This window comes from Acipenser ruthenus, chromosome 10, assembly GCF_902713425.1.
Source record: "Acipenser ruthenus chromosome 10, fAciRut3.2 maternal haplotype, whole genome shotgun sequence".
Taxonomy (NCBI): Eukaryota; Metazoa; Chordata; class Actinopteri; order Acipenseriformes; family Acipenseridae; genus Acipenser; species Acipenser ruthenus.
In genome coordinates this window covers 20,352,429-20,422,163 of record NC_081198.1, presented here as the reverse complement: position 1 = coordinate 20,422,163, position 69,735 = coordinate 20,352,429, and the positions used below count along the sequence as shown (strand labels likewise).

The 69,735-nt window shown below is 46.6% G+C and overlaps 10 non-coding genes and 3 pseudogenes across 10 annotated transcripts; all 13 read left to right on the top strand.

The window, feature by feature from the left end:
- Positions 1-3,876: 3,876 nt before the first annotated feature.
- On the top strand, positions 3,877-4,067 carry LOC131739128 (U2 spliceosomal RNA). Its single transcript, XR_009330295.1, has one exon. It is a non-coding gene; the product is annotated as a U2 spliceosomal RNA (small nuclear RNA).
- Positions 4,068-10,319: 6,252 nt separating this feature from the next.
- Positions 10,320-10,503, top strand: LOC131738406 (U2 spliceosomal RNA). Its single transcript, XR_009329949.1, has one exon. It is a non-coding gene; the product is annotated as a U2 spliceosomal RNA (small nuclear RNA).
- Positions 10,504-11,100: 597 nt separating this feature from the next.
- Positions 11,101-11,194, top strand: LOC131738583 (U2 spliceosomal RNA; annotated as a pseudogene).
- A 973-nt stretch (positions 11,195-12,167) lies between these two features.
- Positions 12,168-12,288, top strand: LOC131738869 (U2 spliceosomal RNA; annotated as a pseudogene).
- Positions 12,289-12,517: 229 nt separating this feature from the next.
- On the top strand, positions 12,518-12,694 carry LOC131738350 (U2 spliceosomal RNA; annotated as a pseudogene).
- A 587-nt stretch (positions 12,695-13,281) lies between these two features.
- LOC131739117 (U2 spliceosomal RNA) lies at positions 13,282-13,472 on the top strand. The gene has a single exon (XR_009330284.1). It is a non-coding gene; the product is annotated as a U2 spliceosomal RNA (small nuclear RNA).
- Positions 13,473-19,071: 5,599 nt separating this feature from the next.
- Positions 19,072-19,267, top strand: LOC131738514 (U2 spliceosomal RNA). Its single transcript, XR_009330002.1, has one exon. It is a non-coding gene; the product is annotated as a U2 spliceosomal RNA (small nuclear RNA).
- A 601-nt stretch (positions 19,268-19,868) lies between these two features.
- On the top strand, positions 19,869-20,059 carry LOC131739106 (U2 spliceosomal RNA). Its single transcript, XR_009330273.1, has one exon. It is a non-coding gene; the product is annotated as a U2 spliceosomal RNA (small nuclear RNA).
- Positions 20,060-26,193: 6,134 nt separating this feature from the next.
- LOC131738432 (U2 spliceosomal RNA) lies at positions 26,194-26,384 on the top strand. Its single transcript, XR_009329959.1, has one exon. It is a non-coding gene; the product is annotated as a U2 spliceosomal RNA (small nuclear RNA).
- A 586-nt stretch (positions 26,385-26,970) lies between these two features.
- Positions 26,971-27,161, top strand: LOC131738247 (U2 spliceosomal RNA). Its single transcript, XR_009329811.1, has one exon. It is a non-coding gene; the product is annotated as a U2 spliceosomal RNA (small nuclear RNA).
- Positions 27,162-32,908: 5,747 nt separating this feature from the next.
- Positions 32,909-33,101, top strand: LOC117968072 (U2 spliceosomal RNA). The gene has a single exon (XR_004662221.2). It is a non-coding gene; the product is annotated as a U2 spliceosomal RNA (small nuclear RNA).
- A 14,222-nt stretch (positions 33,102-47,323) lies between these two features.
- LOC117414538 (U2 spliceosomal RNA) lies at positions 47,324-47,513 on the top strand. The gene has a single exon (XR_009329990.1). It is a non-coding gene; the product is annotated as a U2 spliceosomal RNA (small nuclear RNA).
- A 592-nt stretch (positions 47,514-48,105) lies between these two features.
- Positions 48,106-48,296, top strand: LOC117415021 (U2 spliceosomal RNA). Its single transcript, XR_004546345.2, has one exon. It is a non-coding gene; the product is annotated as a U2 spliceosomal RNA (small nuclear RNA).
- The last annotated feature ends 21,439 nt before the right edge of the window (positions 48,297-69,735 follow it).

Genomic DNA, 69,735 nt, shown 5'->3' with positions numbered 1-69,735 from the left:
GATCTCGTCCTGCATACCAGCTCCCTTACGAAGACGGCAGTAGACACCCAGGCCGTCTTCTTCTCTGACCATAGGCTCCTGCAGGTAACATTGCAGGTCCCTCAGACCTCCCAGATGGGGTCAGGGGTTTGGAAATTAAACACCTCCTTACTCGATGACCCCTCCATAGCTGCAGCCTATAAGAGCAGGCTTGTTGAGTGGACCACTTTGCGTGACCTATTCAACTCCCCTATAGAGTGGTGGGAGATGGTCAAAATCAGAACTAAGGGTTATTTCATAGCAGCAGGCAAGAGGAAAGCAAAAGAAAGGAGGGCCAAATATAAACACCTGAATGCTGCCCTCCAGCATCTGAGCCTGCTTCAGCTTCGGGGGTTCCCTGTAAGCGACGAGATAGCCCAGACCAAGCTAGATCTTTCAGTGCTTTGTAGGGAGGAACAACGAAAGGTCATGCACAATGCAAAAGTGCAAAAAATGGAGGAAGACGAAAAGTGTACTCGCTTCTTCTTCCAGAAAACGAGGGAGAAGCGGCACTTGATGTCCTCCATGCTCGACAGCAGGGGGAGGATAGTAGAGGATAGTGAGGGAGTGAAAAAAGTGGTAGAGAACTTCTATAGGGACCTATATAACATCAAAGCTACAGATGACACCCTGATAGAGTGGTTCCTGAGCCAGTTGGAGCCTGACTCAGTGCGGGACGACGAGGAGGAGGAGAAGGACCCAGAACTCACGCTGGAGGAGCTCACCCAGGCGGTTAAGACCATGAACACCGGTAAGACGCCAGGTCCAGATGGCATCCCGGGTGAGTATTACCATCTTTTTTGGGACATGCTAAAAGTCCATTTAGCGGAGGTCTACAGAGCGGTCTACAGGGAGAAGCGGTTGGGCCCTTCTATGCGGGAGAGTGTAATTACTCTCCTTCATAAGAAAGGGGAAGTTAAAGATCTACGGAATTGGCGCCCAATCAGCCTCCTTTGCGTGGATTACAAGATACTAGCCAAAGCTCTGATGCTCCGGCTACAAGTACACCTCCCTTTGGTCATTGGCCCCGACCAGGCTTGTGGCGTCCCAGGGAGGTCCATCACGGATATTTTAATGTTAACAAGGGACATTCTGGCTTATTCTAGAGAACGGAACCATCCCCTCTGCCTGTTCAACCTTGACCAGGAGAAGGCGTTCGATAGGGTAAGCCATGAATATATGTACAAAGTGATGGACCAGATGAAATTCGCTCCTGGACTGGACCCGAGTCTTGGTGAACAGGCACCTGACTGGTAAAATATCTATCCAGTCAGGGGTCAGACAGGGTTGCCCACTATCCCCACTGCTATATGTCGTGTGCATTGAACCCCTCCTGCAGGCAATTCGTAGGGATACCAATATAACTGGTTTCCAGCTGCCTGGATCCAACGGGGTCCAGGTCAAAACAACAGCATATATGGACGATGTGTCACTCATTTGCACCAACACATCGTCGGTACCTCGGATTAGTAATATCCTTGAGAAGTACTGCACGGCGACTGGGGCAGTGATTAATAAGTCCAAGAGCGAAGTCTACGTGTCTAAAAATTGGCAGGTAGATAGGGAACTGTCGGACATGTACCCTGTCAAAAAGGACAAAATCAAGATTCTGGGCCTCATTTTCGAGAACAATAGCTCGGGGGCCCAGAGCTGGACGGCGGCCATTAACCAGGTCCGTAAAAAGATTGGCGGATGGAGCACAAGATCCTTAACAATGACGGGTAGAGTATTAATAACCAAGTCTATACTGTTCCCCATCCTCTCTTATGTAGGAAAAATCTTTCCCCCAGACAGGACCACCAAAAAAGTGGTGGACCGCATTATCCACCGCTTTATCTGGGGCAGCAAGATGGAGAGGGTAAAGCGAGCCACCCTGAGTAAAGCCGACAAGAAGGGAGGTAAGGGGGTCCCGGACGTTGTGCAGCTCACCCGAGTGCAGGGGCTCACGCAAACTATCAAGAACATCCAGGCCCTGGACAGGAAGGTATGTTACATGAATCGTTTCTATTTTGCCACCTGTCTCAGGGCCTTGGGCCTCTGCACTATTGATAACACCGTGCCGTACTCCTGGGACCCCCCATTGTATTATAGAACCTTAAGGGACACTATATATAAATTGGGCTTAGATAAAGCAAAATTGGCCTCCTGGGAATACAAGGCTGTAACTAAATATCTTGCCGGTTCCCAGGAAATTGAAAAAGTAGCTACTTTCTCCCTCACCCAAAGCCAAAAAATCTGGGAGAATGTGTCTCACAGCTGCCTCAGTAATGTCCAGAAGGATATAGCATGGAACACCGTCCACAGTGCACTCCCCACTCGAGCGTTCATGTTCAGGAGGGGACTAGCCCAAGTAGAAACATGCCCCTATGCAAAGTGCCGCAAGAGAGAAACACCAGCCCATATCTTCTGGGAGTGTGATGTGGCTGGCAGTGTCTGGCTCTCTGTCTCTGTCTTCCTAAACAGGTTTGCTGACACGGCCAAGATGACCGCTGAGACTGTGCTCTATGGGCCTGCGGGAGGAATCGATACCAGCACAGCTAAGTGCGTTTGGCGTGTCATCAATGTTGTCAAGCAGATCCTGTGGGAAGGCCGTAACGTCTGTGTCTATCACAAGCAGGAGTAAGACACTATCACCACGACCAGAAGGGCACAAACTCTTATCAAGGACTTTGTAATTCTGGACATCCGGACCCTCGGGAAGGACAAGGCCTGCGCGGAGTGGAGGATCGCCGGACTTCAGGACGTGAAGATGGAACAAAGGAAAAAACTGGAACCGCTAGCTCCTAGGAGCGGGACTACGGGGCACCGCTAAGCCTTTTATTTATTTTGTCATGCCAGCATTCCGCCCTTTTTAGCTGGCATGACCGTTTTTTCAACGGTGCCCTGGTTTTATGTAGTCTTTTTGTTTCAGTTTTATTGACTTTTATTTGATTTACGTTGAATGTTTTATTTGATTTTGTTTTGTTTTGTTTTATGTATCTTTAAGATTTTTAATGTAAACTATTAAAAGTTACATTTTAAGTGTTTTAAAATTTTAGAATTTTAACTCACTGTTCTATACACTGTCCCTTTTCCCCTGTCCCTGTTTTAGATCTAGTTTTATGTTCACTTTTGAACTTTTTTAGAGAGCACTCCCCGGCCCTCACAAACACTGGTTTTTTATAGATGGTTCTTTTTTTCCAGTCACTTTTAAAGCAGCACAGGTTTTTTTCATGTTGATTTTAATCTGTGTCTGTTTTAACCATGTACAAAGCACAATTGTCTTGGTGTTTTTAAATGTATTTTAAATGCTTTTAAAACAAAATGTATGTCTGTATGCATGAATGTCATCTTTAAAAGAAATGTAAAATGAATGAAAAAAACGAATGGGTGTAAATGTAAAAAATGTAAAATCTCTTTCTCTCTTTCTTTCTCTCTTTCTCTCTTTCTTTCTCTCTTTCTTTCTTGCTGTCTTTCTTTCTTTTATTCACATGTGGTGATGATGTAGACAGCAGCAGGTTGTTTCCTGGGAGCATGCAGCTAACCAGACAAGTGTGGTGGAACATGTCCCTATGCCAGGACCTTCTTAGCAAGCCAGCCAGCCAGCGAGGCACAGTTGTAGTTACCCAAGGCACCTTGCACAGCATAGCAGCTTGGCATGACTATTTGTAAGACGCACTCCGCCAGTTTATGTTTTGTTTTTGGTGTTATGTGTGTGTTTTTGCTTTGTTTTGTTTCCTCCTGCTTAAATTGCACATTTCCCCTCTGGAAGCAGCAGCCCGTTTTTTGGGGGTCTGCTTGTGCTTGGAATTTTGCACCCACCTTTGAATCCCCCTGTGCCGTCCGGGCTGGGGGGCCCCGGGCAAGGGCCAAGTCGCCATCGCTTCTCGGCCTTTTGGCTAAGATCAAGTGTAGTATCTGTTCTTATCAGTTTAATATCTGATACGTCCCCTATCAGGGGACCATATATTAAATTGATTTTTGGAATCGGGAGATGGAACAGGGGCTTGCTCCGTCCACTCCACGCATCGGCCCGGTATTGCAGTACCTCCGGGAACGGTGCACACCTTTCTCTAACGTTGGTCAAAGTCAGATCTGGATCTCTCCTGTGAGCATTTTGTCTACCCCTGCTGGAGGGAGAGTGCCAGTGTTGATGCAAGTTTTCCCGCCGTTTTACTTCTTTTTTTTCTTTCTCTCTTTCTTTCTTTCTCTCTTTCTTTCTCTCTTTCTTTCTTGCTGTCTTTCTTTCTTTTATTCACATGTGGTGATGATGTAGACAGCAGCAGGTTGTTTCCTGGGAGCATGCAGCTAACCAGACAAGTGTGGTGGAACATGTCCCTATGCCAGGACCTTCTTAGCAAGCCAGCCAGCCAGCGAGGCACAGTTGTAGTTACCCAAGGCACCTTGCACAGCATAGCAGCTTGGCATGACTATTTGTAAGACGCACTCCGCCAGTTTATGTTTTGTTTTTGGTGTTATGTGTGTGTTTTTGCTTTGTTTTGTTTTCTCCTGCTTAAATTGCACATTTCCCCTCTGGAAGCAGCAGCCCGTTTTTTTGGGGTCTGCTTGTGCTTGAAATTTTGCACCCACCTTTGAATCCCCCTGTGCCGTCCGGGCTGGGGGGCCCCGGGCAAGGGCCAAGTCGCCATCGCTTCTCGGCCTCTTGGCTCAGATCAAGGGTTGCGATCGGTAGTGGGTTTTGGATACGTGCAATTGTAGATTGTTTTTGCTAAGTTTTTTTCTCCTTTTTGTTGTACAGGTGCCCCGGAGCTGTTTTCTTTTCTTGGAGGAAAGGGTCTAGAAGGAGCAGAGCAGGAGGCAGTTTTTTCTACTGGGGTAGGGCCCTTCGGGGCTGGTTCTTTCTTTTTTCTTTTTGTTGTTTTTTTTGTTTAGAATGTATTTTTCTAAGTTTGGAGTGAGGCGACACTGCTGTGTGCGCTTTAGTTTAAAGCAGTGTTTCAGAGAGGGAAATGGGAAGACTGAACTGACAAGGTTTGAGTTCAGTAGAAATGTGTTACAGAGGATACTGGGGTTTAGTGCAGGTGAGATTTATTGTCTCATTCCGTTGACTAATGGCTCTTCTTGGGATGTTAGTTTTGTGAATGATACAAGTTTTAGGAAATTTTGGCGAGTAAGAGATGAGTTGGGGCCTAATGAGGTGTTAGAGAAATTCGAGGTTGAAGCTTTAACAGATAACTCTGTGAAAACAGTGGTTGTTAAAATGTTTAATGAAACCGTGTCAGAACAGGATGTGAATACCTGGTTAGCGAGGTATTGCTTGATTAAAAGGGCTGCTGTGAAAGTGGTAGACTCAGATGGAATTTGGAATGGTTCATGGAGGATTTTAGTTAAACTTTATCATAATGCTACAGGGTATGGTGGGTTTAAGCACATTCCCTCGGATATAATTTTGGGACCAAATAGAGGTTTTGTGTTTTATCAGGGCCAACCAAAGTTGTGCAGGAAGTGTGGGGAGATGGGGCACCTGGCAGTGGCCTGTAAAAAGGAAATTTGTGGCGTGTGTAAGGAGGTGGGCCATTCTTCAATGGATTGTGTGAGCGAAAGGAAATGTAACCTGTGTGGAGAAGAGGGTCATTTGTTTAGAGACTGCCCACAATCCTTTGCAAACAAGATAAGAGCAGGAAAGGTTCAGATTTATCTAGTGATTTGGCTGTTTCGCCATTTTCTACGGAGAGTGTTGAGTCAGAGGAAGAAGCCTTTGAGGGTGGTGTGGTGAAGGGGGATGGTAGTGCCGGTGTGCTGAGTTGTTCGGATGTGATTGGAGGAGAGGGAGGAGGCATGTCTGAGAGTCAGTAGGTTGTGTCTGAGACCCCCATGAGTGGAGTAGAGGGGGGTGGGGAAAAGGGGGACCCTGTGATTGATGGAGAGATGGGTGAGAATGAGATTGGAGAAGAGAATGGCGGGATGAGTGGGGTGAAGGAGTTTGGGGAAATGAATAATAATAAGCCTGGTGTGAGTGGTGGGAAGGGGTCAAAAGGGGACAAGGCTGCAAAGGAGTCGGAGAATTGGAATAATAATGAACCTGTACGAAGAGGGAGGAGTGCTACAGTGGTTGAGAGGGAGAGGGGGAATAGGAGTGTGTCTGGTGAGAGAGGGAGGAGTACTGGAAAGGGGGAAGCCGGTGCTGGTTTTACCAGGAGTATACAGAGAAGTGCTAGTGTGATTGAGATTATGGATGTGGAAAAGGGAACTGACAAAAGGAAAAAAGAGAAGTGGGAGTTGGCACAAAGCAAAAAAACAAAGAAGACAAAAAATAGGGATGAGAGTGGTGAGTCTGAGCAGGATGAGGAGCGGGAAGGAGGAGAGAGGAGTAATGTCTCCTCCTTGTTCCCTGGTTCGTCTCCAAGCAGTGAGATAGGATCCCCTATTTTTGATGGGGGAGCGAGAGATTTTGGGAGTGAAAGTGTGTATGAGAATGTACAAAATCTCGTTGAGACGATGAGTATGAGTAAAAACAGTTAATTTTTTGATATGGCAGTACAATTTTTTCTCTCTTTGATGTTGCTGATAACATCCTTAAACGTGAGAAGTGTGAAGAGTGAAGGAAGATGCAAAACAGTTTTGCATTTTCTTGGAACAGTCAATACTGATGTTGTGTTCTTGCAAGAATGTGGGTTACCCTTCCGAGATAACCATGTGGATAGGGAGAGAATGTGGGTACATGGCGAGTCTGTCTGGTCAGGGGGGAATGGCTGTAGAGCAGCTGGAGTGGGGATTCTTTTTAAAAACAGGAATTTTGTGATGGAGAGTAAGGAAGTGATAGAATGTGGGAGAATGCTGGTTGTAGATGTGAATTACCTGGGGAAAGCTTTGCGTTTTATTAATGTGTATGCATCCCCAGATAAGGAAGAAAGATTTGAACTTTTTAAGGAAATAAGGAAGCTCTTAGATACGACATGTGTGTGTATTTTGGCCGGTGATTTTAATACAGTGCTGAAGGCATCGGATAGAAGAACGAAGCCTGAGGGAGTTAAACTGGATAAAACGTCAATAGTTTTAAATGAACTTGTAATGGATTTTAGACTCTTAGATGTCTTGAAAGTTGTGAAGCCCAGTGAGGATGTGTACACATGGGTGAGTGAGGATGGAACAAAAGCTTCTAGAATAGACTTTATTTTTTCTTCAAGCAGTGTGCGGTGGGATAAGTGTGATGTAGTGCCTGTGTTCTTTACTGACCATTGTATGGTGACGGCTAGGATGGAGGTGGAGGGGGTGTGTGAAGTGGGGAAAGGAGTATGGAAGCTGAATGTGGAGCTTTTAGAGGATGAAAGGTTGGGGAGAAAGTTTAAACAGAGGTATGAAGAGTGGCAGACTGTGAAGGATATGTATGGGTCAGTAAGTGAATGGTGGGAGTGCGTGAAAGAGAGAATCAAAAAGTTTTTTATGGCAGAAGGTAAAATTAGGGCAGCTAAAGGAAGGAAGAGAATAAATGGGTTGCAATGTAGACTGGAACATCTGTTCAAATTGCAAAAGCAGGGGTTTCCAGTTAATGATGATATAAAGGAAATAAAAAGCAAATTGAAAGAGTTGTTTGAGAAACGGTGCAAAGCTGTGATGTTTAGAAGTAAAGTGCAATATATTGAAGAAAATGAGAAATGTACAAGGTTTTTTTATAAAAAGATTGTGGATAAGAAAAAGGCAATGACTGGCCTAAAAGATGAAGATGGCAATATTAAAAAAGATACCAAAGGAATGATAGAGGTGGTGGAGGACTTTTATAGTACTTTATATAAGGAAAAAAATATTGAAGAGAATGTGATGGAGGAATTTTTGGAGGAGTTGGACTGTGAGGAGGGGAAAGTTTGAAAAAATCTTTAGACCTGAAGGAAGTGACAGAGGCAATGAAGTCTTTTAAACTGGGGAAAGCGCCTGGGAGAGATGGCTTGCCAAGGGAGTTTTACTCCAAATTTTGGGAAGTTGTAGGTCCTGACATTTTAATGGTTTATAATGAAATTATGGCTGTGGGGGAAATGCCGCCCTCTTTTAGAGAAGGGATCATTACCCTGATTTTCAAAAAGAACAACAGAGAGGAGCTGAAAAATTGGAGACCAATAAGTCTGCTAAATGTTGATTAGAAATGTTTGGCAAAGATTTTAACTTCAAGAATAAAAGCGGTGATTGATAGTGTAATCCACCCGGACCAGACCTGTGCTGTGCAAGGGCGGAGGATAACAGACAGCCTCATTTTGTTAAGAGATTCTGTGTTTTATGCCTGTGATCGAAATTATCCTTTGTGTGTGTTAAATTTGGACCTGGAGAAAGCCTATGACAGAGTCTCGCACAAGTTTATGTTAAGGGTGTTAGGCAAAATGGGGTTTCCGGCGAGTGTAGTGAAATGGGTGGATCTGCTGTATAAAAACATACAGAGTAGAGTCTTAGTTAATGGGGTCCTCTCAAAAGTTATCCCAATTAAATGTGGTGTTCGGCAAGGCTGTCCTTTATCACCGATTCTGTTTATTTGTTGTTTGGAACCTTTGGTCAATGTTTTAAGAAAAGATAACTTTGTCAAAGGAATGCCTGTACCAGGTGGTGGTGGGAGAATGGTAAAAGTTCTAGCATACATGGATGATGCAACTGTCTTATGCAGAGATAAAAGGTCAATTGGAAGGACTCTTTTACACACAGAACGATATGGTCTAGCATCAGGAGCTAAGCTGAATAAAGAGAAATCTGAATGTATGTTTTATGGTAATTGGCCAGAGGCTCCGGATTGTGATGTATGTGTTAAAACGGATTCTATCAAGGTGTTAGGTTTAAAGTTTGACAGCACAGGATCTGGTCAGCGGAACTGGGTGGATGTAGGGGCGAAAGTGTCACAGAAGCTAGGCTTATGGTCTCTTAGAAACCTGACAACGGAAGGAAAGGTTCTAATCTTAAAATCCATAATTTTGCCCATGTTGTTTTACATCGCGGTGGTGTTCCCTCCAACAACACATGTTTTGAAGATATTGAATAGGACTGTGTTTTGTTTCTTTTGGGGGTCAAAAAGTGAAAAAACTAAGAAGGAATGTTGTGGTTAAAAATGCCTTATTAGGAGGGAAACAGTTCCCGGATCTAAACTTGGTTTTAATTGCGAAGTATGTCGTTTTACATGTACACATGTATTTGTTTGGAAAATGTACAGCAGCTTTGTTTTTGAGATTCTATATGGGAGCAATGTTAAGATCCTTTAAAATGTATAATGTTCCTTTAACGGTGCCAACAGTTTGGGAAATGCCTTTTAACTTCTCATTGATAAAACATTTATTGTTAAGAACGAATTAAAGAATATAGGGAAAGAGTACTGGGAGGACTATAGGAAGGTGATCAGACTTGTTCAGAGCAAGGATACTATTTGTCCTGTCAGGTGGTACACCGCAGATCAGGTGGAAATGATTTGGATAGAGGTTGCCCATCCAAAGCTTTTAAATATACATAGGGATCTGGCCTGGCTGATAGTCCATGAGGCCTTGCCAGTCAGGCAAATGATGTATGGACGACAAATGGCGAAGTCCCCTAGATGCCCTCGTCAGGGTTGTGGGGCGGAAGAATCAGCTGAGCATCTGTTAGTTAATTGCAGCTTTGCACAACATGTTTGGACTGAGGCTGACTTTTTTGTGAAGGAATATTGTGAAGGAGAAACAGTAAATGAGTCCTTAATATTGTATGGGAAACATGATGTAAAGATGAATAAGGGCAAGTGGTATGTGTTGTGGGCAATACTGAACTCTTTTAAGGATGCGATATGGAGAGCAAGGAATGTACTGGTTTTTAGGAATGCCCAGCTCTCAAGTTCGGACTGTGTGAGGCTGGCACTGAGCATTCTAAAGGATTATGTGATCAAAGATTATCGGAAGTCTGGGAAGCAAGAAGCAGAACGCATGTGGAAGTTGGAAAAGTGGATCGGTGGGCAATGGGCTATTGGCATTGGTTAGTGGTCCTGAGCATTTTTAAGGGTTTTGGATGAGGCTTTTATTTAGAATGGGCAAAAGTTTATGCTCTGATCAATACGGAATCGCTACTGTTGTAACTTTTTTTTTTTGGTCAAGTGTACTGGTTTTAATACCTTTTGTGTGATTTGATCTGTATAGTGGAAGGTACTGCATGGAAAGTTACTTTTTGTGTGAAGATCATTTCTACCGGAGTGGTCTGACCGTATGCTAGATGGTTTGGTTTGTTTGGACTATAATGAATGTAAAATGAAAAGATGTTTGAAAGGAAGTGATGTTGTATTTAACCATATGGAATGGTTGGGTTTTGTGATGTTTTTGTAAATGGTTTTTATAACCATAAATGTGATATATTCATATTGCAGTGACTTAATAAATATTTATATATATAAAAAAAAAAAAATCTGTTCTTATCAGTTTAATATCTGATACGTCCCCTATCAGGGGACCATATATTAAATTGATTTTTGGAATCGGGAGATGGAACAGGGGCTTGCTCCGTCCACTCCACGCACCGGCCCGGTATTGCAGTACCTCCGGGAACGGTGCACACCTTTCTCTAACGTTGGTCAAAGTCAGATCTGGATCTCTCCTGTGAGCATTTTGTCTACCCCTGCTGGAGGGAGAGTGCCAGTGTTGATGCAAGTTTTCCCGCCGTTTTACTTCTTTTTTTTTCTTTCTCTCTTTCTTTCTTTCTCTCTTTCTTTCTCTCTTTCTCTCTTTCTTTCTCTCTTTCTTTCTTGCTGTCTTTCTTTCTTTTATTCACATGTGGTGATGATGTAGACAGCAGCAGTTTGTTTCCTGGGAGCATGCAGCTAACCAGACAAGTGTGGTGGAACATGTCCCTATGCCAGGTCCTTCTTAGCCAGCCAGCCAGCCAGCCAGCGAGGCACAGTTGTAGTTACCCAAGGCACCTTGCACAGCATAGCAGCTTGGCATGACTATTTGTAAGACGCACTCCGCCAGTTTATGTTTTGTTTTTGGTGTTATGTGTGTGTTTTTGCTTTGTTTTCTCCTGCTTAAATTGCACATTTCCCCTCTGGAAGCAGCAGCCCGTTTTTTTGGGGTCTGCTTGTGCTTGAAATTTTGCACCCACCTTTGAATCCCCCTGTGCCGTCTGGGCTGGGGGGCCCCGGGCAAGGGCCAAGTCGCCATCGCTTCTCGGCCTTTTGGCTAAGATCAAGTGTAGTATCTGTTCTTATCAGTTTAATATCTGATACGATGTGGTTGGCAGTGTCTGGCTCTCTGTCTCTGTCTTCCTAAACAGGTTTGCTGACACGGCCAAGATGACCGCTGAGACTGTGCTCTATGGGCCTGCGGGAGGAATCACTACCAGCACAGCTAAGTGCGTTTGGCGTGTCATCAATGTTGTCAAGCAGATCCTGTGGGAAGGCCGTAACGTCTGTGTCTATCACAAGCAGGAGCTAGACACTATCACCACGACCAGAAGGGCACAAACTCTTATCAAGGACTTTGTAATTCTGGACAACCGGACCCTCGGGAAGGACAAGGCCTGCGCGGAGTGGAGGATCGCCGGACTTCAGGACGTGAAGATGGAATGAAGGAAAAAACTGGAACCGCTAGCTCCTAGGAGCGGGACTACGGGGCACCGCTAAGCCTTTTATTTATTTTGTCATGCCAGCATTCCGCCCTTTTTAGCTGGCATGACCGTTTTTGAACGGTGCCCTGGTTTTATGTAGTCTTTTTGTTTCAGTTTTATGGATTTTGATTTGATTTATTTTGAATGTTTTATTTGATTTTGTTTTGTTTTGTTTTATGTATCTAAAAGATTTTTAATGTTAACTATTAAAAGTTACATTTTAAGTGTTTTAAAATTTTAGAATTTTAACTCACTGTTTCACACACTGTCCCTTTTCCCCTGTCCCTGTTTTAGTAATATAGTTTTATGTTCACTTTTGAACCTTTTTAGAGAGCACTCCCCGGCCCTCACAAGCACTGGTTTTTTATAGATGGTTCTTTTTTTCCAGTCACTTTTAAAACAGCACAGGTTTTTTCATGTTGATTTTAATCTGTGTCTGTTTTAACCATGTACAAAGCACAATTGTCTTGGTGTTTTTAAATGTATTTTAAATGCTTTTAAAACAAAATGTATGTCTGTATGCATGAATGTCATCTTTAAAAGAAATGTAAAATGAATGAAAAAACGAATGGGTGTAAATGTAAAAAAAAAATGTAAAATCTCAATAAAAGAGTATTTTAATATCTGATACGTCCATATATTAAATTGATTTTTGGAATTGACAGATGGAACAGGGGCTTGCTCCGTCCACTCCACGCATCGGCCCGGTATTGCAGTACCTCCGGGAACGGTGCACACCTTTCTCTAACATTGGTCAAAGTCAGATCTGGATCTCTCCTGTGAGCATTTTGAACATTTTGTCTACCCCTGTGTGTTTTTGCTTTGTTTTCTCCTGCTTAAAATGCACATTTCCCCTCTGGAAGCAGCAGCCCGTTTTTTTGGGGTCTGCTTGTGCTTGAAATTTTGCACCCACCTTTGAATCCCCCTGTGCCGTCTGGGCTGGGGGGCCCCGGGCAAGGGCCAAGTCGCCATCGCTTCTCGGCCTTTTGGCTAAGATCAAGTGTAGTATCTGTTCTTATCAGTTTAATATCTGATACGTCCATATATTAAATTGATTTTTGGAATTGACAGATGGAACAGGGGCTTGCTCCGTCCACTCCACGCATCGGCCCGGTATTGCAGTACCTCCGGGAACGGTGCACACCTTTCTCTAACGTTGGTCAAAGTCAGATCTGGATCTCTCCTGTGAGCATTTTGTCTACCCCTGCTGGAGGGAGAGTGCCAGTGTTGATGCAAGTTTTCCCGCCGTTTTACTTCTTTTTTTCTTTCTCTCTTTCTTTCTCTCTTTCTCTCTTTCTCTCTTTCTTTCTCTCTTTCTTTCTTGCTTTCTTTCTTTCTTTTATTCACATGTGGTGATGATGTAGACAGCAGCAGTTTGTTTCCTGGGAGCATGCAGCTAACCAGACAAGAGTGGTGGAACATGTCCCTATGCCAGGTCCTTCTTAGCCAGCCAGCCAGCCAGCCAGCGAGGCACAGTTGTAGTTACCCAAGGCACCTTGCACAGCATAGCAGCTTGGCATGACTATTTGTAAGACGCACTCCTCCAGTTTATGTTTTGTTTTTGGTGTTATGTGTGTGTTTTTGCTTTGTTTTCTCCTGCTTAAATTGCACATTTCCCCTCTGGAAGCAGCAGCCCGTTTTTTGGGGGTCTGCTTGTGCTTGAAATTTTGCACCCACCTTTGAATCCCCCTGTGCCGTCCAGGCTGGGGGGCCCCGGGCAAGGGCCAAGTCGCCATCGCTTCTCGGCCTTTTGGCTAAGATCAAGTGTAGTATCTGTTCTTATCAGTTTAATATCTGATACGTCCCCTATCAGGGGACCATATATTAAATTGATTTTTGGAATCGGGAGATGGAACAGGGGCTTGCTCCGTCCACTCCACGCATCGGCCCGGTATTGCAGTACCTCCGGGAACGGTGCACACCTTTCTCTAACGTTGGTCAAAGTCAGATCTGGATCTCTCCTGTGAGCATTTTGTCTACCCCTGCTGGAGGGAGAGTTCCAGTGTTGATGCAAGTTTTCCCGCCATTTTACTTCTTTTTTTCTTTCTTTCTTTCTCTCTTTCTTTCTCTCTTTCTCTCTTTCTTTCTCTCTTTCTTTCTTGCTTTCTTTCTTTCTTTTATTCACATGTGGTGATGATGTAGACAGCAGCAGTTTGTTTCCTGGGAGCATGCAGCTAACCAGACAAGTGTGGTGGAACATGTCCCTATGCCAGGTCCTTCTTAGCCAGCCAGCCAGCCAGCCAGCCAGCGAGGCACAGTTGTAGTTACCCAAGGCACCTTGCACAGCATAGCAGCTTGGCATGACTATTTGAAAGACGCACTCCTCCAGTTTATGTTTTGTTTTTGGTGTTATGTGTGTGTTTTTGCTTTGTTTTCTCCTGCTTAAATTGCACATTTCCCCTCTGGAAGCAGCAGCCCGTTTTTTGGGGGTCTGCTTGTGCTTGAAATTTTGCACCCACCTTTGAATCCCCCTGTGCCGTCCGGGCTGGGGGGCCCCGGGCAAGGGCCAAGTCGCCATCGCTTCTCGGCCTCTTGGCTCAGATCTAAAGCAAGTGGCTTGACCGCAGCTCTGGATTGTTGAGAGTGCCGAGCTAGGGATAGAGGAGAGACAACATGGCTGGAGTGAAGAACACCGCAAGATTTGATTGGAGTGGAAAGGAAGATGAAGGAATGCCAGAAAGAGAAGAATTTATACGCACCATCATTATGGAGTTGCTAAGCATCAATTTGGAGGAGATTCTTGGCATCCAGAGGAACGGGAAGGAAGAATTCTTTGATGTCGCCATGATGGGTGAGCCGAGTTTTAAATCTCTATTAAAGGCCTGTAAGGAAAAAGAAAATGTGGAACCTTTGAAGCAATTTAAAGTTCAGTCTAGGGAAAGAAAAAATTTCAGAGTTTGAACAATTAACTTGTTTGACATGAATGTGTCTGATCAAAGTGTTAATTTGTTTCTGACGAAATATGTAGATATTCTTTCTGGGCCAAGATTTAGGAGAGATGGTTTGGGTGTGTGGAATGGGCAGAGACAATATAGTGTGCTCCTGAGGGAAGATCCGAATGGACATCAGGGTTTTTTACATCCTCCTGCAAAGTGTAGGGTGGAGGGGGTTAATGGCTACATCCTATATTCAGGTCAACCCCAGTTTTGTAGGAAATGCCAAAAGTATGGTCACAGTGAGCAGAACTGTGAAGAGATGAGATGTTTTAATTGTGGAGAGAAAGGGCATTTTTCCTATGAATGCAAAAATTCAAAAAAATGTCACAATTGTGGAGATGCAAGCCATGTCAGGAGGGACTGCAGAGAAAGAAGATCCTATGCAGGGGTTTTTGAGAACCTACCTCCCGTTGAGGATGTTATGAGGGAGTGGAGGAATAAAAACAAGAAACAGCAAGAGGAGGGTCCGGCAGCCTCCTTAACTGATAAGGAGGTTGTGGCGGCAGCGGAGGAGGTGGCAGGTGTAGAAGCTGCAATGGAGGTCACAGCAATCGCGAGAACGGAGGTAGAGGAAATATCTAATACAAACAAAGAAATAAATCAGGTTTTACCTGTCAACTTACCTGACAACTTACCTGGGAATGTGGCTAGATCTTCTGGTGCATCCTGGGGGGAAGAAATGGAGTCTCAGGCTAGGGAAGGTATTGCAGCAGAGGGAAGTCAGCTTCTGGGCCATTCCGTCCCTATAGAAGAAGGAAAGTGGAGTGTTGAAAAGAGAAGAACAAACAAAAGGAAGTGTAAGGAGCTAGCAGAAAGTGAAAACAAAATTTATTTGGTGGACACTTCTAATTCCTATGAAGTACTCGAAGAGGAAGAAACTTCTGTGGTTGAGCCTTCAGAAGCAGGAAGCTCTCCTTTGATACCTGAGCTGACACCATCAGAGGAGGAGGATGATGGCAGCAGTAATAATAGTGCGGATTCACAGACTATCCCTTGTGGTCAGGAGGTGGCAGTGTCAGATGTGGATTCTCAGAATTCAATGGATTTTTTGGAGCAGGATGATGTAGCTAAAGTTGCTGTAGTTATGTGAATGGAAGAGAAACCCTAATTCTTTTTGATGGACTTCAAGGTAGTAACTTTAAATGTAAGGGGTTTAAGGGACAGGGAGAAAAGAGCTGCAATATTTTTGTCTTTGGCATTGATGCCCTTTAACATTTGTTTTTTGCAAGAGTGTCACCTTCGGGATGAAATGGACTTCAAAAAGTTCTCAAGGGACTGGACTGGGGGGGTTTCATTTTGGAGTGTGGGTAATGTACACTCTGATGGATTGGGGGTACTGGTGAAGGGTAGTGAAATGATTATTGAAAATGTGTTAACAGTGGTACCAGGGAGATTAATGGTAGTAGATGGTATGATGGGGGGGCAGAAATATAGGCTTATTAATATCTATGCACCATGCAATCCTACCAAAAGATTACAGTTTTTCAAGGATTTTGTGTTTTTGTTAGATACTAACAAAAAGGTCATATTGGGAGGTGATTTTAATACTTCGGTAGATAGTACAGAAAGGGGAGCTGAGCTGGATTTTACAGGGAAATATCTGTTAAAAGAAACTCAAAATTATAAATTAAAGGATGCATATAGAGGGTTGTATAAAGATGGAGTGGGGTACACATGGAGGAACACTAGAGGGCATCAAAGCAGGTTAGATTATTTTTTCACTTCACAAGAGATTAAGGTTAAAGAGTGTAAGATTTTACCATGTTGGGGGTCTGACCATGATATGGTAGTGATGTCAATAGAGGGGGGTACAGTGAATCTTGGGAAGGGGTTTTGGAAATTTAATATTAGTTTACTACAGGACGAGACATTTGTGAAGAGTTTGAGAGAATTCTATAAATTATGGCAAGAATTTAAGGGGGGGTTTAGCAATATTTTAGTTTGGTGGGAGAAATTGAAAGTTAATCTAGCAGAATTCTGCAGACGGTACTCCAAGGAGAAGAGAGAGGAGGAGAGAAGAGTGGTGAGGAGGGTAAATAGGAGGTTACAAAGGCTAATAGGTGAAATGAATAGGGGGTTAATGGTAGAAGAAGAAATTATAGAGGCAAAGAAGGAAATTAAGGAGTATTATGTGAATAGAGTTAAAGAATTTGCCTTCTTAGCAAAAGAAGAGGAGCGAGAGAAAGATGAGAAAATAACAAAATATTTTTTTCAGACAGTCAAACAAAAACAAAGAAGAGAATGGGTGGAGGGTGTGGTCACTAGTGAAGGGAAGGTAGTGAGTAGAAAGGAGGAAGTGTTTAATCATGTGTGTTCTTTTTACAAGGAGATGTTTGCTGAAAGAGTTGTGGACGAGGAGAAGGGTGAGGTGTTGTTAAGTAAATTAGGGAGAAAGTTGGGTGAGGAGGATAAGGTTGAATTGGAGGGGGAAATTAAAGTGGCAGAAGTAGAGAGGGCTTTATTGGCTATGAAGGGGAATAAGACCCCTGGGGGGGTGGGCTTCCGAAAGAATTTTATGTTTCACTGTGGGATTTAGTTAAAAAGGATTTGGTGGAGGTGTATAAGGAAATTTTTAAGAGAAAGGAGCTTAGTGAGTCAATGAAGACAGGGATTATTCACTTAATATATAAAAAGGGGGATAAGAGAGACATTAGAAACTGGAGACCAATAACATTATTATGTGTGGACTACAAAATTTTAAGTAAGGTATTAACTAACAGATTAAAGGAAGTGATGGGAGTTGTGGTGAGTGAGGACCAAACTTGTGGGGTGAGAGGCAGGACGGGGTCTTACAATTTATCTTTAATAAGGGATCTGATTAGTTGGGCAGAAGATAGAGATTTGGCTTTGGGGATTTTAAGTTTGGATCAAGAAAAAGCTTTTGATCGGGTGAATCATAATTTTTTGTTTAAAGTGTTAAAGAAAATGAATTTTGGGGATAATTTTGTGGCCTGGGTGAAGGTGTTATACAATAATGTTTGTAGTAAGGTTAAAATTAATGGAACTCTGGGTGCCTCAGTGAAGCAGAAAGGAGGGGTTAGGCAAGGGTGTCCTCTTTCTCCATTGTTATATGTATTATTCATTGAACCTTTGGCAGAGATGTTAAGGCAAGAGAAAGGGATTGAAGGGGTGCATATCCCTGGGGGAGGTGGAGAGAGGGCCAAAGTGGCTCAGTACGCAGATGACACTACTGTTTTTTTCACCACAGATAGGGGCTTGGACAAGATAGTAGAGGTGTTGGGGTTATATTGTGAAGCTACAGGGTCTGCAATTAATGTGGGAAAATCTGCAATAATGTACTGTGGTAGTTGGAGGAACAGGAAAGACATAAGGCACGGGTTTTCTATTTGCAATGATGGGCTAAAAATTCTAGGAGTTAAATTTTATAACAGCGATTCAGCTGGAAAGAATTGGGAGGAAAAAATTGAAAGGGTGAAGAAAAAATTAGGCTTATGGAAAACTAGGCGGCTTAGTATTACGGGTAAGGGGTTAGTTGTTAAGGCTGATGTTTTATCAGGTTTGATTTACTTAGCCCTAGTCTTTCCTGTTCCAACTAAGTATAAATTGATTTTAACAAGGTTAGTGTTTTCCTTTATTTGGGGAGGCAGGTATGAACCGGTTAAAAGGGAACACATGTATTTGGAGATTGAAGAGGGGGGGAGGGGTATAGTGTCTATTCCTTTGAAATTGGAGATTTTGTTTGTATGTTTTATAGTGAAAATACTAAAGGAAAAGGTACGGCATAAGGCATATTATTTTATGAAACTTTGGGGGGCTTTTTTAGTTAAAGGTTTAGTGTCATGGGATAATGTGGGACCAAAGGCTGAGCAGTTACCATGGCACTATGAAAAGGTGTTACTATTTTTAAGAGCACACCCAGAGGTGCTCAAGGATGATTTGGTAGAGGAGCATAAGAAAATGTATAAAGTTTTAAAAGGAAAAATGCTACTATCGGGGGTGAGGAAGGCGGGTGCTAGGAAAATTAATTGGGGGGCAATACAATTAAAAAATCAGCCAAATGAAATAAAGGATTTGAATTGGTTGGCGGCCTTAGATAGGTTACCTGTCAGAGAAAGATTGCGTAGGGAAGGTCAGATTCTCAACGGCAAGTGTCCAAGGGGGTGTCCGCAGGAGGAGACGGTATGGCATGCCTTCTGGAGTTGTCATCTGGTTAATGGTTTTTGGGGAGAAATTAAAAAGTTATTAAGGTTAGTTAAAGAAAATCTTGATTTAAGTCCAGAATTTATATTATGGGAGGAAGGGTTGGAAGGGATGGGGAGTGAAGTTGGGAGAGTAATTTGGGGAATTATTAGTATTGGGAAAGAAATTGTGTGGAGGGATAGGAATGAGCAGTGTAAAAAAAGAAACAAGGGAAGTCGGTAGTACAGTTGGTTTGTGAAACGAAATCACGGGTGAAATTAGAATGTAAGTTGGAAATCAGGAAGATGGGGGAGGTAGCATTTAATCAAGGTTGGGGGAGGCTGGGAAGGGAAATTTGTGTAAATAAAATTTAATAATGTGAATATGAATAATTGGGAAAACTGTGATGAAGATATGTGGTCTGTTAATTTCGGGGAAAATAGTGAGACTAATTTCTGAGCAGTAAAAAAAAAAAAAAAAAAAAAAAAAAATCTGTTCTTATCAGTTTAATATCTGATACGTCCCCTATCAGGGGACCATATATTAAATTGATTTTTGGAATCGGGAGATGGAACAGGGGCTTGCTCCGTCCACTCCACGCATCGGCCTGGTATTGCAGTATCTCCGGGAACGGTGCACACCTTTCTCTAACGTTGGTCAAAGTCAGATCTGGATCTCTCCTGTGAGCATTTTGTCTACCCCTGCTGGAGGGAGAGTGCCAGTGTTGATGCAAGTTTTCCCGCCGTTTTACTTCTTTTTTTTCTTTCTCTCTTTCATTCTCTTTCTTTCTCTCTTTCTCTCTATCTCTCTTTCTTTCTCTCTTTCTTTCTTGCTTTCTTTCTTTCTTTTATTCACATGTGGTGATGATGTAGACAGCAGCAGTTTGTTTCCTGGGAGCATGCAGCTAACCAGACAAGTGTGGTGGAACATGTCCCTATGCCAGGTCCTTCTTAGCCAGCCAGCCAGCCAGCCAGCCAGCGAGGCACAGTTGTAGTTACCCAAGGCACCTTGCACAGCATAGCAGCTTGGCATGACTATTTGTAAGACGCACTCCTCCAGTTTATGTTTTGTTTTTGGTGTTATGTGTGTGTTTTTGCTTTGTTTTCTCCTGCTTAAATTGCACATTTCCCCCCTGGAAGCAGCAGCCCGTTTTTTGGGGTCTGCTTGTGCTTGAAATTTTGCACCCACCTTTGAATCCCCCTGTGCCATCCGGGCTGGGGGGCCCCGGGCAAGGGCCAAGTCGCCATCGCTTCTCGGCCTTTTGGCTAAGATCAAGTGTAGTATCTGTTCTTATCAGTTTAATATCTGATACGTCCCCTATCAGGGGACCATATATTAAATTGATTTTTGGAATCGGGAGATGGAACAGGGGCTTGCTCCGTCCACTCCACGCATCGGCCCGGTATTGCAGTACCTCCGGGAACGGTGCACACCTTTCTCTAACGTTGGTCAAAGTCAGATCTGGATCTCTCCTGTGAGCATTTTGTCTACCCCTGCTGGAGGGAGAGTGCCAGTGTTGATGCAAGTTTTCCCGCCGTTTTACTTCTTTTTTTCTTTCTCTCTTTCTTTCTTTCTCTCTTTCTTTCTCTCTTTCTCTCTTTCTCTTTCTTTCTCTCTTTCTTTCTTGCTTTCTTTCTTTCTTTTATTCACATGTGGTGATGATGTAGACAGCAGCAGTTTGTTTCCTGGGAGCATGCAGTTAACCAGACAAGTGTGGTGGAACATGTCCCTATGCCAGGTCCTTCTTAGCCAGCCAGCCAGCGAGGCACAGTTGTAGTTACCCAAGGCACCTTGCACAGCATAGCAGCTTGGCATGACTATTTGTAAGACGCACTCCGCCAGTTTATGTTTTGTTTTTGGTGTTATGTGTGTGTTTTTGCTTTGTTTTCTCCTGCTTAAATTGCACATTTCCCCCTGGAAGCAGCAGCCCGTTTTTTGGGGTCTGCTTGTGCTTGAAATTTTGCACCCACCTTTGAATCCCCCTGTGCCATCCGGGCTGGGGGGCCCCGGGCAAGGGCCAAGTCGCCATCGCTTCTCGGCCTTTTGGCTAAGATCAAGTGTGTGGCTTGACCGTAGCTCGATTTGGAAGCGATAGGTAAGGTAAGGTAAGGTAAGGTAAGGTATGGTACGGTACGGGTACGGTAACGGTAAACGGTGGCAATATTGGTTGCTGGTAGCTGAGGTGGTGGACGAAGGAGGGAAGACCAGGAGCCAGTTTTGCTTAGCAGGTAAGGGGGACCCTTTGAGGGCACCTTATCTGCTTTCTAGTTAAGTATTTTCTTTTGCCTTTTTGGGTGTTTTTTTCAATATTTCTATTGCTTCTTAATTCATTGGAATGGCGGGTCCAAGGGTTGGGGGACGCCGTTTAAATTGTGTTAGGTTCTCTATAAATGAGTCGAAGCAGGGGGAGGAGAAGTTGTTTTTGAATAGGCTTGAGTTTTCCAGAGGGGTTGTACAGAAGGTGTTGGGGTTTAGGCCTATTGATTTAAACTGTATTATTACGACAGGGAAAGGAGGCCAATGGGATGTAAGTTTTATGTCTGATGCGGGTATGATGGAGTGTGTGAGCAGGTTTCATAACCTAAGGGGACATGATCTGATTAAGAAGTTGAGTTTGGAGAAACTGACAAATAATGCACGAAGGGTTGTGATTGTGAGAATGGGCTCAGAGTTGGTGAAGGGACAGGACGTGTGCACTTGGTTGAGGAGGTATTGCCATGTGAAGGGGGAGGCTATAAAAGTGAGGGATGATGATGGGGTGTGGACTGGGGCATGGAGGGTGGTGTGTGAGCTGTGGAGAGGCTTAGGGACATATGATGGGTTTCTGCACATACCTTCTGACATTGCACTTGGTGCTGACAGGGGGTATGTGCATTACTTCGGCCAGCCTAAGGTGTGTCGGAAGTGTGGAGGTGTGGGGCACTTAGCGGTGGTGTGTAAGAGAGTGGTGTGTAATGTGTGTAAAGAGGAGGGGCACATGACTAGGGAATGTGAAGTTCAGAGGAAGTGTAATCTGTGTGGGAGTGAGACACACTTTTTCATGAATTGTCCTAGATCCTTTGCCAATAGGGCTAAGAGGTATGAGGAGGGAGAAGAGAGTGAGGAGGAGAAGGAGGAGGAGGAGGGTGAGGGGAGGCAGAAAGGGGGAAGTGAGCAGCAGGAGAAGGGGGGTGAGAGGGAGGAGAATAGAGGGGAGGTGAGGGAGGAGGGGAGGGAGGGGGAGGCACAGGGGGAGGGGGGAAGTGATCAGCAGGGATCTGTTCTGGAGGAAGATTTGGTGGTGTCCCCATCAGAGGAGGAGAGTGAGGACCCAGGGGAGGGGTCCAGTGGAAGGAGCAGGGAGGAGGTGTATAGGGGGAGTGGGGTGGTAAGCTCTGTGGAGGATGATGGAGGGGGCGGTATTCCGTGTGCAAAGCGGGAGCGGGATGAGGCTAGTGTTGAGTGAACAGGACGGGAGGAGGAGGAGGATGGTAACTCAGAGGATATGGATCAAGAGAGGACTCCAGGGAAAAGGAAGTTACATAGTGAGGAGGGGGATGGGTTTGTGAGGGTGGAGGGGAGGAAGAAGGGGAAGAAGAAAAAGAAGCAGGGAAGTGGGGGAGTAGGACAGGAGTTTTTTTCATCCCCCAGTTCAGTCGTTTCCTCTAGGAGTGACTATAGAGGAGATGGTGGTGCGGAGAAGAATGGGGGAGAGCCGTTCCTGGATCTGGAGGGGGTCGTAGTGTTTTCCTCGGGTGAGGTAAGTATGAGGGAGGAATTTGTGGTAACTGGCCAGGAGGGGGAGGGGGAGGAGCCCCTTTTAAAGATATCCTGATGAAGGATTCTGTATGTGTATGGCTGTTAGCTTGTTTTGCACTGGCTCTGAATGTGGTTACTTTAAATGTTAGGAGTATTAAAAGTCGTGATAGGTGTACGTTGGTGTTGTCATATTTGAGTGGGATACAGTGTGATATTTTGTGTTTGCAAGAGTGTGGTATCCCTGGGTTGGAGGACTATAGTACTTATGAGGGGAGGTGGGGTTATGGGCCATCTGTGTGGTCCGGATCAAATGAAAATAAATCAGATGGGGTAGCAATTTTGATTAAAAATAAGGGGGTTATGATTAAAGATCATAGAGTGATTGAAAAAGGTAGGGTGCTGGAGGTGGAGGCGGAATATTTTGGGAAAAGTTTTAGCTTAATTAATGTGTATGCTCCGCCAGAGGTGGAGGGGAGGGCTAGTTTATTTGAAGATTTAAGGGTTAAATTAGTGAGGAGCAGGCCGGTTATTGTAGCAGGGGATTTTAATTGTGGGTTAACAATGGAGGATAGGCGAGAGATAAAGAAGGGGTTCAAGCTGGATAAATCTAGTAAAATGCTAAAAGAAATAGTGGAGGACTTTCGACTAGTGGACTGTTTTAAAGTGAACAATGTGGGGGAAAGAGGTTTCACTTGGGTGAAAGGGGATGGGACCCAGGCGTCCAGGATTGATTTTGTGTTTGTCTCACAGAGGGTGGAGTGCGAGGAGTGTGTGCTGGTGCCAATGTTTTTCTCTGACCACTGTGCGCTGAAAGCTGCTTTTGACCTTACAGGTTGTGTGGATGTAGGGAGGGGTGTGTGGAAGTTAAATTGCGAGTTGTTGGAGGATGATTGGGTGTGTGAGGTATTTAGAGAGCGGTATGGCCAGTGGCTGTCCTTAAAGAACCTTTGTGGGTCCCAGGCAGAGTGGTGGGATCTGGTGAAGGAGAAAACGAAACATTTCTTTATTTGGGCGGGGAGGAGGAAGGCAGAGAGGGAGAGAAGGCAGGAGAAGGTTTTGTTCAAGGAGCTGGAGAGTTTAACTAAATTGTACAATGCAGGGCTGGACTTTAGTGAAGAGATCAGGGAAGTGAAAAAGAGACTGAAGGGGGTGGTAGAGAGGAGGGTGAAGGGGCTCTTATTTAAAAGCAGAGAGAAGCATTTAGAGGAAAATGAAAAGTGTAGTCGGTATTTTTTTAAAAAGGTGCTGGATGGGAGGAAATTTATAGACTCTATGAAAGGGAGGGATGGGGCTTTAGTTAAGACTACAGAGGGGCTGTTGAGGGTGGTGGAGGAGTTTTATGGGGGCCTTTATGTAAGGAAAGAAATTGAAATGGGGGCTATGGAGGAGGTGTTAGGACATTTGGAGCGGGAGGTGGGGGATGGAGGGCAGTTGGACAAAGAGTTTACGAGGGAAGAGTTAGATGAGGTGGTCAGGGGGGTGAGGCTGGGCAAGACACCGGGGGGGGATGGACTCCCTGTGGAGTTCTATTTAAAGTTTTGGGAGTTAGTGGCACCAGATCTGTTGGCCTTGTTTCGGGAGTGTGGGGAGGAGGGAGGGGTTTCCACCTTCATTTAGAGAGGGCATTATTACATTGATTTTTAAAAAGGGGGATAAGGCTGAGCTGAAAAATTGGCGGCCAATTACATTGTTGAACCAGGATTTTAAATTGTTCAGTAAATTGTTGGCTCAACGTATGAGGGATGTGCTGGGGGATGTTATCCACCCGGATCAAACTTGTGCCGTTCCAGGTAGGAAGATCACGGACAGCCTGGTATTGATGAGAGATGTCATCTGTTATGCGAGAGACAGGGGAATTCGATTATGTGTACTAAATTTAGATCTTGAAAAGGCGTATGATCGGGTCTCGCATCAGTTCATGTTTGGTGTTCTGCGAAAAATGGGGTTTGCAAAGAGGTTTTTAGACTGGGTGGGCCTGTTATATAAGGGTGTGTATAGCAGGGTATTGGTAAATGGGTGTCTGTCAAATCCAGTTAGTGTGGGATGTGGCGTCCGTCAGGGCTGTCCGTTATCTCCGCTCCTGTTTATCTGTTGTATGGAGCCGCTGGCACAAGCTTTGAGAAGGGACCCAGTGTATAAAGGGTTAACTATTCCTGGGAGTGGGGCGCAGGAGGTTAAATGTGTCTTGTATATGGATGATGTCAATGTCCTCTGTCGGGATGAGTTGTCCATTCAGAGGACTTTGGAGAAAGCTGATGTTTTTTGTCGTGCGTCTGGGTCTAAACTGAACCAGGAGAAATCAGAGGCAATGTTCTACGGGAAATGGGACGGGAGGGGTAGTATAAAATTAAAAGTTAAGGAAGACTGCATTAAGATTCTGGGGGTGAAATTTGATGCTAATGGATCAGGGGGTAAGAACTGGGAGGAGGTGGGAAGTAGGGTCAATAAAAAGCTAGGGTTTTGGAGGCTGAGGAGGCTTACGATGGAGGGGAGGGTGATGGTGGTAAAGGGGGTAATATTGCCACTGTTGTTGTATGTGGCGGTCGTGTTCCCACCATCTAGGAATGTGGTAACGCTGCTAAACAGAGCTGTGTTTCGTTTTTTTTGGCAGGGGAAATGGGAGAGAGTGAGGAGGAGTGTGGTGGGGAAGGATAAATTAAAGGGGGGAAAGGGTTGCCAGATGTCCAGACGTTTTTAATGTCAAAGTTTTGTGCATTGCATTTTGCTATGTGTCTGAATGGTGTGTCAAAAGGGGCCTGCTTTGTGAGATTCTATATTAGTTCCTATTTGAGGAAGTTAAAGTTGATGTCCGTGCCTTTGTCTGTGCCAACAGCCTTTGATCTGCCCTATCATTATGCGTTATTTAAAAGATTTGTGATGTCCAAGGGGCTGGAAGGATGTAAGGCTGAAATTGTGGCTAATGGTAAATCTCTGTTTAACTTTCTGCAGGGTAATGGGGATATGTGTCCGGTTCATGGCCTTGTATTAGATGAGACGCCAGAAGTGTGGCAGAACGCGAGCCATCCTGCCCTGATGAACGAGCATCGAGATCTGTCTTGGTTGGTAGCCCACGATGTATTGCCAGTTCGAGCGGTGATGCATGCATGTAATCTGGGGAGGTCACCCAGATGCCCGAGAGAGAAGTGTGGAGAGGAAGAAACGGTCGGTCACGTTCTCTGGGGATGTCTGGAGGCGAGGAAGGTGTGGAGTGAGGCAGGCTCCGTCCTGGATTTGTTCCGGGGACAGCTGCCCATACATAGGCAGCGTGTGCTGTATGGGAGCCCGAAGAAAGACCAAGAGAAACTGAGCAAAGTGCAGTGGGGCATGCTGTGGGTCCTAATACGCTGTCTGTGTGATGCAATTTGGAAGGCAAGGAACTGTTTGGTGGTGAAGGGCGTGAGCCTGCCTGCCCAGGCTGTTCTTGAAATGGGACTAAGTCAGATGGAGAACTATGTCCTAAAGGACGCTTTGCGACTTGGCCGACAAGAGGCGAAGAGAAGATGGAGGCTTGAGGAATGGAGACGTGGAGATCTGTGGGCTACTGGCGTGGGATGAGATCTTGCTGCTTGTTTATTAGAAGTAGGATAGGCATATTGTTAGGGGCACATGTTATCCTGTAGAAAGGTTTCAAAAATGGAATTGTATGCGTGATTATGTTTTGTATTTGTTGCATATATGGGAGAGATGTAATGTGATATGTAATGTATTTTTTTATAAGTGGATTGTAATGTGTTGGTTCTGTTCATGAGTTTGTTGTATATAAGTGGTTATAGTTATTTTTGTATTGTAATGTGTGATGTTTAAGTGTGTTTTGTGAGTTATGTTTGTATGTGTATTTTTTTCCATTAATAAAAAAAAAAAAAAAAAAAATCTGTTCTTATCAGTTTAATATCTGATACGTCCCCTATCAGGGGACCATATATTAAATTGATTTTTGGAATCGGGAGATGGAACAGGGGCTTGCTCCGTCCACTCCACGCATCGGCCCGGTATTGCAGTACCTCCGGGAACGGTGCACACCTTTCTCTAACGTTGGTCAAAGTCAGATCTGGATCTCTCCTGTGAGCATTTTGTCTACCCCTGCTGGAGGGAGAGTGCCAGTGTTGATGCAAGTTTTCCCGCCGTTTTACTTCTTTTTTTTCTTTCTCTCTTTCTTTATTTCTCTTTCTTTCTCTCTTTCTCTCTTTCTTTCTCTCTTTCTTTCTTGCTTCCTTTCTTTCTTTTATTCACATGTGGTGATGATGTAGACAGCAGCAGTTTGTTTCCTGGGAGCATGCAGCTAACCAGACAAGTGTGGTGGAACGTGTCCCTATGCCAGGTCCTTCTTAGCCAGCCAGCCAGCGAGGCACAGTTGTAGTTACCCAAGGCACCTTGCACAGCATAGCAGCTTGGCATGACTATTTGTAAGACGCACTCCGCCAGTTTATGTTTTGTTTTTGGTGTTATGTGTGTGTTTTTGCTTTGTTTTCTCCTGCTTAAATTGCACATTTCCCCTCTGGAAGCAGCAGCCCGTTTTTTTGGGGTCTGCTTGTGCTTGAAATTTTGCACCCACCTTTGAATCCCCCTGTGCCGTCCGGGCTGGGGGGCCCCGGGCAAGGGCCAAGTCTCCATCGCTTCTCGGCCTTTTGGCTAAGATCAAGTGTAGTATCTGTTCTTATCAGTTTAATATCTGATACGTCCCCTATCAGGGGTCCATATATTAAATTGATTTTTGGAATCGGGAGATGGAACAGGGGCTTGCTCCGTCCACTCCACGCATCGGCCCGGTATTGCAGTACCTCCGGGAACGGTGCACACCTTTCTCTAACGTTGGTCAAAGTCAGATCTGGATCTCTCCTGTGAGCATTTTGTCTACCCCTGCTGGAGGGAGAGTGCCAGTGTTGATGCAAGTTTTCCCGCCGTTTTACTTCTTTTTTTTTTTCTTTCTCTCTTTCTTTCTTTCTCTCTTTCTTTCTCTCTTTCTTTCTTGCTTTCTTTCTTTCTTTTATTCACATGTGGTGATGATGTAGACAGCAGCAGTTTGTTTCCTGGGAGCATGCAGCTAACCAGACAAGTGTGGTGGAACATGTCCCTATGCCAGGTCCTTCTTAGCCAGCCAGCCAGCCAGCGAGGCACAGTTGTAGTTACCCAAGGCACCTTGCACAGCATAGCAGCTTGGCATGACTATTTGTAAGACGCACTCCGCCAGTTTACGTTTTGTTTTTGGTGTTATGTGTGTGTTTTTGCTTTGTTTTCTCCTGCTTAAATTGCACATTTCCACTCTGGAAGCAGCAGCCCGTTTTTTGGGGGTCTGCTTGTGCTTGAAATTTTGCACCCACCTTTGAATCCCCCTGTGCCGTCCGGGCTGGGGGCCCCCGGGCAAGGGCCAAGTCGCCATCGCTTCTCGGCCTCTTGGCCAGATCAAGTATATGTGGCTTGACCGCAGTGCTTGGTAGGGAAGGCGATGACGTCCAACCGGAATACGTCGGCTCCTGGAGCGCGGCTGCTAGACACAATACGCTTTGTTACAAAGGAAAAGGATGGAGCTCAACCGCGGATTGACCGGATTCTGTTTGCCAAGAAGGTCTTACTGGAGGGAATTGGATGCTCTACAGCAGATGTCTACTGTTTCCAGGATTTCAGCAACAAGGGAATCTTTGACATAACCTTTTCATCATCACGATGCTGCTCGACTGCCTGGGAAAGATGTAGAGAGGTAAGAAATGAACCTCCATTTTCAGACTTCTACATTGAACCTCTTTTTGTCAGAGAAATCAGACCTCTAACTGTCCATATGTATAACCCCTTTGTAGTGGATGAAGATATTGTGACATTCTTAAAAAGATTCTGCGATGTGCTACATAGTGGGACTAAAATAAAAGACTCTTTGGGTTTTTGGACTGGAAAAAGAATGTACAAAGTAAGGTTAAGACCTAGAGAAGGGGCTCATGGGGGAGTCATACATCCTCCAGGCTCCTTTTCTATTGGATCAAACAGAGGATACCTATATTACCCTGGACAGCCAATACGGTGTCGAAGATGTGGAGAGGAGGGACATAATGCAGAGGGATGCAAAAAAGATTTTTGTCGTAAATGCCAGAAAGGAGGGCATACAACAGCTGCATGTGTTGCCCAAGTTGAATGCAACTTGTGTGGGGACAGTGAACACATCTTTAGAAACTGTCCAGAACGTGCAGGAAGTTATGCTGGGGCGACCATGTCAAGGAAAGTGGTCAGCCAGGATACACCTGACATTGAGAGCTCTCAACAAGGGCTCAGAAGTGGGGAAACAGGAGCCCTAACAGTGAGAAAGGTGCCGGAATCGGAAAGCCTGGATACCGAAAACCCTAAAGATACAACTGTTGAGAAGATTATGACAACCTCTGACCTCTCACAAAGAGCATCAACTTCCTCCATGAAAGAACCAACAACTAGGAGAGTGAAAAGAAGAGCAGAAACAGAACTAGAGGCCATCGAAGAAGAAGAAGAGAGGAAAAAAACAGAACAGGACCCTGAAGTACTTATGGAACTTAATCAACCAGCTACGGAGAGGGAATTCCTTCCAGCATTACCTGCTGGAACCAAGTGGGGTGACATAGAAGAAGAACAGTGGATTACAAAGAAGGGGAAGGCCAAAGAATCGGAACTAAGGCAGTTCCAAGTAGAAATATCCAATCAGTTCGATATTCTTGGTGCCATCTCCTCCTCAGAGGAGTCCAATGCAGACCGATTGGAAAGTGCAGAGTTGGTAGTCCCTGACTCACCCGGTATGACAGGGACTCAGGAATCAACAGAGGGGACGTCATCCATAGACTTTGTAGAGGATACAATAGACTGTGCGGGACAAAGGACCCCTGCACTTTCTACAGTGGAATTTGAGACTCAGGCTGCAGTAGAAGAATTCATAGAGAAGATGATATGAAAAGGAGATGGAACTTAAGAATTATAAGGTCTCTCTTTTATGTTTCTGCCTTGTTTTGTTTATCTGGACTGCCAAATTTTATTTAGTTCAAATGAATAATCTGCAATGTGTTACCCTAAATGTTAGGAGCATTAAGAACATGACTAGGATGATCTCTATTCTGTCCTTTTTAAACACACAAAAATTTAATGTTTGTTTTTTGCAAGAATGTGGCATACCACACTTAAAATCATACCTGACGTATTCAAAATGGTGGACACAAGGCCCGTCAGCTTGGTCAGGGGGTAATGATAATAAAGCATCAGGAGTTGCTATATTATTTAGAGGTAATGGTATTAAGATATCTGAAGTAACAGAAGTGGTCCCTGGTCGTGTACTATGTGTAGACAGTCTGTTTAAAGGTAACAACATTAGATTTGTTAATGTGTATGCCTCCCCATTTAAAAATGAGCGAATGGAACATTTTTCGGTGATCCCCTTTTACTTGGCCAGTTCTAAACCAATAATACTGGCAGGAGACTTTAACTGTATTATCGAGGTTAGTGGTAGGATTGGGTCCATGAATATAAGGTTAGATAAAACATCTAGAGCACTTGAAAATATGACAAAAACTGCAGGGTTGATAGATGTGGGAAAAGAGTCTGGAAAGAAAGATTTCACCTGGTCTAATGCAAGTGGCAGTCTAGCATCTCGCATAGACTTTTTTTTTGTATCCCCTATATTTAAATCACGAGAGTATAGTGTGTCGACAGTCTTCTGTTCAGACCACAAAATGATAGGGTTTAATGCCAAGTTCCCCACTGCTTGTGTAGCGGGACAAGGAATTTGGAAATTAAATGTAAACCTGATAACAGAAAGCATCATAAAAGAACTAAAAGAGCATTATATTAAATGGAGGTCATTAAAATGTTGTTTTGATGGTGTAAAAGATTGGTGGGAAAAGATTAAAGAAAGAATTAAAGACTTTTTTGTGAGGAAAAGCAAAGAGATAAATAATAAAAAGAAACAAGAATTTAAAAGAAATCAAGAACAATTACAAACCCTGGTTTTGTTACAGGAGTCTGGGTGGGAGGTAAAGAGAGAGATCGAAGCAGCGAAAGCAGAGTTAAAAAAATACTTCATGGCAGAGGCAAAAAAAATAAAGTTTCGATCAAAAGTAGAGATTTTAGAAAAAGACGAAACCTGTAGCAGTTTTTTTTTTCAAAAAAGTACACTCCAATACATCAAATATCACTAAAATAAAAGATCTTAAAGGGGAGTTGAAAACTTCAAAAAAAGAGATACTTGAGAGTATTAACTGCTTTTATGAAACTCTGTATTCAGAGAAAACATATGATGATGAATATGGGAAACAGTTCCTTAATAAAGTCACAGACACACTGAGTGAACAAGCACAGGATCTTATGGATAAATCTTTTACTCTGGCAGAGTTAGGAGAGGCCGTTCGGGCATTTAAAAAAAATAAAACTCCAGGAAGTGATGGGCTCCCATATGAGCTGTATGTGGAGCTCTGGGAGGTAATCGGTCCAGATCTGATGGAGGTATTTAATGAGTGCTGTAGAGACGGTAAAATGTCTAATACTTTTAGGAAAGGGGTGATTACCCTAATTTATAAACATAAGGGAGATAAAGCAGAGATTAAGAACTGGAGGCCTATAACACTGTTAAATGCAGACTACAAAATTTTGGCGAGAGTACTCGCAAATAGAATGAAAACAGTGGTGGCCGAGGTCATCAACCCAGACCAATCATGTGGAGTACCCGGTCGGAGAATCTCAGATTCACTTTGTCTGGTCCGAGATACTATAAACTATATAAAAGAACGCAATGTAAGAGCAATCTTGGTCAATCTAGACCAAGAAAAAGCTTATGACCGGGTTTCACATGTGTTTCTGTTTAAGGTTTTGAAACGGTTGGGGTTTGGCCCTCAGTTTCGTAAATGGGTACATTTGATATATAGTGATATATATAGTACAGTTTTAGTAAATGGGTGGCAAACTGAACCATTCAAAATAAAATCAGGAGTCCGTCAAGGATGCCCACTGTCTGCACTGTTATTTATCTGTACAATTGAATTGTTTGCAATCTATGTCAGGAAAGATAAACAGATACAGGGGATTGTAATCCCGGGAAGTAATAACATACAGGTAAAGGTCTCGTTGTATATGGATGACGTGACGGTTTTCTGCAATGATGCACCGTCAGCAGTCAAATTATTACAAGTGACAGAATGGTTTGGACGCGCTGCCGGCGCCAAAATAAACATTGAAAAGAGCGAAGCCATGTATTTTGGGTCCTGGTCTGGGAGACTCTCTATCCCATTCTCAGTGAAAACTGATTTCATTAAAATATTAGGAATTTGGTTTGGGAAAGAGGGTGCAATTATTAAAACGTGGGAAGAAAGATTAACTAAAATCAATAAAAAAATTGGCTTATGGACAAAAAGAGTATTAACACTAGAGGGGAAAGCGTTGGTGCTTAAAAATGATTTATTGCCGGTTCTGCTGTATGTTGCTCAGGTTTGGCCACTGCTGAGAGACTGCAAAAGAACAGTCAATAAAATAGTCTTCTATTTCGTGTGGGGTTCAAAAATGGACAGACTAAAACGGTCGATAATGTTTAAATCACCAGAGAATGGAGGAAAGAGGATCCCAGACTTGGTGAGTATCCTGATGTGCACTTATGTCTGCAATTGCCTCTCTATTTGTTTGACATCACAGTATAAATTGTCAAAATGTTTTTTGTTTCTAAGATATTATTTATTTACATCTTTGAGGAAATATGGCTGGGTGACCTTACCCATGAATACTCCATACTGCTGGTTCCCCCCATTTTATTTGTCTGCAGTTATAAAGTTCATTAACATTAATAATTTAAGTTCCATAGATACAAAGGACTGGACACCGAGAAATATCGTGCCTCACATGAATGACAATGATAAACTGGTGGTGGTGAGTCAATTCCATGAAAACAACTGTAAAACAATCTGGAAAAATGTCTCTGCTAGATACCTGACAAATAGACATAAAGATGTATCATGGATGGCAGTGCATAACTGTCTAGCTGTCAGAGAGTTTATGCATAGGAGAGGGTTAAGTGCAGTGATAAAATGCCCAAGACCAGGTTGTACAAGTGTGGAGTCAGTAGAACATCTGTTAATTGAATGTACTTTTGCAAAACAAGTGTTGCTCACTATGAAAGATCTACTGTTGAAATTTGTACCACAAAATGACATCTGTAGTGTGTTTCTGATGTATGGTCTATTGCAGAACACCGTAGCAGAAGACGACTTTGAGTGTGCCTGGCAAGTAGCGTGCTGTATTAAAGACGCATTGTGGACGGCAAGAAATCTGCTGGTTATGCAAAGAAAGTATATTACAGTGACATCATGCAAAAGCTTAATAATGTGCCTAATAAATGATTATATAGTATTGCAATCCAGAAAATATGGGGTTATTACAATAGAAAATAAATGGAAATTACCCTGGTAAATACATTTGAATAAACTAATGTACAGACAAACATAACAGAAAATGGAAAAATGAACAAGACATAGAAAACAAGACACGGTAAATAGTATTGTTGTACTTTGTTTATTGTGTTGTACATTATTGTTTTTGTATATATTGTATATTGTATACCTTGAATGTTTTTTTTGGTAATAAAACACTTAAAAACAAAAAAAATCTGTTCTTATCAGTTTAATATCTGATACGTCCCCTATCAGGGGACCATATATTAAATTGATTTTTGGAATCGGGAGATGGAACAGGGGCTTGCTCCGTCCACTCCACGCATCGGCCCGGTATTGCAGTACCTCTGGGAGCGGTGCACACCTTTCTCTAACGTTGGTCAAAGTCAGATCTGGATCTCTCCTGTGAGCATTTTGTCTACCCCTGCTGGAGGGAGAGTGCCAGTGTTGATGCAAGTTTTCCTGCCGTTTTACTTCTTTTTTTTCTTTCTCTCTCTCTCTCTCTCTCTGTCGCCGAGGATTGTGGGATTGTGGGATTGTGGGAGGAGCTTGCGGAGAGGCGGTAGCGTTTGAACGCTGGTGCGGTAGGAGAGTGTTTTCGCTACTATTTTTTTTTGCAAATTTATATATTTAATTGTTAATTGTTTAGTTCGTTTATATATCTTTGTTTCGTTGCTTTGTTTGTACTTTACCGTTTATAGAGTAGTGTGTGTGTGTGTGTGTGTGTAGGTCCCGTTATGGGATCTCACTCTGGAGGGCTGGGGGCTCTCAGCCGCCGACACGGGCTCAGCTGCTTGCCCGATGCCGGCGTGTCAGTGGAGGAGTGCCTGCTGGCAGTGGGAGAGGTGGTTGGGTGTGACAATATAATATCGGCATCCCGGATGAATAAAAGGTTTGTCGTGTTTTTAAAAGAGGTATCGCTGGTCAATCAACTAGTGGAGGAAGGTTTTTCAGTGAAAGGAGATTTTATTCAAGTATCCCCCTTAGTAACCCCTGTTACCAAGGTAATCATGTCTAATGTGCCGCCGTTTTTAAAAAACGAGACCTTGGCAAATGAACTTGCCCGATATGGCAAACTGGTGTCCCCAATTAAAAATATACCATTAGGGTGCAGAAATACAAATGTTAAGCACGTCCTGTCTTTTCGGAGACAGGCGTTTTTGCTGCTGAATAACCCGGGGGAGGTGATTGATGTTGCTTGGAGCTTCAGTGTGGAAGGGACGGGCTGCGTAGTGTTTGTCAGCTCGGATACAATGCGGTGTTTTAACTGTGGGGAACAGGGACACCAGAGGAGAGGGGAGCGGCACGGGAGCAGACAGCGAGGACGGAGCAGAGGAAATGGAGGGGGAGCTCTCTGACTCCTCGCTTATCTCTGACATCCCCGATAGCCAACCTGTTAACAGGGGGAAAAAATCTATACCCTAGATGAATTTAAACAGTTTATGGAGAGTACAAAAGGGAAAAGGGGGGTTGAAATTGAAAACTTCTTCCCAGATCTGAGATTATTCCTCCACTCAGCACACATCGTCACACGAAAGGCAACATTAGAGGAGTTTGACCAGCAAAAAAGGTACCGTCTTAAAAAATATGTTCAAATAATTAAGAAAAAGATCGCTAATGTTGCCAAACAATAATTTTAAAAATGGATACTTCTTTTAAGAATTTTTTTATTGTTGCTTGTTTTACTCTGTCAGTTTTATTTTTTTTAGCCGCTATGGAAAAGTGCGTTTTTATTTCTTTTAACGTGAATGGCTGCAGACAGTCTTTTAAAAGAGCGCAGCTGTGTGAGTTTTTAGAGCAGAAGCGGGCGGGGGTCGCGCTGCTGCAGGAGTCGCACTCAGACTGGGAGAATGAGGCGGCGTGGCTGGCAGAGTGGAGGGGGCCATGTGTGCTGAGCCACGGCTCAAGCACCAGTGCAGGAGTGGCAATTTTATTTAAGCCCAGCCTAGGAGCAACAATTTTAGATATTGAAGAAATTGAAAAGGGGAGGTTATTAAAAGTGAGAGCAAGGTTGGGTGGTACTGTATTTGTTTTTATTAATATTTATGCACCAAATAAAGGAAGGGAACGCATTTTAATTTTTTATAAATTAAAGCAAGCTCTTTTAAATATTGATAATGATGATGTGGTGGTGGTGGGAGGAGATTTTAACTGCACTATTGATTTTACAATGGATAGAAATAATGAGGAACCCAATCCCCAATCCTCAAGTGAATTAGCTGCAGTTTTTCAGTTCAGTGGCCTGGTTGATGTCTGGAGGTGTCTGCACCCCAATGCAAGACAGTACACCTGGTCTCATTGTCGCGCACAACAAATATATAGAGCCAGGTTAGACCGCTTCTACACATCACACACACATTTGAATAAATTCATTAAAGCCAATATCATCCCCAGTAGCCTCTCTGACCACCACTGCCTGTTAGTTACAGTAATACTCACCACTGACTCTCACAGCACCTCCTACTGGCATTTTAATTTAAAGCTATTACAGGACACACTTTTTGTAAAACAGTTTAATGATTTTTGGAACATTTGGAAAAAAGAAAAAACAAATTATAAAAATATTAGGCAGTGGTGGGACATTGGCAAAACGCAGATTAAAATCTTTTGCCAGCAGTACACACTCAATTCAACCGGGTCACTGAACGCAGCAGTGAGAGAGCTGGAGTTGAAAATTCTCCAGTTAGAGAGCAGCCTGGACACAGACCACCAGGAGCAGACCCTGCAAACGCTGAGGGAGCAGAAACACATGCTGGGCAGCCTGCTGAAGGAAAGAGTGAAGGGGCGCTGGTGCGCTCTCTCTTCATGGAGCTTAAAGACATGGACACCCCCTCCAGTTTCTTTTTTGGCTTGGAGAGGAGGAGAGCAGACAGCCGGAAGATGCACTGCGTCCGGACGCCTTGCGGCAGGGAGCTGTTCAGCTGGGAGGAGATCAGCAGGGAGGCAGTAAAATTCTATTCTGAACTATACAGCAAAGAGCCTTGTGAGCAGAAGGATACAGACCTGCTGCTCCAGGATTTGCCCACCCTGAGCGAGGAAGAACAGAACCAATTAGACAAGCCACTAACATATCAGGAGCTGACCACTGCTGTTACACAGCTTTCAAATGGAAAAGCTCCTGGCATTGATGGACTGCCCACTGAATTTTTTAAAAATTTCTGGACTGTGATTGGTGAGGACTTTTTGCAGGTGCTGGGAGAGAGCCTCCGAGATAAAGAACTGCCCCTCAGCTGCAGGAGGGCAGTAATCACACTACTGCCCAAGAAAGGAGACCTGTGTTTACTCAAAAACTGGAGACCTGTTTTGCTTTTATGTTCTGATTTTAAAATTATTTCAAAATGTCTGGCCAATAGACTAAAAATGTGTATAGGAGCTGTAATACACACGGACCAAACTTACTGCATACCGGGACGTTCCATTTTTGATAATTTGTTTTTAATTCGAGACTTTTTATCAATGGCTAAGACATGCGATTTGAATGTTGGGCTGGTTTCTTTAGATCAGGAGAAAGCGTTTGACAGGGTCGACCACACATACCTTTTTAAAACCCTGGAAGCCTTCGGGTTTGGCCCTGTTTTTATTTCTTATATCCAGCTTTTATATTGGAATGTTTTTAGCATTTTAAAGATTAACAATGGGCTGAGTCAGCCCTTCCCAGTGTGCAGGGGTATTAGGCAGGGCTGCTCCCTGTCTGGAATGCTTTATTCACTGGCCATAGAGCCCCTGCTGCACCTGCTGAGGGGCCGGCTGGTTGGCTGGGCAGTGCCCTCCTCACCCTCCTCTGTCGCAGTGAAGGTGTCCGCTTATGCAGACGATGTGAACGTGTTTGTGTGCAGTGACGGAGACATCAAGGCACTACAGCAGAGCCTGCACACATTCCAAGGAGCCTCTACAGCAAGAGTTAACTGGGCAAAGTGTGACACCTTCCTGTCAGGCAGTTGGCATGATTGCACCCCCCTGTCCTGCCTGAGGCGCTGAGATGGGACAGGACAGGTATAAAAGTGCTGGGGGTGTTTTTTGGAGTGGAGATATATATGCAGAAAAATTGGGAGGGCCTAGTGGACAGGGTGAGGGGGCGGCTGCAGAGATGGAGGGGACTGCTGGCCCAGCTGTCCTTTAGGGGAAGGGTCCTGGTGATTAATAATCTGGTGGCCTCCATGCTGTGGCACAGGCTGGTGTGTCTGGACCCTCCCCGGGGCATGGTGCAGGAGATCCAAAGAATACTGCTGGAGTTTTTCTGGAGCGGGAGACATTGGCTGAGGCCAGCGGTCCTGTATCTCCCCACTGATGAAGGGGGGCAGGGGTTGGTCTGCATTGCCAGCAGGGTGGCAGCCTTCAGACTGCAGGCGGTTCAGAGGCTCCTGTACACTGGGGAGGAGGCTCATTGGAAGAGGCTAGCTTGTTTTTTCCTCAGCAGAGTAGGGGGGCTGGGGATAGACAAACACCTGTTTTTAATTGAGAGTGCCAGACTAGCTAAAGTAGGTCTCTCTTCTTTTTACTTGAGTGTTTTAGATGCCTGGAGGGCAGTGAGGGTGGCGAGAGATGAGGGGTCCCTGACAGGCAGGGTCCTGTTGGAGGAGCCCCTATTTTTCAATCCGCTCTTCCCTGTACGTTTCTTTCAGTCAATGACGCTCTGTGCCAGCTTTGTGAGGGCAGGAGTGACCAGGCTGAGACATCTTATCAACTTTGAGCTCTCCTGCTGGCTGACTGCTACACAGCTGGCTGGGCGGCTGGGCTGGCACTCTGAGAGACTGGCAGAGAAAATGGTCAGTGAACTGAGAAGTTGTCTTTCCCCCGAGCTCAGGGAGGCTGTGAGAGAGGAGATGTCCAGCGGCACAGGGCAGAGACAAGACTTCATCTTTCCAGTGCTGCTAGTGTGTCCAGCAGTAGGTGAATGAGAGGAGGGTGTAGGAAACGAGGGAATGTTATTAAACCTAGACACAGTTAAAGATCTAACTCTTCATACAGCAGAGAGTAAGAAGATCTACCAAATTTGTGTGAAGGCATCACATTCCCACCAGTTGAGGGGGTTGGTGGATTCAAGATGGAGGGCATGTCTGGAGGTAAAGGAGGGGTGCAGGCCAGTATGGAGGGTGCTGTATAAACTGCCCCTCACCAAGAGAGCGGGGGACCTGCAGTGGAGGATCCTGCACTGTATTGTGTCCACCGGCAGGTTTCTCCACAGAGTTGATGCTAGCATTAGCTCAGAGTGCTGTTTCTGCTCTGCAGAGGAAACAGTGTTTCACATGTATAGTGAGTGTGTCAGGCTAGGACCACTCTTCCATCTCCTACAGGAGCTCCTGCAGGGCCTAGGCGAGGAGTTCACAAAATAGCTTTTTATCTTTGGGGTTCCCTACAGTTTTAAAAAGAGAAACAGGTGTGTTTTAATTAATTTTATAATGGGTCAGGCAAAATTGGCCATTTTAAAATCCAGAAAGAACAGTATCTCTGGGGCCGGGCTGACTGATGTTGTGTTGCAGTTCAGGGTTTTGGTGGTCAGCCGGATAAGAGTGGATTTGAATTTTTTAAACTAAATAATAACCCGGAGGACTTCCAGGAGAGGTGGTGTGTGGGAGACGCCTTGTGTGCTGTGAGTGAGGAGGGGGAGCTCCAGTTTTTGTTCTAGTTTTAATTTTATTTTTTATTGTTTTACAGTGTTTTAATTAATTTTGGCTTTAATCTGTTTTTAACAGAAAGAAAACACTGTGTTTTTTTAATTGATTTTTTATGATCCTTTTATTTTGGTCAAATCTATTTTTAAGGAGAACATGATGTATTTTAGGATTTTTTAATATTGCTAAATCTTAATTTAGTTATGTTTTACCTTTATTGAGTTTTAATGGATTTTATTTGGAATGTTAAATAAAGGATCTTAAAAGTCAAAGTCTTTCTTTCTCTCTTTCTTTCTCTCTTTCTCTTTCTTTCTCTCTTTCTCTCTTTCTTTCTCTCTTTCTTTCTTGCTTTCTTTCTTTCTTTTATTCACATGTGGTGATGATGTAGACAGCAGCAGTTTGTTTCCTTGGAGCATGCAGCTAACCAGACAAGTGTGGTGTAACATATCCCTATGCCAGGTCCTTCTTAGCCAGCCAGCCAGCGAGGCACAGTTGTAGTTACCCAAGGCACCTTGCACAGCATAGCAGCTTGGCATGACTATTTGTAAGACGCACTCCGCCAGTTTATGTTTTGTTTTTGGTGTTATGTGTGTGTTTTTGCTTTGTTTTCTCCTGCTTAAATTGCACATTTCCCCTCTGGAAGCAGCAGCCCGTTTTTTTGGGGTCTGCTTGTGCTTGAAATTTTGCACCCACCTTTGAATCCCCAAGTGCCGTCCGGGCTGGGGGGCCCCGGGCAAGGGCCAAGTCGCCATCGCTTCTCGGCCTTTTGGCTAAGATCAAGTGTGTGGCTTGACCGCAGCTCGATTTGGAAGCGATAGGTAAGGTAAGGTAGGTAAGGTACGGTACGGGTAAGGTACGAGGAGGTATTGCCATGTGAAGGGGGAGGCTATAAAAGTGAGGGATGATGATGGGGTGTGGACTGGGGCATGGAGGGTGGTGTGTGAGCTGTGGAGAGGCTTAGGGACATATGATGGGTTTCTGCACATACCTTCTGACATTGCACTTGGTGCTGACAGGGGGTATGTGCATTACTTCGGCCAGCCTAAGGTGTGTCGGAAGTGTGGAGGTGTGGGGCACTTAGCGGTGGTGTGTAAGAGAGTGGTGTGTAATGTGTGTAAAGAGGAGGGGCACATGGCTAGGGAATGTGAAGTTCAGAGGAAGTGTAATCTGTGTGGGAGTGTGTGGCAATGCGCCCCGTCCCTGTGTGCATTTGTATGTTGCGTGCGTGTGTTAATGTTGGTGTATAGATTGGTACACGGGATATAAACGGGTCTGTGTTTCACGTGTATTTAAAAAGTGTAGATTTGTATTTAGGCACGAGGAGAGCACAAATCACTTCACGTGCTGGTTAAATGTAATATGTGAGCACGGGGTTGCACAGAATTAATTCACGTGCTGGGATTCAAGTGAATAATTAATTAGTAATTGAATCCCAGCACAATAGTATATATAGACGCACATTTCTTGCACTCAGGGTTAGGTGTTCGGAAGAGGAGAACGGGTGAGAGAGAGAGAGAGGAGAGTTAAAATCATTAAACGTAAAGATAAGTGTGTGTACTCACCGTGTTTGTTTGTCTCCGTGCACCGTTTGTGTTTAGTGCGTTTTGTATGTCTGTTTATTTTGGCTACCAGTGCCGTGTCCTGTTTTGTGCTGTTTACAACCCTTTTATTTGTTATTAAACGCTGAGTGCAGCCATTGCACTCGGCTCATCATCACAACCACAGTCTCTGTGTATTCCTTTTCTGGTCTGACGCCACCCACTCTGGCCGTCTTTGTGACACGTGGTGTCATCGTGGGATAGCCGCGCCTCCAAGCGTCAGACCAGGAGGGGTTTTGTTTAAAAAAAATATATATATAATGGCAGAAGACGCCACAAAATGGCGGGACTGGTTCCTGGAGAATGCTGGGCTGGAGGCCCAGGCTCTGCCCATAGTCGTTCGGGCCCTGTGGATCATGGACAGTGAGAGATGGGAGGCCTATAAGCAGGAACACACCCCAAACACCTTGGAGGAAGGTGTGGAGTTTCTCCTCAGCTACCTGGAGGCAACGATAAACGGAACAGCAGCCCAGGTAGCAGGACCACCAGCAGAGGAGTACCTGCTGTCCCCATCTCCACCAGCAGAGGGTGAATGCCTGCTGGTTTTGCCTCCACAGCCCAAGCGGGAGACAGATAAAGAGGTGAAGGACAGGGAGGAGGAGTGCCGCCTAAGGGCCAGGCATCCACGGCGATGTAACAAGCCATCGCCGGGGTGCCTCCTCTGCGACCAGGATCACCTGTTCACCCACTGTCCCTTCCGCAGTTATGGGGAGGAGCCTGAGCGTCCACAGCCCAAGCGGGAGGAGCCTGAGCGTCCACAGCCCAAGCGGGAGGAGCCTGAGCGTCCACAGCCCAAGCGGGAGGAGCCTGAGCGTCCACAGCCCAAATGGGAGGAGCCTGAGCGTCCACAGCCCAAATGGGAGGAGCCTGAGCGTCCACAGCCCAAATGGGAGGAGCCTGAGCGTCCACAGCCCAAATGGGAGGAGCCTGAGCATCCACAGCCCGAGCGGGAGGAGCCTGAGCGTCCACAGCCCAAGCGGGAGGAGCCCGAACGTCCTACGCCTGAGTGGGAGGAGCCCGAACGTCCTGCGCCTGAGTGGGAGGAGCCCGAACGTCCTACGCCTGAGTGGGGGGAGCCCGAACGTCCACAGCCCAAAAGGGAGGAGTCGGTGCGTCCACAGCCCAAAAGGGAGGAGTCGGTGCGTCCACAGCCCAAAAGGGAGGAGTCGGTGCGTCCACAGCCCGAAAGGGAGGAGTCGGTGCATCCACAGCCCAAAAAGAGGGAAGTCGGGGCTTCCACAGCCGTAGGACCCAAGCTGCCAGCAGAGGGAGAATGCCTGCTGGTCCCACCTCCACCAGCAGAGGGTGAATACCTGCTGGTGCCGTCCCAAGAGCCAGAAGGGGAGGAGTTACAGGCTCAACCCCCTGAAAATTTTTTGGGGGGAGAAGGGCAGGATGCTGGTGTCCCCCAGCAGCCTCTAGCTATGCTGCTGAAGGCAGCACGGCGCGCACATGCCAAGCCGCCACAGCAGAGGGAGCCAGCACCGCCACAGCCTCCCTCTGAGTGGCCAGCATCAGCCCCATCGCCTCTACCTCCGCCACCTCCACCGCAGTGGGAGGACTGCTTGCCCCTCCCACCTCCACCAGCAGAGGGTGAATACCTGCTGGTTCCACCTCCACCGCAGTGGGAGGACTGCTTGCCCCTCCCACCTCCACCAGCAGAGGGTGAAAACCTGCTGGTCCCACCTCCACCAGCAGAGGGTGAATGCCTGCTGGTTCCACCACCGCCAGGAGCAGAGGAGCTGGAGCTGCCTCTGCCTCCACCACCGCCAGGAGCAGAGGAGCTGGAGCTGCCTCTGCCTCCGCCACCGCCCGGAGCAGAGGAGCAGGAGCTGCCTCTGCTGCCCGTACCTCCGCAGGGAGTACGGTGGCCGGAGCCCCAGAAAGGGGAGCTGCCGGCCACGAAGAAGGGGGAGGAGGTCTGGAGACCACTTTCCCCAGCAGCAGTTTCGCTGCAGGAGTTCTTGTGGCCGGAGCCCCACAGGAGGGAGCTGCCGGCTACGAAGAAGGGGGAGGTCGGGGGACCACCTGCCCCCGCAGCTTTTTCGCTGCAGGACGGGACCAGCATGCTGTCAGCCGTGCCACTACCGGCAGGGGAGCTGACAGCATTTCCAGCCATGGGCCCACTGAAGCCTCCCTTCCCAGCCCGAGACTTTGTTCTGGACTGCTGGGTTTTTAAGGGGGGAGGTGGCCGTTGAGGCCATGTGTGCTGCGCACAAGGGGGGGTATATGTGGCAATGCGCCCCGTCCCTGTGTGCATTTGTATGTTGCGTGCGTGTGTTAATGTTGGTGTATAGATTGGTACACGGGATATAAACGGGTCTGTGTTTCACGTGTATTTAAAAAGTGTAGATTTGTATTTAGGCACGAGGAGAGCACAAATCACTTCACGTGCTGGTTAAATGTAATATGTGAGCACGGGGTTGCACAGAATTAATTCACGTGCTGGGATTCAAGTGAATAATTAATTAGTAATTGAATCCCAGCACAATAGTATATATAGACGCACATTTCTTGCACTCAGGGTTAGGTGTTCGGAAGAGGAGAACGGGTGAGAGAGAGAGAGAGGAGAGTTAAAATCATTAAACGTAAAGATAAGTGTGTGTACTCACCGTGTTTGTTTGTCTCCGTGCACCGTTTGTGTTTAGTGTGTTTTGTATGTCTGTTTATTTTGGCTACCAGTGCCGTGTCCTGTTTTGTGCTGTTTACAACCCTTTTATTTGTTATTAAACGCTGAGTGCAGCCATTGCACTCGGCTCATCATCACAACCACAGTCTCTGTGTATTCCTTTTCTGGTCTGACGCCACCCACTCTGGCCGTCTTTGTGACAGAGTGAGACACACTTTTTCATGAATTGTCCTAGATCCTTTGCCAATAGGGCTAAGAGGTATGAGGAGGGAGAAGAGAGTGAGGAGGAGAAGGAGGAGGAGGAGGGTGAGGGGAGGCAGAAAGGGGGAAGTGAGCAGCAGGAGAAGGGGGGTGAGAGGGAGGAGAATAGAGGGGAGGTGAGGGAGGAGGGGAGGGAGGGGGAGGCACAGGGGGAGGGGGGAAGTGATCAGCAGGGATCTGTTCTGGAGGAAGATTTGATGGTGTCCCCATCAGAGGAGGAGAGTGAGGACCCAGGGGAGGGGTCCAGTGGAAGGAGCAGGGAGGAGGTGTATAGGGGGAGTGGGGTGGTAAGCTCTGTGGAGGATGATGGAGGGGGCGGTATTCCGTGTGCAAAGCGGGAGCGGGATGAGGCTAGTGTTGAGGGAACAGGACGGGAGGAGGAGGATGGTAACTCAGAGGATATGGATCAAGAGTGGACTCCAGGGAAAAGGAAGTTACATAGTGAGGAGGGGGATGGGTTTGTGAGGGTGGAGGGGAGGAAGAAGGGGAAGAAGAAAAAGAAGCAGGGGAGTGGGGGAGTAGGACAGGAGTTTTTTTCATCCCCCAGTTCAGTCGTTTCCTCTAGGGGTGACTATAGAGGAGATGGTGGTGCGGAGAAGAATGGGGGAGAGCCGTTCCTGGATCTGGAGGGGGTCGTAGTGTTTTCCTCAGGTGAGGTAAGTATGAGGGAGGAATTTGTGGTAACTGGCCAGGAGGGGGAGGGGGAGGAGCCCCTTTTAAAAATATCCTGATGCAGGATTCTGTATGTGTATGGCTGTTAGCTTGTTTTGCAATGGCTCTGAGTGTGGTTACTATAAATGTTAGGAGTATTAAAAGTCGTGATAGGTGTACGTTGGTGTTGTCATATTTGAGTGGGATACAGTGTGATATTTTGTGTTTGCAAGAGTGTGGTATCCCTGGGTTGGAGGACTATAGTACTTATGAGGGGAGGTGGGGTTATGGGCCATCTGTGTGGTCCGGATCAAATGAAAATAAATCAGATGGGGTAGCAATTTTGATTAAAAATAAGGGGGTTATGATTAAAGATCATAGAGTGATTGAAAAAGGTAGGGTGCTGGAGGTGGAGGCGGAATATTTTGGGAAAAGTTTTAGCTTAATTAATGTGTATGCTCCGCCAGAGGTGGAGGGGAGGGCTAGTTTATTTGAAGATTTAAGGGTTAAATTAGTGAGGAGCAGGCCGGTTATTGTAGCAGGGGATTTTAATTGTGGGTTAACAATGGAGGATAGGCGAGAGATAAAGAAGGGGTTCAAGCTGGATAAATCTAGTAAAATGCTAAAAGAAATAGTGGAGGACTTTCGACTAGTGGACTGCTTTAAAGTGAACAATGTGGGGGAAAGAGGTTTCACTTGGGTGAAAGGGGATGGGACCCAGGCGTCCAGGATTGATTTTGTGTTTGTCTCACAGAGGGTGGAGTGCGAGGAGTGTGTGCTGGTGCCAATGTTTTTCTCTGACCACTGTGCGCTGAAAGCTGCTTTTGACCTTACAGGTTGTGTGGATGTAGGGAGGGGTGTGTGGAAGTTAAATTGCGAGTTGTTGGAGGATGATTGGGTGTGTGAGGTATTTAGAGAGTGGTATGGCCAGTGGCTGTCCTTAAAGGACCTTTGTGGGTCCCAGGCAGAGTGGTGGGATCTGGTGAAGGAGAAAACGAAACATTTCTTTATTTGGGCGGGGAGGAGGAAGGCAGAGAGGGAGAGAAGGCAGGAGAAGGTTTTGTTCAAGGAGCTGGAGAGTTTAACTAAATTGTACAATGCAGGGCTGGACTTTAGTGAAGAGATCAGGGAAGTGAAAAAGAGACTGAAGGGGGTGGTAGAGAGGAGGGTGAAGGGGCTCTTATTTAAAAGCAGAGAGAAGCATTTAGAGGAAAATTAAAAGTGTAGTCGGTATTTTTTTTAAAAGGTGCTGGATGGGAGGAAATTTATAGACTCTATGAAAGGGAGGGATGGGGCTTTAGTTAAGACTACAGAGGGGCTGTTGAGGGTGGTGGAGGAGTTTTATGGGGGCCTTTATGTAAGGAAAGAAATTGAAATGGGGGCTATGGAGGAGGTGTTAGGACATTTGGAGCGGGAGGTGGGGGATGGAGGGCAGTTGGACAAAGAGTTTACGAGGGAAGAGTTAGATGAGGTGGTCAGGGGGGTGAGGCTGGGCAAGACACCGGGGGAGGATGGACTCCCTGTGGAGTTCTATTTAAAGTTTTGGGAGTTAGTGGCACCAGATCTGTTGGCCTTGTTTCGGGAGTGTGGGGAGGAGGGAGGGGAGTTTCCACCTTCATTTAGAGAGGGCATTATTACATTGATTTTTAAAAAGGGGGATAAGGCTGAGCTGAAAAATTGGTGGCCAATTACATTGTTGAACCAGGATTTTAAATTGTTCAGTAAATCGTTGGCTCAACGTATGAGGGATGTGCTGGGGGATGTTATCCACCCGGATCAAACTTGTGCCGTTCCAGGTAGGAAGATCACGGACAGCCTGGTATTGATGAGAGATGTCATCTGTTATGCGAGAGACAGGGGAATTCGATTATGTGTACTAAATTTAGATCTTGAAAAGGCGTATGATCGGGTCTCGCATCAGTTCATGTTTGGTGTTCTGCGAAAAATGGGGTTTGCAAAGAGGTTTTTAGACTGGGTGGGCCTGTTATATAAGGGTGTGTATAGCAGGGTATTGGTAAATGGGTGTCTGTCAAATCCAGTTAGTGTGGGATGTGGCGTCCGTCAGGGCTGTCCGTTATCTCCGCTCCTGTTTATCTGTTGTATGGAGCCGCTGGCACAAGCTTTGAGAAGGGACCCAGTGTATAAAGGGTTAACTATTCCTGGGAGTGGGGGGCAGGAGGTTAAATGTGTCTTGTATATGGATGATGTCAATGTCCTCTGTCGGGATGAGTTGTCCATTCAGAGGACTTTGGAGAAAGCTGATGTTTTTTGTCGTGCGTCTGGGTCTAAACTGAACCAGGAGAAATCAGAGGCAATGTTCTACGGGAAATGGGACGGGAGGGGTAGTATAAAATTAAAAGTTAAGGAAGACTGCATTAAGATTCTGGGGGTGAAATTTGATGCTAATGGATCAGGGGGTAAGAACTGGGAGGAGGTTGGAAGTAGGGTCAATAAAAAGCTAGGGTTTTGGAGGCTGAGGAGGCTTACGATGGAGGGGAGGGTGATGGTGGTAAAGTGGGTAATATTGCCACTGTTGTTGTATGTGGCGGTCGTGTTCCCACCATCTAGGAATGTGGTAACGCTGCTAAACAGAGCTGTGTTTCGTTTTTTTTGGCAGGGGAAATGGGAGAGAGTGAGGAGGAGTGTGGTGGGGAAGGATAAATTAAAGGGGGGAAAGGGTTGCCAGATGTCCAGACGTTTTTAATGTCAAAGTTTTGTGCATTGCATTTTGCTATGTGTCTGAATGGTGTGTCAAAAGGGGCCTGCTTTGTGAGATTCTATATTAGTTCCTATTTGAGGAAGTTAAAGTTGATGTCCGTGCCTTTGTCTGTGCCAACAGCCTTTGATCTGCCCTATCATTATGCGTTATTTAAAAGATTTGTGATGTCCAAGGGGCTGGAAGGATGTAAGGCTGAAATTGTGGCTAATGGTAAATCTCTGTTTAACTTTCTGCAGGGTAATGGGGATATGTGTCCGGTTCATGGCCTTGTATTAGATGAGACGCCAGAAGTGTGGCAGAACGCGAGCCATCCTGCCCTGATGAACGAGCATCGAGATCTGTCTTGGTTGGTAGCCCACGATGTATTGCCAGTTCGAGCGGTGATGCATGCATGTAATCTGGGGAGGTCACCCAGATGCCCGAGAGAGAAGTGTGGAGAGGAAGAAACGGTCGGTCACGTTCTCTGGGGATGTCTGGAGGCGAGGAAGGTGTGGAGTGAGGCAGGCTCCGTCCTGGATTTGTTCCGGGGACAGCTGCCCATACATAGGCAGCGTGTGCTGTATGGGAGCCCGAAGAAAGACCAAGAGAAACTGAGCAAAGTGCAGTGGGGCATGCTGTGGGTCCTAATACGCTGTCTGTGTGATGCAATTTGGAAGGCAAGGAACTGTTTGGTGGTGAAGGGCGTGAGCCTGCCTGCCAAGGCTGTTCTTGAAATGGGACTAAGTCAGATGGAGAACTATGTCCTAAAGGACGCTTTGCGACTTGGCCGACAAGAGGCGAAGAGAAGATGGAGGCTTGAGGAATGGAGACGTGGAGATCTGTGGGCTACTGGCGTGGGATGAGATCTTGCTGCTTGTTTATTAGAAGTAGGATAGGCATATTGTTAGGGGCACATGTTATCCTGTAGAAAGGTTTCAAAAATGGAATTGTATGCGTGATTATGTTTTGTATTTGTTGCATATATGGGAGAGATGTAATGTGATATGTAATGTGTTTTTTTATAAGTGGATTGTAATGTGTTGGTTCTGTTCATGAGTTTGTTGTATATAAGTGGTTATAGTTATTTTTGTATTGTAATGTGTGATGTTTAAGTGTGTTTTGTGAGTTATGTTTGTATGTGTATTTTTTTCCATTAATAAAAAAAAAAAAAAAAAAATCTGTTCTTATCAGTTTAATATCTGATACGCCCCCTATCAGGGGACCATATATTAAATTGATTTTTGGAATCGGGAGATGGAACAGGGGCTTGCTCCGTCCACTCCACGCATCGGCCCGGTATTGCAGTACCTCCGGGAACGGTGCACACCTTTCTCTAACGTTGGTCAAAGTCAGATCTGGATCTCTCCTGTGAGCATTTTGTCTACCCCTGCTGGAGGGAGAGTGCCAGTGTTGATGCAAGTTTTCCCGCCGTTTTACTTCTTTTTTTTCTTTCTCTCTTTCTTTATTTCTTTCTTTCTTTCTCTCTTTCTTTCTCCCTTTCTTTCTTGCTTTCTTTCTTTCTTTATTCACATGTGGTGATGATGTAGACAGCAGCAGTTTGTTTCCTGGGAGCATGCAGCTAACCAGACAAGTGTGGTGGAACATGTCCCTATGCCAGGTCCTTCTTAGCCAGCCAGCCAGCCAGCCAGCGAGGCACAGTTGTAGTTACCCAAGGCACCTTGCACAGCATAGCAGCTTGGCATGACTATTTGTAAGACGCACTCCGCCAGTTTATGTTTTGTTTTTGGTGTTATGTGTGTGATTTTGCTTTGTTTTGTTTTCTCCTGCTTAAATTGCACATTTCCCTTCTGGAAGCAGCAGCCCGTTTTTTTGGGGTCTGCTTGTGCTTGAAATTTTGCACCCACCTTTGAATCCCCCTGTGCCGTCCGGGCTGGGGGGCCCCGGGCAAGGGCCAAGTCGCCATCGCTTCTCGGCCTTTTGGCTAAGATCAAGTGTAGTATCTGTTCTTATCAGTTTAATATCTGATACGTCCCCTATCAGGGGACCATATATTAAATTGATTTTTGGAATCGGGAGATGGAACAGGGGCTTGCTCCGTCCACTCCACGCATCGGCCCGGTATTGCAGTACCTCCGGGAATGGTGCACACCTTTCTCTAACGTTGGTCAAAGTCAGATCTGGATCTCTCCTGTGAGCATTTTGTCTACCCCTGCTGGAGGGAGAGTGCCAGTGTTGATGCAAGTTTTCCCGCCGTTTTACTTCTTTCTTTTTCTTTCTCTCTTTCTTTCTCTCTTTCTCTCTTTCTCTCTTTCTTTCTCTCTTTCTTTCTTGCTTTCTTTCTTTCTTTTATTCACATGTGGTGATGATGTAGACAGCAGCAGTTTGTTTCCTGGGAGCATGCAGCTAACCAGACAAGTGTGGTGGAACATGTCCCTATGCCAGGTCCTTCTTAGCCAGCCAGCCAGCCAGCCAGCGAGGCACAGTTGTAGTTACCCAAGGCACCTTGCACAGCATAGCAGCTTGGCATGACTATTTGTAAGACGCACTCCGCCAGTTTATGTTTTGTTTTTGGTGTTATGTGTGTGTTTTTGCTTTGTTTTCTCCTGCTTAAATTTATGCGATCTGGTTTCTCTTCAGATCGCATAAATCTTTCTAAGACTAAGGCTTAGAGGGTAGTGGCATTGCCCGCTCCCTCCGAGGGTCTGTGAGAGGTTTGTTCGGGTGAGGAGGAACAGAACTTTTTTTATTTTTGACTGGCTTTCTTCAGCTCGGCAACTTTTTGGAAGACTAATGCTCAGTCTGGTTTTGGCTTGCCCAATCCAGGCCGAGGGTCTTTCAAGATTTTGTTGACTGTTGAGAGCAGTTTTTCTTTTTCAGGCGGTTCCAGTTTTTTTCTTTTTCAGGCGGTTCCGGCTTTTCCAGACGTTCCTGGAGTTAGAGAGAAGGAGGACCTACCATCCAGACGACCTTTGAGGACCCTTTGATGACCTAGACGACCTCATCCCCAGCCCTTGATTGTAATCGAGATCCAGACCGAGAGAGCAGCAGGCGCCCAGCAGAGGGCGCCATCTGGGAGGAGCAGAGGGCGGCCCCGGACCCCGAGGAGGCGTCACAGCCACGATTCTTCCTACGTGGTCTCGGTGCCAAGCAGCGCCCCCTACTCCGCCAGGGAAGGACACCGTTCACCTGGGGAGGGGGTCCCTCTTGCGAGGCGACCATCTCCTCAGGGACTAAAGTAATAGTTCCTTCAACTGCCCAGATTTGCTGCTTACGTTGTCTCTTTTCCGTAGAGAGAGACAACCCGGACGTCCAGAGGCTTCTCCCACCCCAATCGGAGGAGCCAGCTGAAGGATGGAGTTCCGGCCAACCCAGGAGACCAGGAGGCACAATGCGGTGCGCTTCACAAGAAACAAGCAAGATGAAACGGAACCAGGACTGACGAGACTGGAGTTCAGCCGGACCATTCTTCAGAGGGGTATGGGTTTTTCCCCTTCTGACTTGAATTGTTTGGTGAAATTGCCAGGGCTTAAGGAAGTGTTTGAGGTCAGTTTTAGGAACCCCCAAAAGTTACAAGAAATGTGGTCCTTTTGGGGGGAGAATAAATGTCTCGCTCCATACAAAGAATTTTGTGTGGACGCACTGACAGACAGAGAAATGAAAGTTGTTACTGTCCAATTTTTCAATGAGGCTGTTAGCGACTATGATATTACAACATGGCTTAACCGCTATGGGAGGGTGTCATCAGAAGGGAGGAAAATTACAGATGAAGATGGGGTTTGGACATTAGCCAGAAAGTGGCTGGTACGCCTCAATGTTGATCCATCGGGCATTGGAGGCGTCCGCCACATTCCAAACTCCATAGTGTTAGGGCCCAACAGAGGGCTGGTATTCTATAATGGGATGCCAAAACTCTGCAGGAAATGTGGGGAATTAGGACACCTGGCGGTCGCATGTACTGTAGTCAAGTGCAGGAACTGCGGCGCCCCCCACGAGACCAGCCACTGCAGAGAAGAGAGGCAGTGCAATTTGTGTGGAAAGAAGGGGCACCTGTTTAAGGACTGCCCCTCTTCCTATGCCAACATGGCCAGAGCCAGCAAGGCAAATACGAACAAGCCTAGGCCTGAGCAGGAAGAGGGAGCAAGTAACAAAGATCAGTCCACATCACCACCAACAGTATCCAAAACCCAGACTCCAGCACCACCATCATCACCAGCACCCCCCTCACCCCCCCGCCCCCGAGACATGTCCCGTTTTACGAGGACCCCTTCCCCCAGCCCAGAGAGAGAGTACAACAGCTACTCCACTAGCTCCTCCAGTAGCTCCTCTGATACAGAACACGAGGCAGGGAGGGAGCCCGGACCCAGCAGTGGCCCCCCCCTGAGTAGGGCCCTCTCAGCGCCAGCACTCCCCCTCGGCTCTCGTTATGACGCCATAAGGATTGAGTCCGTGGGGGAGGAAAGCGAAAGCGACAGTGAAAGTGAGAGTGAGAAGGAGGGGAAGGGAGTGAAGAACCAGCAGAGGGTGGGGAAAAGAAAGGGTAGAGACGAGGGGGGGAAAAGAAAGAAGATCAAGATCAAAGACAGCAAGTTGCAGGTGGCCCCCATAGATCCAAAACCAGCTAATGTCCACACAAAGTCCCCAGTCTTGCCCTCGCAGGCAGAGACGGAGGCGAGTGGGACGGCTACACTGCCGCCTAGTGGGCAGGTAGCAGCCAGCCAGGGCATCCCCAGCCAGCCTTCCCAGTCGTTGGCACAAACCCTAGCACACCTCGCAGAAGAGGTGTTCACTAATGCACCGAGGGAGAGGTCGGGGTCAACACCTTCCCTGACCAGCAGTACCTCGGTAGCAATGACCCTCTTCAAGCGAAGGGCCTCCCTTCAATGCATCCTTGACCCCCTCCCTTGTATGGGCAAAACCAGGGGCCCCCTAGAGGTCCTCCTAGATACAGCACTGGAGGACATGGGAATACCCCTGGACGCGGTAAGCCAGAAGTCTGCTAACAGCTCCAATTCAACAGACGGTAACAGCCAAAGAATGCTGTCTGTCATAAACCCCCCCCAGGACAAAGCTGACCCACACGTTCTGAGGGGCCCTGAGCAAGTTCCACCAAACTTACCTTGTGGGGAGGTGAATAGCCCAAACAACTCCACGTACTGTGCATACAAAGACAGTGCCTTCTTGGACGAGGCAGCAGTGAGTACCTTCTCAGGGGTGATGGGAGTTGCAAATAAGCCCAAGCCCCCTCGAAGCAAGCGTAGAGCTAAGAGTAGGAAGAGTGTCCCGACCTCCCAATCATAGTCGCTATGGGGTGGACGCAGCGACTCCTTTTCTTGTTAGCTACCCTGATGGCCCTGATATGTGTCTCTGTTAATGTCAGGAGCATCAGGGAGACACAAAAAAGATTTGATGTACTAAACTATCTAGCTAACTTGAAAGCAGATCTCATCTTTCTGCAGGAGTGTGGTATTTCGTCGAGACCTGATTATAGGGACCTGAAGGAGAGTTGGACCCTGGGGGACTCCTTCTGGTCGGGCTCCAACATAGCCAGAGCCGACGGAGTAGGTATCCTGTTTAAAAACCCATTTATTACCTCCCGCAGCAGCAGGGAGGTAGAACCTGGTAGAATTCTGAGCGTGGATGTGACATACAACAACACTCCCCTCAGACTGCTTTCTTTCTTTTATTCACATGTGGTGATGATGTAGACAGCAGCAGTTTGTTTCCTGGGAGCATGCAGCTAACCAGACAAGTGTGGTGGAACATGTCCCTATGCCAGGTCCTTCTTAGCCAGCCAGCCAGCCAGCGAGGCACAGTTGTAGTTACCCAAGGCACCTTGCACAGCATAGCAGCTTGGCATGACTATTTGTAAGACGCACTCTGCCAGTTTATGTTTTGTTTTTGGTGTTATGTGTGTGTTTTTGCTTTGTTTTGTTTTCTCCTGCTTAAATTGCACATTTCCCCTCTGGACGCAGTAGCCCGTTTTTTTGGGGTCTGCTTGTGCTTGAAATTTTGCACCCACCTTTGAATCCCCCTGTGCCGTCCGGGCTGGGGGGCCCCGGGCAAGGGCCAAGTCGCCATCGCTTCTCGGCCTTTTTTTCTAATGATCAGGTATGTGTGGCATGACCGCAGTGCCCGGTGGCTAAATTGTTGAGTAGAGCGAGTATGGCGCAAGACAGTTTTTCAAGAAGGGGTGGAGCGAAGAAAACTGCAAGATTCTGTTGGAGAGGAATCGTCGAGGATGAAGAGATGCCAATGAGAGAAGAGTTTATTGAAAAAAATATAATCAATCAAATGCAGGTAGACTTGGAGCAAATCCTAGGAATACAAAGAAATGGAAGAGAAAAATACCTGGATGTGATGATGAAGTGTAAAACCTACTTCACACAATTCATGGAGAAATGCAGAGAAATTGAGGAAGAACACCCACTGAACAAATATAGGGTAAGGTCCATGAAAAGGAATAACTTTAGACTGTTGACGATAAACATGTTTGACATGAACGTTACAGATGCAGAAGTGGGCTTGTTTTTGTGTGATTATGTGGACATACAATCTGCACCCATGTATAGAAGAGATAAATATGGAGTGTGGAATGGGCAAAGGCAGTATGAAGTGCTGTTGAGGGATGATGAAAGAGGATTTGAGGGGTTTTTACATCCACCAGCTACCTTTCGAATTGGACGTGTGAAAGGTTATATACTGTATTCAAGACAGCCTCAGTATTGTAGAATGTGTCATGAAGAGGGACATCCAGAGTACAGATGCAAGAAACAGAAATGTTTGAATTGCAAAGAAATGGGCCATTTTGCATCAGCTTGTCCAAAACCGAAAGCGTGCAATGAGTGTGGAGCAACAAACCATCTGTATAGGGAATGTCCAAACAGAACCTATACAAGTGCCACAAAGGGCCAAGAGGAAAAAATGGAGCTGAGGCCCATTGAGATCGTCCTGCAGGAAATACAAGACTCCCTAATATCCCCTCCTGGACCAATCGAGGAAGTAAAGGAGATGGGCTCACCTTCTGACACAGCACTTTTGGAGGGAGACAACGGAGGAGTGAAGGAACAAGGAGACTGTATTCCAGATTCAGAGCTAGCTGAGCTGCCAGCTATGGGTGAGGGTGAAGAGGAGAATGAAACTATGGAAGGAAAGAGTGAGGAATCACAAGGTACGATGATTCCCGATACCATCGAGAATAGAAGGCCCTGGGGTGAGATAGTAGAGGATGCAATGGAGGAGCAGCAAGAGAAATGGAACCTTGTACCGGGAACCATGAAATGGAAGCTGGAAGAGGGGAACACCGACGAGGCTACACTAGAAATTTCAAACATGTTTCAAGGCTTACCCAAAATATTGGATATGTCATCTGAAGATTATGAGGCTTCTCTTGTCTCTGTCAGCTTGGGATCCCAGATGATAGGAGATGAGGAAAAGTTGGATAAGGAAGGGTCACAGGAAGGTTACCTGGGAAAAAATGAAGTCGAGGGGTTTATGGAAACAACAGGATTTTCTGTAGAAAGGAAGAAGGATAAAGGAAAAGGAAAGAAGCAGAAAAAAACAAACCATTGAATCAGTATAATGAGAGGCTTGAACTTCTTATCTCTGAATGTAAGGGGACTGAGGGATTCGGAGAAGAGAAGGGCTCTTTTCTTCTCATTGGATACGATGGTCTTTGATGTGGCATTCTTACAAGAGTGTCACCTCAAGGATGGGCAGGATATCAGAACTTTTTCCAAGGAGTGGACTTCAGGTGCTTCGTATTGGAGCATAGGAAATGTCCATTCGGATGGGTTGGGAGTATTGTTTAAAGATAAGGGATTCATTATGGAGGATTTTGTGTCACTTGTGCCTGGGAGATTGCTGGTTGTGGATGCGCGAAGGAGTGACAGTAAATACAGATTTATTAATATATATGCACCATGTAATAAATCCAAGAGATTAGATTTTTTAAAAAGCCTTTTAAATCTTTTGGATACAAACAGATATATTATAATGGGAGGAGATTTTAATGTATCTTTAGATAATTTGGGGAAAAAAGATGACACAGATTTTTCAGGGGCTTTTTTGTTAAAAGCAATTAAAGACTATCATTTACAGGATGCATATAGGAAAATTAATAAAACTGATTTAGGATTCACATGGGGTAACACAAGAGGGCACAGAAGTAGGTTAGATTATTTTTTAGTATCACAGAGTATTAAAATAACTGGTTTTAGGGTTCTTCCATGCTGGTGTTCGGACCATGAAATGGTGGTGGTCACAACAAAGGAAAATGAGGCCCAGATAGGAAAAGGGTATTGGAGGATGAACCTAAAATTATTGGAGGATACTCGGTTTTTGGAAGAATTAAAAGAGTATTATAAACTGGGGCAAGAATTTAAAAAGGGGTATAACACAAGTTTAGAGTGGTGGGAAGAATGTAAAAGAAATATAGCAGGTTTTTGTGTCATATATTCAGGTAAGAAAAGAAGGCAGGAAAGGAAAGATGTTTGGCGGGACAATAAAAAATTGCAAAAATTAATGGAAAAAAGAAATCGGGGAATAAAGATAAATGAAGAAGAGGTGGCAGTAGTAAAACAGAACATTAAAAGCTATTATATTAGAAAATCTAAAGAATTTGCTTTTTTAGCCAAAGCAGAGGAACTGGATAAGGATGAAAAAGTAACTAAATACTTTTTTCAAACAATTAAACAAAAACAGACGAGGGAAATCATTAGTAGTTTTTTTTACGGACACAGGGGAGGTTAAAGGGACAGAAGGTATACTTAAACATGCATGCTCCTTCTATAAGGAACTGTTTTCAAAAAGAGAGATAGATGAGGAGAAAGGAGGTATTTTGTTTGGGAATATAAATAGAATACTAACAGAAGAGAGTAGAAGTGAGTTGGAGGGGGAGATAACAGAGGAGGAGATTAAAAGGGCTCTTTTTTCTATGAAAGGGAATAAGACACCAGGAGGGGATGGGTTACCAAAAGAGTTTTATGTCTGTTTATGGGAAATAATTAAAAATGATCTTGTAGAAATTTTTAGAGAGGTGTACAAGAATGGTAAGCTAACAATATCAATGAAATCCGGAATTGTACATCTAATTTATAAAAAAGGAGAAAGGAAAGATATTAAGAATTGGAGGCCAGTAACCTTATTAGGAACAGATTATAAAATCCTTAGTAAGGTTTTGGCTAATAGATTAAAGGAGGTTCTGGAGATTTTAGTTAGTGAAGATCAGACGTGTGGGGTTAAGGGGAGGGCTGGTTCTTTTAATTTGTCTTTAATAAGAGATGTTATTAGTTGGGTAGAGGAAAGAAACTTACCATTATGACTTTTAAGCCTAGACCAAGAAAAGGCATTTGATCGGGTTAGTCATGTTTTCCTGTTTAAAGTTTTACAAACAATGAATCTAGGTGAAGAGTTTATTTCATGGATCAAAATTTTGTATAACAATGTAAACAGTAGGATAAAAGTTAATGGGTTTTTGAGTGAACCTTTGGAGCAGAATGGAGGAGTAAGACAGGGATGCCCCTTGTCTCCTTTGTTGTATGTTTTATTTATAGAACCACTAGCAGAAATGTTAAGGAATGAAAAACAAATTGAGGGGGTACATATTCCAGGAGGATGGGGGAAAAAGTCAAAGTTGCACAATATGCAGATGACACCACTGTATTTCTGTCTACAGATAGAGGATTGGAAAAAACTGTGGCAATTTTAGAGAACTATTGTAAAGCAACAGGATCTGCTATAAATTTCAACAAATCCTCTGTCATGTATTGTGGAAGATGGAGGTATAGGACAGATGTGAGGTACAGTTTTTCTGTTTGTCCTACAGGAATCAAAATTCTGGGTGTTAAATTTTATCACAAAGATTCAGCTAATCACAACTGGGAGGAAAAAATTGTGAAGGTAAAAAAGAAATTGAACATTTGGAAGGGTAGAAAACTTAGCATAATGGGTAGGGGGCTAGTAGTTAGGGTAGACCTGTTGTCTAGTTTGATTTACTTAGCCCTAATTTTTCCGATTCCTACCAAATGTAAAATAATTTTGACTAGGTTGGTTTTTTCATTTATATGGGGGGGGGGGTAAGTATGAACCTGTTAAGAGGGAGCAGATGTATTTAGAAATAGAAGAGGGAGGAGGGGGGTTGTGTGCATCCCTTTAAAATTAGAAGTGCTATATGTTTGTTTTTTATGTAAACTATTAATAGACAAGGTACAACATAAAGCCATGTATTTTGTGAAGTTGTGGGCAGCTTTACCATTAAGGAAAATTGTTCCATTAGATAATAGTGGGCCAAAGGCTGAAAATGTACCTTGGCAATATGAAAAATTAGTCTTGTTTTTGAGAGCTCATCCTGGGTGTGTAAAGGAGGAGGTATTAAAGGATCATAAGAAAATGTATAAGGATTTAAAGGGAAAGATGCTTGGAACACAAATAACAGAACTGGAAAAGAAAAAGGTTAAATGGAAATTAATTCAACCAAAAGAGTTATGTAATGAGAGAAAAGACCTGAATTGGCTGGCAGCACTAAATAGATTACCAGTAAGAGAACGGTTATACAATCAAGGTTCAACACTTACCAGAGGTTGCCCGAGAGGTTGTCCAGGAGATGAGACTCTGCAACATGTTTTTTGGGAATGTTATCTAGCCCATTGCTTCTGGAAAAGAACACAACAACTGTTAAGGTTGGTATTAATAGATATTGTTTTGAATTCTGACTTAATTCTAAGAGGGGAAGGGTTGGGACAATTTGAAAAAGAAAAGATAATCTGGTGCATAATAAGTATTGGTAAAGAGATATTGTGGGAAGAAAGGAACGCTCAAGTAAAAAAGAAAAAAGAAGGTAGAACATCGAAACAATTGTGGTATGAATTGAAATACAAAGTGTTAATGGAAACTAAAATGTGGGAAATAAGGATGGAAAAAGAGAAATATAAGCTTTTGTGGGGCAAAGTGGAAAAATATTGTAAATAAAATGTTTTTTTGTTAGTGGGGGAAAAAAAAATCTGTTCTTATCAGTTTAATATCTGATACGTCCCTGTGACAGAAATACAATGAGTTCTGGTGATAAATCTTCCTCCCGACCTGTGAGGGCGCTAAAGAACGGGAGGAGAAGTATCTGGAAGGGCTGGCCTGACAGTTCGTTTCCGGGACCGGAAAGTGGGTCAGCCTGGAAGGAAGCGAGACTCTGTTGTAAGACCGTATTGATCTGACAGGTAAACAAGGGGCAGCTGCAAGTAATAAGGCAGCTGCAACCGTTTACCTAGATATCATGCGGGATTACATATAGGGGCCAGGGTAACGCTGTTCTTTTCCTTCGTTTGGGTTAAACAGGAGGAGAGAAGGACTGAGAGGGGAGCTCTCAGAAATATAAAAAAGGGAATAAGTGTTACGTGTTGTGTGTTATTTCTGTCTGTCTATAATTGTCTGTCTTTTGTCGCACTACTAGACAGTTAAAGCACACCTCCGGAGCTGTCGCCACAAAAGCACTATCCGGAGCACCACTGCACAGAGCACCTGCACGACTGAGTTCACCCAGGACTGGTGACCGTGCATTTGTTTTTCTGTTCAGGACTGTGTGGGATTATTCACGCTCCCCGTGCTTTACACATTGTTGTGTACTGCCGGGGAATTATTATTTGACGGTCGCCAGACCTGGAAACAGCACAATAAACACTTGTTCACCGAATTATCGTTGTCTGTCTGTCACTCCTGCATCGCATCACCGCTACATCTGTTCCCCTTACCATCCACTTTGCCACACGTGGTGTCAGAGTGGGATCATGGACCGCAACGCGCTGGCGGAGCTGCTGCAGGCACTGGAGAGCAGACGGGACGCAGAGGAGAGAAGGAGGGAGGAGCGCTATACAGCGCTCATTGAACGGGTAGGACTGGCCGTGGCTGCAGTAGCGACCCCGACGACAATACCGGTGATGTCGCCCCCGAAGGCACGGGCGATGAAGATGTCGGCGGAGGATGACCCGGAGGCGTACTTGGTGGCATTCGAGCGGCTGGCTACCGCGGCGGCTTGGCCGCGGGAGTTCTGGGCCAGCCAGCTGGGACCCTGCCTGATTGGGGAGGCTCAGGCAGCTTACCAGGCTATGAGCGACCAGCACGCCACCGAGTATGACCTAGTCAAGCAGGCTATCCTCCGCCGGCTCAATATTACTACCGAGACCCACCGGGCGCGGTTTAGGGAGTACTGGAGAGCCCCGGAGACATGCCCCAGGGTGGTTGCGGAGAGGTTGTGCGACCACATGGTGCATTGGCTGACCCCCGGGAAGAAGACCGCCCAGCAGATGGGGGAAGCCATTGTGGTAGAACAGTTCTGCCATGTGGTCGGCGCCGAGACCCAGGCGTGGATACGGCGCCACAACCCCGACACCCTGGAGGAGGCGGTCAAATTGGCCGAAGATTTTGAGGACTCCCTGACCTCTGCCCGGATTGGGATCCTGTCCGCCCCTGCCCTTCGAAGCAGCCGCGCTCTCTCTCCCTCTCCTCCAACATCATCACCACCACCCCCCTCGTTCCAGGGACCCAGACCTCCCAGAGCACCGACCCCATTGGGCCCCCTTGCCTCCCCCCCATGGAGACCAAGGTTATTATTATTATTATTATTATTATTATTTATTTCTTAGCAGACGCCCTTATCCAGGGCGACTTACAATCGCAAGCAAATACAAATACATTCAAGTGTTACAATATAAGTCATACAATAAGAACAAGAAATACAATAATTCTCAAGTGTGACAAACCACAATTCAATAATACAGCAGATAATAGTGAAAGTTACATCAGGATATGATTAAGTAGTGATAGTTACATCAGGATATGATTAAGTACAAAATACTACAGATTAAACACTTGGCAGATTACAATATTCTGAGGTACAGGATTAAATGCAGTAAAATAGGGGGCAGATAAGAGCAAAATAAAGCATATTTAAATGAAGGGTGATAGTGTCCCAGGATACAACAGAGGAGTTCTACAGGTGCTGTTTGAAGAGGTGAGTCTTAAGGAGGCGCCGGAATGTGGTCAGGGACTGGGCAGTCCTGACATCTGTAGGAAGGTCGTTCCACCACTGCGGAGCAAGGGTGGAGAAGGAGCGGGCTCGGGAGGCAGGGGAGCGTAGCGGAGGTAGAGCCAGTCTTCTAGTGCAGGCGGAGCGGAGAGGTCGAGTGGGGGTGTAGGGAGAGATGAGGGTCTGGAGGTAGCTGGGTGCAGTCTGATCAAGGCATCTGTAGGCTAGTACAAGAGTCTTGAACTGGATGCGAGCGGTGATCGGGAGCCAGTGGAGCGAGCGGAGTAGTGGAGTAGTGTGGGCGAAGCGAGGTAGAGAGAACACCAGGCGAGCAGCAGAGTTCTGGATGAGCTGGAGCGGACGGGTGGCGGACGCAGGGAGGCCAGCCAGGAGGGAGTTGCAGTAGTCTAGGCGGGAGAGTACCAGGGCCTGGACCAGGAGCTGGGTAGCATAGTTGGTGAGGAAGGGTCGGATTCTTCGGATGTGGCTCAGGAAGAATCTGCAAGTGCGTGCCAGAGTGGAGATGTGCTGGGAATAAGAGAGGCAGGGGTCCAGGGTGACTCCAAGGTTCTTAGCTGAGGAAGAGGGAGAGAGTGTGGTAGATTCCAGAGGAACAGAGATAGAGAGATCAGAGGAGGGGGAGGAGGAGGGAAAGAAAAGGAGGTCAGATTTAGAGAGGTTGAGTTTGAGGTGATGCGAGTGCATCCAGGAGGAAATAGCAGACAGACAGGTAGAGATACGGGAGGAGATGGTGGAGTCAGAGGTGGGGAAGGAGAGGAAAATCTGAGCATCATCAGCATAGAAATGGTATGAGAAACCATAGGATGCGATGAGGGGGCCCAGGGAGCGGGTGTAGAGAGAGAACAGGAGAGGACCCAAGACTGACCCTTGGGGGACTCCAGTCAAGAGAGGGTGAGGTGTGGAGGTTGCTCCACGCCAGGTTACCTGGTAAGTGCGGTTGGAGAGGTAGGAGGAGAACCAGGCCAGAGCAGTGCCAGAGATCCCCAGGTCAGCAAGAGATGATAGTAGAATAGAGTGATCAACAGTGTCAAAGGCAGCAGAGAGGTCGAGGAGAATTAGGACAGAGGAGAGAGAGGCAGCTCGGGCACACTTAAGTGAGTTGGTGACAGACAGAAGGGCAGTTTCAGTGGAGTGAGCAGAGCGGAAGCCAGATTGGAGAGGGTCAAGCAGAGAGTGGTTGGACAGGAAAGCAGAGAGCTGGCGGTGTACAGTCCGCTCGAGGGTTTTGGAGAGGAAGGGTAGGAGGGAGACAGGACGGTAGCTCTGGAGGGAGGTGGGGTCGAGGGTAGGTTTTTTGAGGAGGGGAGTGATAGAGGCTTTTTTGAAGGCAGAGGGGAAGATGCCAGAAAGTAGAGAGGTGTTGAGGAGGGAGGAGATGAAGGGGAGTAGAGCAGGAGCAGCAGCTTGAAAGAGGTGAGTGGGGAGGGGGTCCAAGGCACACGTGGTGGGTTTGTGACCCTGGAGCAGGGAGGAGAGGTCAGAGTCTGAGAGGGGCAAGAAGGTGGAGAGGGAGGGCGAGTTAGTAGGGGATGTAGTGGGTGTAGGGGTTGGAGCAGGAGGGGGTGCGGGGGAGGGAGAGGTGTTAAAGAGTTTGCGGATATCTGAGATTTTAGAAGAGAAGAAGGAGGCAAAGTCGTCAGGGGAGATAGAGGAGGGAGGAGGAGGGGGGAGGGTTTAGGAGGGAGGAGAAGGTAGAGAATAGTTTATGTGGGTTGTTAGTGGAGGCTTGGATTACAGATTGGAAATAAGCACATTTAGCAGAGGAGAGAGTAGAGGAGAAGGAGGAGAGAAGAGTGCGGTAAAGGTCTAGGGCAGCAGGGAGTTTGGTTCTCTTCCATTTCTTTTCAGCAGATCGCAGTGTGATTCTTGCCGAGCGGAGCACAGAGGAGAGCCAGGGATGGGGAGGGGAGGGGCGAGCAGGTCGGGAGGTGAGGGGACAGAGGGAGTCGAGGGAGGAGGTGAGTGAGGAGAAGAGGGTGGAGGTAGCAGAGTCTACGGAGAGTTGTGAAAAGGAGTCGATAGGAGGGAGGTGAGAGAGAGCAGTGGAGGCAAGGACAGAGGGGGAGAAGGTTGGCCCCCAGCTGGGGTAGAGGTGCTGCCCCTGCCCCGTTGCCATACCAGCAGCGGGACAGATTTCTAACCCATGCCCCCTCTGTCCCTCCTATCTGTTTTAGGTGCCACCAGCCGGGACATCTGGCCAGGTCATGCCCGCTGCCATGGAGTGTGACGTGGCCGCGTGCAATTGGGCACCTGAGACTGGTAAGCGGGGGGAAAATGGTCGGGAGGGGCCTTGTCTGATTAATGTGGTGTTAGGGAATGTGAAAACCCACGCGTTAGTGGACACAGGGTGTGAGCAAACCTTGATTAGGACAGCTCTCCTGGGCGGTGTGTCGTGGCGGCCACGAGGTCAGGTGGCCATCTCCTGTATCCATGGAGACACGGCGGCATACCCCACATTAAAAGTATATTTATCGGTAGGACCGATAAAACGTCACCTTGTAGTCGGGGTGGCGGAAAGGTTGCCACACCCAGTTATTCTGGGCCGAGACTGGCCAAAATTCAAAGAATTGATTAAAGAAATGGCAGTCTCAGCCACACACGTAAACGTGGCAGAGAAAAAAAAAAAGGAACGGATTGGTGATGTGTTTCCTTTTCACACTGAAATGTTTTCCCCTCTTTTCCGTCCTAGAAAAACGAATAAGGAGAGACGGACTGCAAAATGGGAGGGAGCGTTGTTGAGACAAGGCTGGGGTCTGGTGGGAGAGTGCTGCAATGGTAACAAACGCCAGTCGAAGGGAGTGGGAACGCAGTGTGACCGAGAGAGCGAGGTTACTGGACCGACTAGAGCAGATGTTATTCCAGCCCCTCTCAATGTACCGGACCCGTGGTACTCAAGCGCGGACCTAGTGTGGGGCCAACAAAACGACCCGTCACTGGTGCACGCTTGGGGACAGGTCCGGTCCATTGAAGGTAAGGATTGACGGCGCTGGGGCGCTAGTATATCCACATTTCAGTATCAAGGGGCAATTACTGTATAGGGTAAACCTAGCCGCGGGCACAGGACAGCCTGTAACACAATTATTGGTTCCCCCGTCTTGTCGGCTGGAGGTCATGAGGCTGGCGCATGATATCCCTTTTGCGGGGCACCTCGGAGCCGAGAAGACGAGGGAGCGGATATTGGCTCGATTCTATTGGGTAGGTCTTCATACTGATGTGTCGAAATATGTAGCCACCTGCCCAGACTGCCAGCGAGTAGCGCCGGGTCGAGTGCGCCCCGCCCCTTTGGTCTCACTGCTGATTATTTCCACTCCTTTCGAGCGCATTGCAATGGACATAGTCGGCCCTTTGCTACCTTCTGACTCCGGGTATACGCACATTTTAGTAGTGGTGGATTATGCAACGCGATACCCGGAGGCAGTTCCATTGAGGTCCACTAGTGCCGCTGCAATAGCCACCGAGTTAGCCCAGATTATGGCCAGAGTAGGGATCCCCAAGGAGATTTTGACCGATCACGGAACTAATTTTTTGTCCAATACGTTACAGCAGGTGTACAAAATATTAAAAATACGTCCCATCAGGACGTCCATTTATCATCCACAATCGGACGGTCTGGTGGAACGTTTTAATCAGACCTTAAAGTCGATGCTGAGGCGATTTGTAACACAAGAGCAGAAACATTGGGCATCACTTCTCCCCTACCTCCTTTTTGCAGTGAGAGAAGTGCCGCAGAGTTCAACAGGGTTCTCCCCCTTTGAGCTCCTGTACGGCCGGCAGCCTCGCGGCATTCTCGACCTGCTGAGAGAGGGGTGGGAGGAGCACAAAGGCTCGTCCAAAAATGTAGTGAAGTATGTGCTCCTACTCAGAGATCGCCTGGATTTGGTCGGTCGTTTGGCCCAAGACAACCTCAGATCGGCTCAGCACCGACAAGAGCAGCATTATAACAAAAATGCACGGATTCGAACCTTTCGACCAGGGGACAAGGTAATGCTGCTACTTCCCTCATCAGAGTCAAAACTGTGTGCTAAATGGCAGGGGCCGTATGAGGTGATTCGGGCTATAGGGAAAGTAAATTATGAAATTAGACAGCCCGATCGCCGGAATGAACGTGAAATTTACCACATTAATTTGTTGAAGCCCTGGCAGGCAAGAGAGGTCTTATTTATAGCCCCAGGCAATATGGAGGATGATTTAGGTCCCTGTCCAGAGACCCCGAGCACAAGAGCGATTTCAATGGGGGAGCAATTAGTTCCGGATCAGCAAAGAGAGCTGCGTAAGCTTATTGAGGAGTTCAGTGATGTTTTTTCTGATGTGCCCGGCAGGACGAACTTAGTTGAATATGACATTATCTCTCCTCCAGGTGTCACAGTGCGAGAAAGACCGTACCGGATCCCGGAAAGTCGACGAAGCGGCGTTCGCAAAGAGGTACGGGATATGCTCGAGCTTGGAGTGATTGAACCTTCCAGGAGCGAGTGGTGCAGTCCTATTGTAATAGTGGCTAAGAAGGACGGCACCAACCGCTTCTGCGTAGATTTCAGAAAGGTGAATGCTATTGCCAAGTTCGATGCGTATCCCATGCCTCGGGTCGACGAACTTTTAGACAGACTGGGAAAAGCGAGGTTTATTTCCACTCTGGACCTGACGAAGGGATACTGGCAAATCCCTCTAACCCGCAGCTCCAGAGAGAAAACCGCATTTTCAACACCAGAGGGGCTGTTCCACTTTAAAACCATGCCATTTGGGCTACATGGTGCGCCCGCTGCCTTTCAGAGACTGATGGACCAGGTTTTACGCCCACATCATGAATATGCAGCAGCGTATATTGATGACGTGGTGATTTACAGCTCCACCTGGCGAGAGCATTTGGCTAGGGTTGCAGCCGTTCTTCAGTCTCTAAGGGCAGCCCGGCTGACAGCTAACTTGAGGAAATGTGCGTTTGCCAAGACAGAGACTCAATATTTGGGATTTTTAATGGGAAATGGAAGGGTGAGACCTGTGGTCACCAAAATCCAGGCTTTGGTTGATGCAGCGATCCCCAAAACCAAGACTCAGGTGAGGTCACTACTGGGCTTAGCCGGTTATTACCGCCGCTTCATCCCCGAGTACGCCACAGTGGTTAACCCGTTAGTCGACCTCACCAAAAAGAGTGCGCCAAATTTAATTAAATGGTCAGCTGAGTGTCAGGGGGCGTTTGATACGATTAAGCGTAAACTTTGCCAGGCCCCCACTCTTATTACCCCAGATTTCACCAAGAGATTCATCCTCCACACCGACGCCTCGGATGTAGGGTTGGGTGCAGTCTTGTCCCAAAAAGTAGCTGGAGTAGAACACCCGATATTGTACCTGAGCAAAAAAATGTTACCTCGGGAGCGTAACTACTCCGTAGTCGAAAAAGAGTGTTTGGCCATTAAATGGGCTACTCACTCTTTACGATACTACCTGCTGGGACACTCATTTGATCTGGTCACAGACCACGCCCCACTCCAGTGGTTAAGCACAATGAAGGACAGCAATGCCCGGATAACTCGGTGGTATCTGGCATTGCAGCCCTTCATGTACCATATGGTACACCGTGCGGGGAAAGACCACCAAAATGCGGATTATTTTTCCCGGGAGGGGGGAGCAATGGGAAAGGTAGATTTAGCCGAGTGTTCCTTCGGCTCCACTCTGAGCGGTGGGATATGTGACAGAAATACAATGAGTTCTGGTGATAAATCTTCCTCCCGACCTGTGAGGGCGCTAAAGAACGGGAGGAGAAGTATCTGGAAGGGCTGGCCTGACAGTTCGTTTCCGGGACCGGAAAGTGGGTCAGCCTGGAAGGAAGCGAGACTCTGTTGTAAGACCGTATTGATCTGACAGGTAAACAAGGGGCAGCTGCAAGTAATAAGGCAGCTGCAACCGTTTACCTAGATATCATGCGGGATTACATATAGGGGCCAGGGTAACGCTGTTCTTTTCCTTCGTTTGGGTTAAACAGGAGGAGAGAAGGACTGAGAGGGGAGCTCTCAGAAATATAAAAAAGGGAATAAGTGTTACGTGTTGTGTGTTATTTCTGTCTGTCTATAATTGTCTGTCTTTTGTCGCACTACTAGACAGTTAAAGCACACCTCCGGAGCTGTCGCCACAAAAGCACTATCCGGAGCACCACTGCACAGAGCACCTGCACGACTGAGTTCACCCAGGACTGGTGACCGTGCATTTGTTTTTCTGTTCAGGACTGTGTGGGATTATTCACGCTCCCCGTGCTTTACACATTGTTGTGTACTGCCGGGGAATTATTATTTGACGGTCGCCAGACCTGGAAACAGCACAATAAACACTTGTTCACCGAATTATCGTTGTCTGTCTGTCACTCCTGCATCGCATCACCGCTACATCTGTTCCCCTTACCATCCACTTTGCCACACGTGGTGTCAGAGTGGGATCATGGACCGCAACGCGCTGGCGGAGCTGCCCGAAGGCACGGGCGATGAAGATGTCGGCGGAGGATGACCCGGAGGCGTACTTGGTGGCATTCGAGCGGCTGGCTACCGCGGCGGCTTGGCCGCGGGAGTTCTGGGCCAGCCAGCTGGGACCCTGCCTGATTGGGGAGGCTCAGGCAGCTTACCAGGCTATGAGCGACCAGCACGCCACCGAGTATGACCTAGTCAAGCAGGCTATCCTCCGTCGGCTCAATATTACTACCGAGACCCACCGGGCGCGGTTTAGGGAGTACTGGAGAGCCCCGGAGACATGCCCCAGGGTGGTTGCGGAGAGGTTGTGCGACCACATGGTGCATTGGCTGACCCCCGGGAAGAAGACCGCCCAGCAGATGGGGGAAGCCATTGTGGTAGAACAGTTCTGCCATGTGGTCGGCGCCGAGACCCAGGCGTGGATACGGCACCACAACCCCGACACCCTGGAGGAGGCGGTCAAATTGGCCGAAGATTTTGAGGACTCCCTGACCTCTGCCCGGATTGGGATCCTGTCCGCCCCTGCCCTTCGAAGCAGCCGCGCTCTCTCTCCCTCTCCTCCAACATCATCACCACCACCCCCCTCGTTCCAGGGACCCAGACCTCCCAGAGCACCGACCCCATTGGGCCCCCTTGCCTCCCCCCCATGGAGACCAAGGTTATTATTATTATTATTATTATTATTATTTATTTCTTAGCAGACGCCCTTATCCAGGGCGACTTACAATCGCAAGCAAATACAAATACATTCAAGTGTTACAATATAAGTCATACAATAAGAACAAGAAATACAATAATTCTCAAGTGTGACAAACCACAATTCAATAATACAGCAGATAATAGTGAAAGTTACATCAGGATATGATTAAGTAGTGATAGTTACATCAGGATATGATTAAGTACAAAATACTACAGATTAAACACTTGGCAGATTACAATATTCTGAGGTACAGGATTAAATGCAGTAAAATAGGGGGCAGATAAGAGCAAAATAAAGCATATTTAAATGAAGGGTGATAGTGTCCCAGGATACAACAGAGGAGTTCTACAGGTGCTGTTTGAAGAGGTGAGTCTTAAGGAGGCGCCGGAATGTGGTCAGGGACTGGGCAGTCCTGACATCTGTAGGAAGGTCGTTCCACCACTGCGGAGCAAGGGTGGAGAAGGAGCGGGCTCGGGAGGCAGGGGAGCGTAGCGGAGGTAGAGCCAGTCTTCTAGTGCAGGCGGAGCGGAGAGGTCGAGTGGGGGTGTAGGGAGAGATGAGGGTCTGGAGGTAGCTGGGTGCAGTCTGATCAAGGCATCTGTAGGCTAGTACAAGAGTCTTGAACTGGATGCGAGCGGTGATCGGGAGCCAGTGGAGCGAGCGGAGTAGTGGAGTAGTGTGGGCGAAGCGAGGTAGAGAGAACACCAGGCGAGCAGCAGAGTTCTGGATGAGCTGGAGCGGACGGGTGGCGGACGCAGGGAGGCCAGCCAGGAGGGAGTTGCAGTAGTCTAGGCGGGAGAGTACCAGGGCCTGGACCAGGAGCTGGGTAGCATAGTTGGTGAGGAAGGGTCGGATTCTTCGGATGTGGCTCAGGAAGAATCTGCAAGTGCGTGCCAGAGTGGAGATGTGCTGGGAATAAGAGAGGCAGGGGTCCAGGGTGACTCCAAGGTTCTTAGCTGAGGAAGAGGGAGAGAGTGTGGTAGATTCCAGAGGAACAGAGATAGAGAGATCAGAGGAGGGGGAGGAGGAGGGAAAGAAAAGGAGGTCAGATTTAGAGAGGTTGAGTTTGAGGTGATGCGAGTGCATCCAGGAGGAAATAGCAGACAGACAGGTAGAGATACGGGAGGAGATGGTGGAGTCAGAGGTGGGGAAGGAGAGGAAAATCTGAGCATCATCAGCATAGAAATGGTATGAGAAACCATAGGATGCGATGAGGGGGCCCAGGGAGCGGGTGTAGAGAGAGAACAGGAGAGGACCCAAGACTGACCCTTGGGGGACTCCAGTCAAGAGAGGGTGAGGTGTGGAGGTTGCTCCACGCCAGGTTACCTGGTAAGTGCGGTTGGAGAGGTAGGAGGAGAACCAGGCCAGAGCAGTGCCAGAGATCCCCAGGTCAGCAAGAGATGATAGTAGAATAGAGTGATCAACAGTGTCAAAGGCAGCAGAGAGGTCGAGGAGAATTAGGACAGAGGAGAGAGAGGCAGCTCGGGCACACTTAAGTGAGTTGGTGACAGACAGAAGGGCGGTTTCAGTGGAGTGAGCAGAGCGGAAGCCAGATTGGAGAGGGTCAAGCAGAGAGTGGTTGGACAGGAAAGCAGAGAGCTGGCGGTGTACAGTCCGCTCGAGGGTTTTGGAGAGGAAGGGTAGGAGGGAGACAGGACGGTAGCTCTGGAGGGAGGTGGGGTCGAGGGTAGGTCTTTTGAGGAGGGGAGTGATAGAGGCTTTTTTGAAGGCAGAGGGGAAGATGCCAGAAAGTAGAGAGGTGTTGAGGAGGGAGGAGATGAAGGGGAGTAGAGCAGGAGCAGCAGCTTGAAAGAGGTGAGTGGGGAGGGGGTCCAAGGCACACGTGGTGGGTTTGTGACCCTGGAGCAGGGAGGAGAGGTCAGAGTCTGAGAGGGGCAAGAAGGTGGAGAGGGAGGGCGAGTTAGTAGGGGATGTAGTGGGTGTAGGGGTTGGAGCAGGAGGGGGTGCGGGGGAGGGAGAGGTGTTAAAGAGTTTGCGGATATCTGAGATTTTAGAAGAGAAGAAGGAGGCAAAGTCGTCAGGGGAGATAGAGGAGGGAGGAGGAGGGGGAGGGTTTAGGAGGGAGGAGAAGGTAGAGAATAGTTTATGTGGGTTGTTAGTGGAGGCTTGGATTACAGATTGGAAATAAGCACATTTAGCAGAGGAGAGAGTAGAGGAGAAGGAGGAGAGAAGAGTGCGGTAAAGGTCTAGGGCAGCAGGGAGTTTGGTTCTCTTCCATTTCTTTTCAGCAGATCGCAGTGTGATTCTTGCCGAGCGGAGCACAGAGGAGAGCCAGGGATGGGGAGGGGAGGGGCGAGCAGGTCGGGAGGTGAGGGGACAGAGGGAGTCGAGGGAGGAGGTGAGTGAGGAGAAGAGGGTGGAGGTAGCAGAGTCTACGGAGAGTTGTGAAAAGGAGTCGATAGGAGGGAGGTGAGAGAGAGCAGTGGAGGCAAGGACAGAGGGGGAGAAGGTTGGCCCCCAGCTGGGGTAGAGGTGCTGCCCCTGCCCCGTTGCCATACCAGCAGCGGGACAGATTTCTAACCCATGCCCCCTCTGTCCCTCCTATCTGTTTTAGGTGCCACCAGCCGGGACATCTGGCCAGGTCATGCCCCGCTGCCATGGAGTGTGACGTGGCCGCGTGTAATTGGGCACCTGAGACTGGTAAGCGGGGGGAAAATGGTCGGGAGGGGCCTTGTCTGATTAATGTGGTGTTAGGGAATGTGAAAACCCACGCGTTAGTGGACACAGGGTGTGAGCAAACCTTGATTAGGACAGCTCTCCTGGGCGGTGTGTCGTGGCGGCCACGAGGTCAGGTGGCCATCTCCTGTATCCATGGAGACACGGCGGCATACCCCACATTAAAAGTATATTTATCGGTAGGACCGATAAAACGTCACCTTGTAGTCGGGGTGGCGGAAAGGTTGCCACACCCAGTTATTCTGGGCCGAGACTGGCCAAAATTCAAAGAATTGATTAAAGAAATGGCAGTCTCAGCCACACACGTAAACGTGGCAGAGAAAAAAAAAAAAGGAACGGATTGGTGATGTGTTTCCTTTTCACACTGAAATGTTTTCCCCTCTTTTCCGTCCTAGAAAAACGAATAAGGAGAGACGGACTGCAAAATGGGAGGGAGCGTTGTTGAGACAAGGCTGGGGTCTGGTGGGAGAGTGCTGCAATGGTAACAAATGCCAGTCGAAGGGAGTGGGAACGCAGTGTGACCGAGAGAGCGAGGTTACTGGACCGACTAGAGCAGATGTTATTCCAGCCCCTCTCAATGTACCGGACCCGTGGTACTCAAGCGCGGACCTAGTGTGGGGCCAACAAAACGACCCGTCACTGGTGCACGCTTGGGGACAGGTCCGGTCAATTGAAGGTAAGGATGTTGACGGCGCTGGGGCGCTAGTATATC